This window comes from Eucalyptus grandis, chromosome 5 (genome assembly GCF_016545825.1).
Source record: "Eucalyptus grandis isolate ANBG69807.140 chromosome 5, ASM1654582v1, whole genome shotgun sequence".
NCBI classification, from domain to species: domain Eukaryota; kingdom Viridiplantae; phylum Streptophyta; class Magnoliopsida; order Myrtales; family Myrtaceae; genus Eucalyptus; species Eucalyptus grandis.
Window position 1 is genome coordinate 56,709,338 of NC_052616.1, and position 72,089 is coordinate 56,781,426.

Sequence of the window (72,089 nt, forward strand, 5' to 3'; positions counted from 1 at the left end):
AATCTCGGTCCACCGAGTAAAACGGCAAAGCGGCAATCAAGGAAAAGGAAAGAGGTGCAAGAACCTAATGCGAACGCACAAAAACCCCGTACACACAATCGCACCAAAGCACGAGGCGGGAGGAAGAGAAGGCAGAAACCCTAACCACTCATCTAGAGCGGAACAAACAATCAGCTACAGTAATCTCTAAACCAACCGTTGCTACCGTCGAATAAAAATCGAAGGTAACACTAGAATCTAACTTAAAATTCTAGAACTTATATATATATATACACACGAGACAATCACTCCAATTGCACCATACACAGCAACCCAAAACCCAAAAATCTCGACTAGCCCAGTTAAAAAAAATATTCACTCTTCCGAACAAAACGATCACTGCACAAGCTGCATATGAAGAATTCTACCACAAGATTTCGGATCTCTAAAGAAAAAATTAAAAAAAATAAAAAAATAAAAAAAATAAAACAAGAAAATGGTGATCAAACATGGGCACTTACTCAGGATCGACCCCTTTGAACACCGAAAAAGAAACAATCTTTGCCATCAAGACGGAGCCCAAGGAACTTGCCCGAGAACGAAAGAGAACACCTTTGTCGACAATTCATAGACCGGCTCTTGCTTGAATAATTTAGTTTTCTTCTCTCTTAGTTGGATGATTTTAGAAAGGAATAAGAGAGGAAGAAGAAAACCCTAGCCCCCATGGCCGAATTCGTTTTTTTCTCAAATTGAAGCCCAAAAAAAACTTTCTTTAATGCAATCGAAAGATGCTAAAACATATATATAACAATGCTCATGCAACGATTTACAACGAACATCAACCAATTGCAAATAGTTTGAAAATTCTAGAACTTTTTCATGTATAAACTCTAGAATTTCAAATTTAAAATTCTCTCTCAATTCTCAACGAAATTATACAAATTATATATGGTTGGAAAGATCTCGACATGTAGAACAAAAGCCCTATGGTTTCAGATCAATCAAGCAAAAAATCCACACGAAAGATAATGCCCATATTTGGCTCAAAGATGAAAATTTCAATTTGTCCATAAAAACATAAAATTTGGGTTCTACAATCATATATGACAAGCTCGATACCACATTTAGAAAATTATTCACATGAATAATTAATTAATCAAGAAGAATCGAATCCATATATGATTATAAAACACCGATCAATAAATACAGCAGAATTAAGCGTACCTGTTTGAGCCATTGCTTCACTTGCATAAAATAGATCACTCTGATAATCAAGGATCTATCGGAATGCCAGATCTTCCTCTCTATGACCTATTTCGATATAGCAGCTTTCAATGGGATTCAAGCAACTGATAGGTATAACCTATCCTTTTATAGGCTAGAGAGGGACCTAGCAAATCCTAATCAACATCGTGTCAACCTGCCCTTCCCATTACGGGCTTCACTCAAACACGGGCTTCACAAACACAATTGCCTACACTTTGCTGCTCAACTAGGCCCGTTAACAATAGATGCCAATACCCAATTCAATCGTATCACTCTAGGGTTTAACACATATTGGAATATCCATTAACCCGATTATTTAAAATAGAAAATCAATTAATTAATGTAAACCCATATTATAGGAAATTTCCAACAATCTGAGGTTAGGTTCATGGCGCATACGGGTGTGCTGAGGTATGCCCAAATAGATTCGGGTTCATTCGGCCCGGAAGGGCCTAAGCGGTGTAGATGCGAGTGGATAAAACTTGCAGGCGACGCAGATTCCTCTTTTTTCCCTCCTGAGAGAGAGCTTTAGCTTCATTCACAGTGATGATGACTTCAATCTCATGTAGAATCCACCACCTGCGCTTCACCTCAAGACCACCACCTCCTCCTCCTCCGCCGCCGTCTTCTTGTCCGATCTTAAATTTACAGTTTCTGGGTACAAGAAGCGAGCTGAATTGGGTAAGACCCGTTAGGATTGGACCATGCAACGGGTCGAGAGCCAGGTGTTGCTTCAAGTTCGGGAAGAGCGGGGTTGATGCTGAAGGTGCCGGCATTTATGGCAGCCAATCCCGCGATGATTTTGATAGAGATGATGTTGAACCGGTTGGATTATGAGTTCTTCTACGCAAATTCTCTCTCTTTTTCCGTGAGGTCGTCATGTAATTTAGTCCGACTGAAGTATGGATTGGAGTTTTTCTTTTATTTTGTTTGGTTGGAATTGTTATTTTGAGGATGAATTGTGGGATTCAATGATGATGTGAAGACGGTGGAAAGTTTTGGTACTTTAGACTGCTTGGCTCATCACACGCTCTGTGCTCATCGAGATTGGACGGTTTTTGAGGATGCAAGTAGCATAAAGAGCGAAAAAAAGCAAGTATATGTGAAGATTGCATAAGGCCCATGACCCTATCGTCGAGCAATTCAAATAAGCTTACGCTAGGCTTGACACTTCCCTAGCAGCAAGCTTCGGCGATTTCGATGAGCGACAAGATGTGACTAATAAACTTATGCTAGGGTTATCGCGACGAAATCCACCACCAACGAGAGTTAGTTTTATAGATGATAAAGATTGAAAACTGGGGGAGTGGACCTTGCTGGATGTTTGTGGTAAGCCGCAAAGGCAGCAAACATAGGGAGGTGATAGGGAGATACAGACAAAAAAAAAAAAAAAAAAAAGCGAAACCAATTCAAAAATAATGTCCTAACGGAGTCTCCCAGTTTTGACATGGTGAAAACAGATCAACTCAAGTAAAAAGAAGTGCAACGGAGAAGATCCTCTCAAAAGTCTGTAACTCTTTCTTGCAAAAAGGGGATTGCATGTCAACGTAGACATGTTTTGAACCCTAAAAAGGAGGGAAGGGAGGTTGGTTGGGGGGGGCTAGTGTGGAATTCAAGCATCGGGGGCAGTTTTGAAAAAGAAAAGATAAGAGGGGGGTAGTTTTAATTTCGAGAGAGAAGTGTACAGATCGACGATGACATTTCACCGTAAAGAAATGGCATAATCTTGAAGATCATGATAAAATTATTGCTGCATGTGGTATAAATGTTCCACTTATGTTCAGTCATTGGTTATATCCAACATTTCATTTATTGATGATATCACATTCAAGACATGCTTCTGCTTATATCCATCCTTCACGGTACTTTGCTGATATTCAGCTTAAGTGTGCATCTGTTCATATCATACTCCGGATATATCTGGCTCCCCAGTTATATCTAGGTTCTCTAGTTATATTCAACTATTCATCTCAAGGCACTTCAATTATGTTAGTAGTGAAGGTCCTAAAAACTTAATATATTGCTATTTCCAAGTCTAAATGAACTCCATATTCTTCTAAACTTGTTAAAGTAGGTTTTCCTTGTCACTTAGAATCTTTCCACCGATTATATCAAAGATCCTCTTGAAGCGGATACTTGAAACACAAACAACTCTTGCATTTATCTAGATCAATATATATCATTGATAGTTTTGCCAATTCCAAAATATATTATGAGGTTTTCTCAACAAAAAATTGATGGATTGGGATCTTATTTGCTGTCGCACAAGAAATTATTCCAACCTTCCTCAATTTTACGTGCGGAAAATTATTGGATCTTATGACACGTGTTAACTGAGTTCTTCTATATGAGACTTATATAATCTAGTTATATTCATATGAAATAGGTTTCCACAATCCGAGTTCATCAAATTATATATCACTTTGTATGTCAACGTTTCATAGGATTTAGAACACTCACGCATTCCGGTCATCCGCCTAACATCTCCTTCCTCCCTCATCATCACATCTCGCTACTCAACGCTAGAAGTTTGAGCGCTTGTCGCCCATAGAGGAGCTCATCGGATAGAGAGAGACATACGAGAGAACAGTGGCGGAAGTAGCTAATCAGCTATAGAGCGTGGCTAAACAGGGTGCGGTAGGTATTGGTGGAATAGTGATCCCTCCCCCCCCTTTCTTTCCGGCGGGGGGTGGTTGTGTGTGTGTGGAGGTGTTTATTCTTGCGTAAGCATAGGTAGACGTATCAAAATGTGTTATAAACCCATTTTTCAACTAATATTTGATGAGTTGTGTTATTATATGAATTAGTTAAATTCAATAAATGGGTGATAAATTGATTTAGAAATGTAAGGCCTAAAAAATGTGGGTTTTATATGGGTTCACAACTTACTTAGACACAATCCATCTCTATGATTTGTTCTTCACTATCGCTTTGACTTGATCTCGTGCTCATTCACTTTGCGGTCTGAATATGATTTTTCTAAGTTGGGTTAAAAAAAGAAGTGTTTTAATTAATATAAATAGAATCGAGTATGAATTAAGTATGAGTCACCGAATTTGTATTATATAAAAATAGGTGAAAATAAATTAAATAAGCCATTTTAGATCAAATCTTTTCCAATCCGATCTACTCATTTGAAAGGTCTAGAAATTTGCATATGAATTTGCTTGCCTTTCCATCGTAATCAAACCACTAACCAATATGATCGAGTAAAGATGCGAGTGCATGTATCTGGAGGTCATGTCTGTGACCCAGATTTCCAATAAAGTGATGGAATGAATGCGGTACGTGTACGAACGGATATTTATTTTATCATATATCATGAGAAGTACTGTAAGCAGATCATGCCACTCTAGTGGATCAAACCATGATTTGCGTGAAGGAGAAGACACTTTGTAGCTTTAGATATATATGACGTAGGAGTTTGCTTGTTGTTCATCAATGATCGAACTGGAACGCCACGAATCTTAAGATAAGGTTTCTCCATGAGACAATCATATGAAGAAAGACTTCCAACTCCCTTTACCGTTCACCGAGGGTATACTTCGGTGACTGACATCTCATTGATCGACATTGCCATGGACCTACTGGTGGATTGGTCCGATTCGAGATTTTTCATTGGTCTCTCTGTCCTGCCTCGGAGGAAGAACGCCGGTTGTAGGGGCGATGCAAGAGAAACAGAGTAGCTGCTCAACATGAGGACTATGGTTGCCATCGTGGGTCTATCCATTGGATCTTTCTGAACACAAAGTAGACCAATGTGGAGGCACCTAAGAACTTCATCCCTTGAATACAAGTCTCCAATGGCTGGATCTAACACTTCCAATGGCTTACCATCTCTCCAATTTTCCCAAGCCTAAAAACAATTCATTGGAAAAAAATATTCTCAGTACATGCAATTTGCTCAGTTTAACAATTTTCATACTAGATATAGTAAGTTTGCACAACTTACATAGCTAGTGAGTTTTTCACCTCTATATTCTTCAAAGGATAAACTATTCCTCCTACCACTAACGAGCTCAAGAAGTAGGACACCGAAACTGTAGACATCGGACTTCACAGAGAATTGCCCATGCATTGCATACTCAGGTGACATGTAACCACTGGAATTTATAACACATCAGCAATATAAGCCTACATAGGCATAAAAAGTGGAGAACAAAGCATAACAATACTTACAAAGTCCCCACAATTCTATTGGTATTTGCCTGTGTTCGGTCGACTTCGAAAATCCTTGCTAAGCCGAAGTCTGAAATCTTTGGGTTCATTTCATTGTCCAACAAGATATTGCTTGGTTTTAGATCGCGATGAATGATCCGAAGTCGAAAGTCCTCATGTAAATAGAGCATTCCTCGAGCAATCCCCCATACTATCTTGTAACGTCTCGACCAATCCAATTCCTTGCTTTTTTCAAGATCTGCGTGTATCCACAGTTGAAATTAAAGGTATTTTCGGTTGACAAATCCTCTTGAATAGATTTTATGCAAGGAACATATTTAGGTTCCAAAAGCTAGTGAAACATTAAACATAATTTGAGGCTAATCACATGATCACCTCAACATAAAAAGCAATAAATTAGGAATATATGAAAAGGCAACATACCAAATAGAAAGTAGTCAAGACTTTTGTTCAGCAACAACTCATAAACAATCAGTTTTTCTTTACCCTCCAAGCAAAACCCGAGCAGTTGCACAAGGTTCCGATGTTGAAGCTCCGCTACCAATAGGACTTCATTCTTAAATTCTTGGGCACCTTGTCTTGAGCTTTGAGATAGTCTCTTCACAGCTATTTGTTGTCCATTGGGAAGCCTACCCTGGAAGGTTAATATTTTGATGTTTAAGTAGACATGAATAGCTTCTGATCACAGCATTTCGATATTACCAAACCAAAGATCTTCAAATTTTTTAATCCTAAAGATCTCTCAAATATATTTAGGGAAAATGTCACAAATAGTCCCTATACTATTACTTAATGTGCAATTTGGTCCATGAACTTTCGATCAGCTCAATTTAGTCTCTGAACTATTGATAAATGTCCGATTTGGTCCCTGAACTTTCGATCGGCTCAATTTGGTCCATGAACTATTGATAAATGTTCGATTTAGTCCTTCGTTACTGTTTTTCCTTTTTTTATTTTTTTTTTTTTGCTTCTTCTCTTTTCCCTCCGTCGCTCCGGCGGAGGGAAGCCGGCGCCGGCGAGGGTCGCCCTCGCCGACGTCGGTGAGGGCAGTCCCCGTCGGACGTAGGCGAGGCGGCCCGACACCGGGTGCTCCTCGCCGGTCTGCGAGGGAGAAGGCGCCGTGACGCCGCCCAACGCCTATGCCGAGCCATGCCATCCCCGCCACCCCCAACGCCGTCATTGAAACCAAGCCCTTGTCCAGCCACCTCGTCAACCAGCCACCAACCCAGTAGCCTTGAAATCCCTTGGCCTGACGCTGGTTGCTGCTGTCGCTTGGTCCCTCGACGACCAGCCAAGTTGCCACCCAAATGCGTCATTGCCGTTACCTTCCCCGAAACCCTATACGCCGAGGGGGTGATGCAGCCGGGTTGGGCGAGGGCTGCCCTCGCCTGCATCCAGCAAGGACGGCCTTCACCCAACGTCGGCGAGGGTCGCCCTCACCGGACACCGACTTCCCTTCGCCGGAGTCAGCGGAGGGAAGAGAGAAGAAGCAAAAAAAAAAAAAAAAAAAGAAGAAGAAGGAAAAACAGTAACAAAGGACTAAATCGGACATTTATCAATAGTTTATGGACCAAATTGAGCCGATCGAAAGTTTAGGGACCAAATCGGACAATTATTAATAGTTCAGGGACTAAATTGAGCCGATCAAAAGTTCAGGGACCAAATTGCACATTAAGTAATAGTATGGGGACTATTTGTGACATCTTCCCTTATATTTTGAACCATTCTCAATCTAGTTTCTAGCTGATCATACCTGGAAAACTCCACCGAATCCGCCCTCACCCAACTTGTTTTGATGAGAGAAATTGTTTGTGGCGGCTTGTATAGTGGCTAAATCATATTGCAAGGACTTGGCATTTGAAATTTCACTCGCGCCTATAGGAGGAAACAAGACTAAAATTGAATAAAAATAAATTCAATAACCACATTTAATATCAAATAAAAATTAAACACTCGTGTGATTATTCTCAACATCGAAAGTTGATAGGAATGGGAATTTTCCGGCGCAATTCATTTCTCAAAGTTACTTGCCGCACAACACTCCTGTACAATGTCACCTGCCTATATAAAATTTCCCATTCTTATGCATCTCGGCAAGCACAAAATTACTAGAGAATAAGGGTGCGTTTGGGAACCACTTTTGGAGAAAGTTTTTAGGAAAATGCAAAGATTTTTGAGTTAAAGGTATTTTCCAAAATGCAAACTGTGTTTGGTAAATTGTACTTTGAAAGCTCTTTGTGAAGTACTTTGAACAAAATAGTGTTTGGAGAATTACATTTACAAATGAGCTTTGTGGTAAAAAAAATTATCAAAAGAAAAATTAAAAAAAAAAATTTGACTGGCAAGGGCAACGGCCATTGGCGACCTCCGGTGACCCCGGATTTGGGGTGGCGAGGTCGCATGCGTCACACGACACCGCCTTGACCTCCGACGACCCCCGGATCTGGGGCGGTGATGTCTTGCGCGTCGCGCAATGCTGCCTCGACCTCCGGCGACCTAGATTCGGGGCGTCGAGGTCGCGAGAGGACCTCGCCATCTCAAATTTGGGTCGCGGCAGGGTCGCGCGACGTCGCCGCGACCTAGATCCGGGGGCGGCAAGGGCTCGCGACCCAAATCTGGTCGCCGCTCGAGCCTCCGGCACCAGATCTGGTCACGACCACCAGACCTGCGACTAGATGGGTCGCGCAGCCCCGACGAGCTCCGTGCGAAGGTCGCAGTGCGGCAGGCGACGGTCGCTGGCAACGCCACGACTCGCGGAGGTCGCCTGTCTCTCCAACGACGATCACCTAGGTCGCGGCGTCCCTGTAGCAGTCGTTGGCCCGGAGAAGATGAACAGTGTTTCATCCAAGGGCATGCACCGGAAAAACAAAAAATTCGTGAGGACAATTTTGGAAAAAAAAAAATGAATAGTGTCGCGTGGGCATGCCGAGAAAGCTGAAAGCCCAACCTGCCTTGGGCTTTCAACCTTAAAAATACTTGCTTTGCCATTAATATGTACAATTTTGAGTTAGACTTATATTGAGACATCAAAGCGCAAGGACAGCAGCTACAAGTTGTGGGAAATATTACAGGCCAGAAGTGCAGGGAGAACGTATCAGCAACATGTAATTCCATCTTAACGCTTGTCTTCTTTGTTCATCTCAGAAACTAAGATGAAGAAGTTCAACGACATCCAAGCTATGCTAATGAATCGCCACTTGGAGGCTGAATCGCTAAAGATGAAGGACATGTTAATCCCAACAATTGCTCTTAAAAAGCTCTACCTGTTTTTCGGCAATTGGGTTCGCTTTTCCCGCTGAACCGTTCCTTCTCCCAGGATTCTCCTCCTGAGCCTCCTCCACGGCTCCTCCATCTGTGATGCATGAAATCAAGATGAAACGTGATCTTTCCAAAGAGAATTCACGATTTTAAGCAGAGTTCGGGACGGATGACCAGGTTTCTAGTGACTGGACTCATGATGACGATCGAGAAGGGCCCTACCTGGACAGATCCTGCAGTTGCAGCTCGTTGAATCTACTGATGACGCCTGTGCAGCCGCTGCAGACGATAGGAGAAGCCGACGGCGAAGGTGTGAAGGCCGGTGGCGAGCCGGGCCGAGTGTTGAGGTAATTATCGTTGGGATTGAACGTCAAGAACTTGAACACCATCGGGAAGTGGAGAGGGAGGGGACTCTGGATGAACCGAGGGAGATGGGAGATCGTTCGTTCCTGAGTTTGGCTTTTGAAGTTCCAAGTCAACTCCGTCGTCCTAGAAACGGCCGCGAGATTGTCTTGGAGGAAACTTCCCCTGGCCCCCCGCGTCCCTTCCCTTAGAAAATTAGTAGCCGCGTTGCCGTCCACAAGTCCCGATTTTATTAGGCAGAGATTTCTTTCGAAAAGTCATGCGAAAAATATAGAAAAGACATGATCATTTGATAATTTACATCAATACTTCAAAACTGAACCAAATTCATTAATAACGGCATTACTATCCACGTGTCTTTCTTGAAAATATAACCTTGGTGCGAATCTCAACTCTATCATCTGAGATAAAGATTCGTCTTGAAAAATTACGCGGACTATGATAAAAGAGAAAAAGGATTGGCCCCAAAAGATGTTCGAGCGATGAGTTATTTCTCTCTTGAAGTTTTGCCTTCTTGGACCGTCCAACCAGAGAAATAACTGGAGGCGCGTTTTAATAGCTTGACTTCTCTTAAAATGGTTATTTTGCCAAAAGCGTAGACATAATACATCCCCATTTGTACGGTTTCATCATTCTATTCACGTATGCGGCACAGATACATATTCCATACCGCTGTGATCTCCTTGGACGGCTCCATACGTCTTGGCCACTTTCCTCCGCCTGAAACAACAAGCGAGGAAGAGAAGCACCACGCCTACGCCAACAGCAACAGCGACAGCGATGATAATCACGGTAGTTTTATTGCTTTTCCCTACATATGTGCAACCACATCTTAGTAACATCAGTATACGTGGTCAAGACTGTTTAGGATTCTAGAAACTGGAATTGCCACCATAGGCCAGAGCAAATGTAAAATACAGGGTAAAACAAAAAGGGTACGCTTAAAGAGCAAATGTCCAGAAGAAATGAAGCTGTAATCCATGATCTGTACTCACAACTCTATTCTTTCTCCTAAATCACATGCGAGTGCACCAATTGTTTACAGGGGATTAACCATTAATTTGATTAAAAGCAACCTTTAACCAATTGTTATGTAAATAATCTAATCTCGTAAGTGGATGTAGAGCCCACCATGTTCAACTGGTATGAGTGATTGAGATAATCGAGCCACCTAGGAAAAAGTATTCACCTAAAAGATACTTCATCACGACTTTGTAGCATTAGAGACTTGAAAGAGCTGATAATACCTTTCAAATTGTCTTTTCTGTCAATACTTATAATACCTCTAATCCAGCCAACAGTTTTCTTAAAGAAAAAGCTGCAGCATAATCACCGGAGTCACCACTCAAACGCACTAAACACCAGAAAGTTTTATATGTGATCCTCGATCACCTCGCGTCTTTTTCTTTGGACATTATAGCTACTCAATCTCTCAGATCAATATGCATACAACCGCTTGTATAATGATTTTTTTTTTTTTTTAAACAGATGGTGAATACTATGATTAATCAAAATTGAATCCAAGAGCCTAGTAGGAGAGATTAGCTAAATCTGAGTAAATATTTTTGGCCCGCTGGACTAAATCCAGTCTTCGATAACAAAAGAAGACAAGCAATACAAACAAACATGTACCTTTAGGACTGGTAACCGGAGTGGGAGCAGGAGGCGGAGGCACCGGTGCTGGCAGGGCTGAGGCGTTATAAAAGGGGTAGAACTCGTACCTCACATTGCAGCTCGGAGTGAGCGTCCTCCCGCCTTGCTTCCCCTGAACCAGATTACCGATCGCGTACCAGAGACACGTGTCACAGTCTGACGCTGTCAAGTCCGGAGTGCATTGCGCGAGTGTGTACAACTTCTGCAAGCTCGTGTAGATCGCCTCTGCCACCGCGACCTTCTTCCCCGACCCGCCAGTTGAAGCCCTCGTGGCGACGTCGTTCAGGGTTCCTGCCAGGAGCTGCGTGAACTAGGTTGAGTCGGTGATGTTCCCAGTGTTGTACAAAATGGCAGCCGGCTCTCGCTCCATGGCAGAGAAGATGGACTGGTTCGTGTACCGCAACATGCACTCAGCGAACCAGATTACCGAGACTCGCTCGTTGGAGCATGTTTCGAGGATTTTCTGTTTTGCGGCGGCCACGCAGTCGCTGCACGCGGCGGTGTCGAGGTCGCCGCGACAGAGGTAGAGCCCGTAGACCCGGTCGGGAGGGTTATGGCCGGCGGTGGCGTTGGCGAAGCCATCGGTGCTGTTGGGGGCGGCGGAGGAGAGGGAAGAGAGGAGGGTGTCGAGGTTGGACTCGTAAGTGGAGTTGGGAGTGAAGAGGGCGGTGTTTGGGCAAATATGATACATATATTCGGGTACAGCCTCAGTACTGAAAATCTGGATGATGAAGAAGAAGAAGAAGAAGAAGAAGAAGAAGAAGAAGAAGAAGAAGAAGAAGAAGAAGAAGAAGAAGAAGAAGAAGAAGAAGAAGAGATGGAGACGGTGAAGCAAGAATTCATGATGGATAGCTTGGGCCTGCGGCACGGGTAGGGGCACGCAATTACAGGAAGAAGAAGGATACGGTCTGCTCTCGAAGATATTTTTGTTGTAAGACCATTCGGAAAATCTAGTAAGACAGCGCATGGTAACGCTTCCATTTCTCCAAATTTCTGTTCTTTTCTTTCTCAGAAGAAAAAAAGAACAGAAACCTGTTTGGTAAAATATTTGTTCTTAACAATTTTTCTAATTTTTGTTCCCATGAACAATTTTGAGAAGCAAAAAAGTTGCTTCTTATTCTCGAAACAATTTTTAGAAATAAGCTTATTATGGGAGAAATTTTGCAAGTAAACTTATTATTACAAATAAAAAAATTGATTAAAATGATTATATTTAAAATTTCACATAAAAATTTTAAAAATAAATTTTAAAAATAAAAAAAAATTGAGAATTAAATTAATATGTAGACAATAAGTTCAGGGCAAACAATTCTTTCAAACAACATATAAATGTGGATGATAAATACAATATTAGATTATTATGAAACTAGGGACAACCAACTGAAATTTGAGTAATTTTATGATGACGTGCTTTTTATAAGAAAAATGGAATCGACATTAGGACAGCTTAAAAGGTGAAATATCAATCCTCTTTTGGAAAATTTAATACCAAGGTGTACCATGGCAAATTGGAATTTGTGGATAAGTTTTGAACAATTTAGGTTACGTTTGATAATATTTCTATTTTCGGAAATAATTTTTGTTAAGAAATGGTTTTTTCCATTTTTATTTTTTAGATGAGTTTTTTTAGCAAAAGAACGCATTTAATAACCGTATAAAATTTATATTTCCAAAATAAGAAAAGAATATAAATATTTTTGGTATGATCCTAAAAATATCTACTCCTAATATTTTTCATTTAATTATAAAAATGTCAATGATGACATAGCATTTCATGTTTTAATAAAACTGGACTTTTGTAATATTTTAATTGATAGAGATATTCTAATATGGGATAAGAAAATCCAATATACTAGTTAGTGAAAGATAAATAGTTGGAAGTGGCACTAGAGACATAACTCATAATATAAGGAGAATGATAGTAAATCTTTAGGCATTACAATAAACAAGTGCATAGACATTTTAAGTTTTTCCAACTACAAGAAGGAGAGCAAACATTGATTGGACTCACTAAGCTTTTCCGCGGTCTTGAACGGTGAAGAAGACTAGTATACAACTTTTGTCAGGTCAAAAAAGACTTTTGACGAGCCAAGACAAACCGTGTGGAATTTTCCCTGAAGTGACTGGAGTTGTGGTTAGGTGGCAGACAGAAGAGTAAGACGGACGGTGAGGATGGAAGGCAGCATTTGGCATTTGCCCATTGTACGAGGTCGTTGACCGAAGTCAATTCTGTGGCTTGCGCTATTATTTTCTGGATGATTTTTCAATTAAAATAATATTATTAGTCACTCGAGCGTCATGCTGATATCATTTGCATTCCAGTATTTATATAAATAGACTTTAATCAGTATTTAATAATAAAATCTCAACGAATAATAAATATATCACATTAATATAAATTGAAAATATTTCGGTACTTTTCCACGGTCTTGAACGGTGAAGAAGACTAGTATACAGCTTTTGTCAGGTCAAAAAAGACTTTTGACAAGCCAAGACAAACCGTGTGGAATTTTCCCTGAAGTTACCGGAGTTGTGGTTAGGTGGCAGGAGAGGATGGAAGACAGCATTTGGCATTTGCCCATCGTACGAGGTCGTTGACCGAAGTCAATTGCGTGGCTTGCGCTCTAATTTGGCTCCACGTGGAGACTGGAAGAAAGAAAAGTCGAAACATGTATCTCAGTGATGTCGTTGTAGAGAGAGAGAGAGAGATGATATGAAAGCGATTCTAATGGCAACCATGAATCATCGTAAGGAATGATCAAACCTAAAACCCTCCGAAATGTTTCTTTAGAGTCACGCCTATTTTATTTGGGAGATACACATTTCTTTTTCTAGGCAACTGCGTAACATAATAACCTAATTCGCTTAAGATATTGGTGTTTTGTCTATCATATATCGACTTAAAATTGATAATATTTCTCAATCAAGTATTGTCCAATATTGCAATTTCTGATATTAAATTGTATCACTCTTTCGAAAGCGCATCTTGTAAGTTAGATTCAAATCCACATGCATTATTTAATGACACTATCATACCATCGATAGGTGAGTTCATTTATTCCTACATCCATCATCATTCTAGAAGTCTAGCAAAACGTAAACATGATATATATATATAGGGGTGAGCTAAGAAAAAAAACTACCGAATTTGATGGTACGAATTTATTATAATATAGATACAAAATAAACATAATAATTATATTCACATGAGCGTTGACGTTAGTGGTCACGAGACCCGCGGCATGGATTGAATTCGACTAACGTTGCCGTGGGTTCTTGAATGCTGAATTATGTGGAGTGAGCTTGGACCGTTTCGTCGTCAAAGTCGAGCGGAGAATTGGAAAGATTAGTCAAGGATAGGGATGTAGGCCCAAGTGATTTGCGAACCACGACAGATTTGACTTCACTCCACTTAGTATTTTCGTCCTTCCCCTTCATATACAAGTTTCCATTTGATAATATGTTTAATCAACATTAACATGATCGAAGTGCAATATGTACATAGTTCTTATTTTTTTCTTTTTTTTTGGTTTTTGGTCTAATCAAAAGTAGGAACCACTTTTTTTCATGACATAATAGATAAATAGATACATAAGCACCGTTATTATCTCAACACCTTGGTTATTTGTCAATAAATTCATAATTAATTAGTTATTTGTAAAGAGATCAGCGACTTTTGTGCTGAAAAAGAATCCTAATATTATTGGATTTGATCTCTGTAGTTGGAATGAGAGGCAACTATTTGTTAAATGTAGAAACTTACATAGACAGCTAGATAAAAGACGTCTCCAATAGACTAACTGTTAAATGGAATCTACCTAACGTCTTAGAAGATAATGACAAATAATTACCAAAAACTTAAATTGAGAAACTTAATTTGCCAGGAGGATGATGGTCCCCACTCGCCTTTTGCAAGTGCGTATATGTTTTTCTGGGGAAGACTAGATCAAAAGATGAACCGACCATACAAACAACAATAATTAAAGTTGATCTTTCAATGGGAATGGTCTTTACATAATGTTGAAGCTGCCGGGTCAAATTAAGGTTTTCTAGAAAAAGGTTGTGAGAAATTCTCTGGTTATATATCGTGGGCCAGCTTTAGCTGTAATTACTACTTGTAAAAACTTGACGGTTTATCATACACATGGTAAACAATTTGATAGACTAACTTAGTTGGGTGTCCATCCTGAAGATAGACCCAAAACATGGCGTCAAGGACTCCAAGCATGAGACCTTAGCTTGCCACTCCCCCGGTGTGACCATGGTGGCTCAAGCTTCGGCAAGCTCAATGAGTGACGAGATGCAACAAATAAGCTTCAGCAAGGGTTATCATGATGAAATCCACAATCTAGCTATATCCAGAGATGATAAAGATCGAAAATTGGCAGAGTGGACCTCGCCGAACGTCGGTGGTAGGCCACAGAGGCCGCAAACCATCACGAGGTGATAGGGAGATACCAAAAAAACAAGCGAACCCACTCGTTCTACTAGTTTCGACACGTTGAACACTGATTAACACAAGTAAAAAATCGAAATCATGTCTATAGGCGCACATCACGAAGAAGTGCAATGGAGAAGACCCCCTCAAAAGTCTGTAACTCTTCTGCAACAAGGGGATTGCTTGTCATACTGAACAAAACAAACTAAGACTCTTGAGCGGCTACAGGTGGACATGTTTTGAACCCTGAAAAATGGGAGATCGAGGTACCGGGACGATTTTGAAACAAAACACCCAACCCCAAACCTTCCCTCCCAACCAAAAAAGAAAAGAAAAAAGGAGGGACGATTTTGATTTCAGGATAAAAGTAAAGGGATTGGTGTTGACATTTAAAAAGGCCCAACAGAAACCCCTAAAACTTATCCAATTAAAGTTAAATGAGACTTAGGATGAGTCTGACTGAACTCAACGTACTTTTTCAACACATGCTATTAGCAACGTTAGGAATACTAAAAGTTGCTTGCTAAATTCACTTGTTAAGTGATGGGTAAATTTTGCGTATCTAAATTAATTCGCTCGTATAAGCACACATAGATCTGCACATTATTTAAATTTAATAGATGAGTCTTGGTATATTTCCAGCATACTCTCCTACATCTTGTCCTTAAACGAGTCACATTCAAGAACTGTAGGTACTCACAAACTTTTTCCCATTATTCCGTCCTCAGTTATTACACTGAATGGAAAGTAACTCTACTTCAACAACCCCAGCTTATCGTCACCCTCAAAAAGGAAAAAGAAAAAACACTACGCCGGCGGTGCAAAGAACCCCGGAAGACATAACTCTGACTCCTTTAGATCTCACTGTTGAAGAAGGAGGAGGAGCAGCTACAACCGCCGCAGGTGGCGGGGCAAGTGTTGGCGCCGGTGCCGGTGCTTCATGGAAGACAGTCTCATTATAGAACTGGTAAAGCTCAAACCTAACATTGCAGCTCGGGGCCAAGACTCTCCCTCCTTCCTTATCAATGGGCAGATTCTTGATGGCCCCTTGCAAGCACGCCTTGCACTCCGCCGACGTCAAGTCCGGCGTGCACTGAGCGAGCGTGTATAGCCGCTTCGAGCCCGAGATGTCGGCGTCCTTGACAGCAAACCTCTTCCCAGACCCATCGCTCGCCGCACTCTCCACCAATTCATCGGTCGTGTCCTTTAGCAACTGGGCAAAGCTGCTAGGGCTTGAAATGTTGACCTCGTTCATCAATACGAAGGCTGGCGCATCTTGCTCAACGGAGAAAATGGAGTGGTTCGAGTAACGCAGCATGCACTCATCGTACCAAATGATGGAGTCTTTCTCTTTAGGGCAGTCGCTGAGTATTTGCTTGCTCGCGTTGGACACGCAGTCGCCACAAGTGGCGGCAGCGATGTCGCCACGGCAGAGGAATAGCCCGTAGGTGCGGTCAAGTGGGTTTTTGCCGGCAGTGGCATTGGCAAAGCCATCGGCATCGGTGGCGGCGGCAGAGGAGAGGGAGGAGAGGAGGGTGTTGAGATTTGTTTGGTAGGTGGATTTGGGAGTGAAGAGGGTGGTGTTTGGGCAGTAATGCCCTATATAAGTTGGTGCAGCTTCAGTAATGTGAGTGCAAATACTTAGAAAATTAACGAAGAAGAAGAAGAAGATGAGAGAGAGGCGAATGGTGCCGAAAGAATTCATTTTTGGATGATTGGCTGGCTGAGAAGAGACATTAAGAAGATATTTATATAGGGGTGTGTCAAATCAGAACTTTGGCTATGTATTGACCACAAGTCAACGCGCAATTCAACTAAATTTACGAAAGATTTTGATTATGTAGGCCACTTGGGTTGCCCATACCGTAAGTCAGTTAAGTCAACTTTTGCTGGAGTTTTCCCTTCTTTTGTACGCAAGCGAAGACTTGCAGAGAGCATTAAAGTCAAGGGCACGTTGGATCTCGTTCAACGTATGCAGAGTGATGGCTATGTCCGACTCGTAGGCCCAGCACGTCTTTAATAAGGAAAAAGTCAGAAAAGAAAAGAAAAAGAGGGCCGAACGTTTCGCAGCAGTAGAGAAGCGAGAGTAGCGGCGTTTTCTTGCTGAAAAGGAAAAGAGAGAAAGAGGCTGAGAGCGCGCGCAGCTTCAAAGAGGAGCAGATAAGGTGAAACTATGTCGGGATTGGCGGTGATTTTGGTATGTTGATCCAGTTTGTTCGTTGAAATCCTTTCCCAAATTGTCTCTTAACTTCCCGGATTGTGATTAGAGTTTTCATACTCTTTTGTTAATCTACCTTTATGGTGATGATATATTATTGTAGTGGATGTATTGAGCCTTTGGCTGCTGGCTAGAGATTAATTCTTTTGAGTGGCCTTGTGGGTTTTCCCGGATTGACTATTTCACATAAAATTTTGGGTCTCATTTTTCTACTTTGTATTTAATTTTCGGCACTATATTTACTCGTTTGGGGTTGATAGTACTGGAATATTGTAATTAGTTGCCGTTGAGATTGATTTGATATTAGTTCATTGAGTTTGGGGGTAAGGTATCGATCTTGGACAGGCTTAAGTCCTCAACAATTGATGTCATCTTTCCCCAACAAAGTGGAATCAGAGCTAGCATTGATGGAGGAAACCATTGACGCCATGCTTAAGTTAAATGCCTCAGATTATTTTATTTGGACATCTCAGATTAAAGACATATTTTCTTGTCAAAATTTATATGATCCCATCACTGGGGATAGAGGTAAAGAAGACAAGAAGATAAAGAACAGGAGGAAATCAATCAAAAAATAGTTGGTTCTATTCACAATAGATTGATCATAATTGTTTATATCATGCTCCTCAAGAAACAAATGTTAACACATTGCGGAAGAAATTGTAAAATGTGTGTAAGAGGGGTTCTCACAAAATAAAGCATTTTTCATTAAGAGATTTGTAAATTTAAGATACAAGGAAAGTAGCATGTACGAGCAATCGACTCAACTTTATGATGTTGTAAATTAGTTGAAAATCTAGAAATTGATCATGGTGATGAGTCATTGACATGACATTTTTAAATTAATTTTTTTTTCTCTTATGAAGCTTTTTTTTTAAAACTTATTTTCTTCTTCAAAATCTTATTTAAACTAGATTAAAAAACTAAAAGGCTAAAATTTTATTTTAAAAAATTGAAAAAAAATAATAATGGTAGGGTGCAAGAAGCACCATCACCAACCTTAAGGTAGGGCCCATGTCGCCTAAAACTGGGCGCCCTCATCCTTGTTAGGCCTAGGCACCCTCTCCTGGATTGGTAAGGGTCGGCCCATGGTCGACGACCCCTGTTGGCCCCTCGACAATTGGTGGCGGTGCCCCACTAGCGAGCCCTACTCTTTTCCTTTTCTTGAATTTCTTTTTTTTTAAATATAAAATTTTAGCATTTTTATTTTTAATCTAATCTAAGTAAGATTTTGAAGAAGAAATTAAAAAAAAAAAAAGCCATATGGGAGAGAGAAATTAATTTAAAGATGCTTTATATGCATTTTTTGTTGGATAAATTGACAATGTCAACGAAGAATTTGATTGTACTAATTTAATAAGTTTTAGTATTTGATTACGCTTTTTGAAATTTTTATGACTCAATTGCACATTCGTGACAAGTTTATGACTTTTAGTGCACTTTAGCAACAAGTTTTATGTGAATTAAATTTAATAGCCATTGGAAATGGAATATATGGAACTAAATTGAGTCAAATTGATCTAACAAAATTGTCATGAAATGAACTGATTGGATGTTTATGATCTTGTGATTTATATCATGCATAACGTTACTAAAGCCATGACCTTTCTTGCTTCTTGTTTGATGCCTCTGTTATGGGAGACTTGTCGTGACCCTCCGAATGAATAACCCCTAAGATGGTTAATGGATTAACAAGCAAGCGTAGACAATCCCTCTTGTGAGGTGGTGCTAGTAATTGGCCCAAGTTTTCCAAAAGCCTAGATTTCCTTGGTTAATTATGTAACGCTATTTTTAATTTAAGAATGGCCACCAATCTATTAAAGGCTGCTAAGAGGCCAAGTAAAATGTGAGAGGTCATTTTACTTTTGCAAATTAGAGACTCGAGCCTAGGACCTCAATAGTGCTAGATGTCTATCTAATGCCTAATTTGGCATCTTTTCCTCTTTCTTGAAAACATTTAATCATGCGATCTTTCCAACTTTTAAAATCCAAAGCAAACACATCTACATGACCACACATAATCAAAGTTGTATAACACAAGAACATTAACCATCAAAATAACATCATACCAAGTAAAATACTATGATATCAAAAGCAATTGAGGTGCAACAAGAAAACCCAATATGAGTCGAGCAAAAAATATTCATTCTCTTGTTGTTGAACCCTGGAATAGGACTCCTGAGGCTGCTAATAATTAAATTTGCAAATGGCCTAGATTAAGGAGTGCATGTCTCCTAAAGCTATATGATGATAATAATGGTAACATGATTAGATATCTAAACTATATAAAAAAACGTGTTGGATAAATTTAAATTAATAACCATAATGAAATTCTATAAATATGAAGCGAACATGCGAATGTGACTCGGGAATGATGCAATAATGCAATGGGTTGTCCAAAATCGACCCATTAGCCCATTAGGTTTGCTGGACAGTAAGCTAAATGTGCTCATTTGCCCACTAAATAGTTCTAAATAAACATGGAATCTTGGTGACAGGTGAATGATAATGTGTGATTCCACTAAAATATGAGATTAAACAATGTAAGTTGCAAAAGAAATAAGGTTACTCACATCCAAGGACCGATCCTTGGAACCGGTTGACGCTGGGTCTCAAACTTCGCAAGCATGACATTCAACATAGGAATCGACATTACATCTTAATCTATCATAGAATATGATATCAACATGAGCAAATGACGAAGAAAAGTGAGCTTGACACCCTAGGGCCCTCAGCCAAAGCATGGGGCGAGACACATCTGCAAGGTTTTTCAACAAAAAATCAAGGGAAATGGCTAGACAAAGCTAGTAGGGGTGTGATATCTTGAATTTTCGGTCCCGCCTCGAATATATGAAATGGGCTTTTCGTCGACATGCTAATGGTTCTTTCTCTCTGAGCTGATCACTCACAAGTTAACTAACCTATTAGGTGAAGCCATTAAGGAATATAAACACGGTAAACTTGAGAATTCAATCAGAAATCGATTGCTCGACCGTGATAATCGGCAAGGGTCAATACGGCACCATTATAATTGAAAAGTGATCAGATATAGGTCGATTCGATGGAATGACGTAATTGAATTGTGGGTGATTCCGCATGATTGCAAAATTCGCATCGAACGGCACTAACCCGATTTTCTATCAATTGTGTACTCGGTACTCGTAACTGAAACCTTGAGATTTTTACAACAAACAAGAATCGCCGACAAGTCAGACATGCACAAACGTAGATTGAAAGTTATCGACCACGGGTCAAACGCGATAAAATCCCTAAAAGCTACTCGGTATATTAGGTCGCGTTAAAATCATGTCCGGTTGATTTTAACCACAAAATTGAACTTGGTTTCGGAAATTGAACGTTCGAGCGTGTTACAATTTATTTTTAGGACCTCGTCCCATCTTTTGGGAAAATTCCGTTGAACTCGGAATTAGGGGTGTGCATGGTCCGAGCGGGCGGTTCCCGACCTAGAACTGGGAACCGCCCACTAAGGACCGGTTTCGAAAAACTGAAACCGGAATCCACCTGTTTGTTGCATCGATCCACCCAGGAACCGAACCGCCAGTCCGGTCCGATTCCCAGGTGGATCCATGAAACCGATCTTGATGCAAAAATTTTTTGGTTTTCAACATAGAATGACTATGTGACATCAAAGCAAGCCAACGAAAAAAAAAAAAACAAATTTAAGTACGTGGAGATGTGGACGGCGGGAGAAGTAAACGTAGTGAATTTACAAATATGGTCCAGATGGTTCTAGGTATTTTGCACAACCCTAGAAAGGAGTGAGATGAGATATAGGGTTTCTTTTTAGTAATTTTTTTTTTAATATTAAAAAGGTTCCGATCTCGGTCCGGTGGGCAGGTGGGTAGATCCACCCATGGAACGGGAACCGGACCGATACCCACCGGTTCCCTAAAGAACCGCCGATTCCGGGTGGTCCGATCTAGTTCTGGGCGGTCCGGGCGGTTCCTCGGTATTTTGCACACTCCTACCCGTAATTGTGCGGAAAAATCAAATTCGACAAATTAAAATAAGAAGAATTCGTATGGATAGCTTGGTGTGGTAAGTAGGCCACCAAAAATATTTTGTTTGTGAAGGAAATGAGGGAAAATTGACCATTGGTTGATGCTTGGACTTTGTGGGCTGAATTAGAGGAATTTTGGATGCCAATTTGGTTTATTTGGTGAAGAAAATGGAAGAAATTCGTAGGGGCTGCTGCATGAGCATGTTTGGGCTGCCAATTGGTTTAATTTGCGGAGAAAAAAAAAAGGGAAATTTGTATGGTAGCTCTAGCTGGATTTTTGGGAAATTGCCATTTTTTATGTAGGATTCGCTCTTCTCACTATTTCTTAATATGTAATTGATATAGTTAATTATAAAAAGCATCATGTAGTCTACACAATGACATTTAATTTTTGAGTAATATGTAATCTGAGCAATTTTATAATCACCTTTTTTTGGGGGAAGAATGTAATTGAGATTATTAGATTCAAAAGCAAAATTGAAAGTTTGGAAGGTGAAATATTATCTTGTTTTTAAAAATTTAATGCAAACCGCACCATTGCAAATTGAATTTCGGGGATCACGTTTTGGACGCTTAAAATTTTAAATTTCATTCCTCGTGACATATCTAAAAGTTTTGAAACATATAAAAATTGGTATGTTAAATCATGAAAAGCTATTATATAGTTTGAAAGGTCAAAAGCGATATTTTTTACAAGTCAAGATAAACCGGTGTGGGATTTTTCCTTAAAGTCCATGCCGTGAGGTTAAAGAGACAGGAGGTGGGGGTAGTTGGGCCATCAATATTTCTTCAGGGGCGACGGAGGAGTAAGACGGACGGTAAGGATGGAAGATGGCATTTGCCTTCGGTCGAGGGCGTTGACCGAAGTCAACTGCGTCGGCTGCGTTCTAATTTGGCTCCAGGTGGAGACTCGAAGAAGAAAAGTCAAAACATGTGTCTCAGTGATGTCGCTGTAGAGAGAGAGAGAGACAGAGACAGAGAGATGGGATGAAGGGGACTTTGGTGGTGCTTATTGCTTTGAATTATCCATCAAAATTACGGTAATAAAAGTAATAATTTCGAAATTTGAAATTTTGATTCGTACAATTTGATTCAACGGCGTAAGGAGGAATCAAATCCCTCCGAAACATTTCACTTGAGTTACGCTTACTTATTCGGGAGAGGAAATGCAAATGATTTTTTTTCTTTTTAGGTCATTGCGTAATGCTCTAATTCAATTTACTCAACATGTTGCCTTGATTAATTTATCGTACACCGACTCTAACGGTTATGTCTCTAGAAGGCCACCAAATTTGATAGTGTTTTCAAATGGGCACGTTTAATATTATAGTTCCCGACGCCAAATTGTATCATTTCTTCATAAGACACCTTTTACAAATTATATTTGAATCCACACGCATTATCTAGAGAATTGTCACGTCTTTAGTGGGCGAGTTCATTTATTCATACCTCCATTGCAATTCCAGAAGTCTCATGAATAAATTATTACGTAAACATAATTTATATACTGAATTGAATTGCAAGGGGTGAGTTCATGTGAGAACTATCGAATTTGATGGTCTGACTTTATTTTAATATATATCTACTAAATCAACTTAATAACTTTGTTCACGTTTGCGCTGCGTCACTTTGCGTCATAAATTGAATTGGACGAAATTCTAGAAACGTTGGGCTCTTTCGTCCTTAACCTCAAGCGGAGACCTGGGAAGATAAGGATAAGGATGTAGACGTAACTGGATGCTAGAGAGAGAGAGATGGAAGACATTCATGCTACTTGCAAACGTCAGTCAATTTGCATAAGTTTTCATCGAGGAAAGTGACTTCTCTACATTGACTTCCATGTCACCAGAAATTACTACATTAAAAGTGATTTGCAAACGGGGACTAATTGGACATCAATACACTTAAAATATTTTGTGGAGCTGTTGGATATTTGACTACCAATTTTGTTAGTAATTTAGTATTTTTGTCCTTCTCCTTCATATACAAGTTCTTCAATTGAGAATATTTCTAATCAACATTGACATAAGTAAAGGCCAATATATAGCTAGTTTTTCTTTGTCTAGTCAAAAGTAGGAACCTCAATTTTAGGACATAATCGATAAATAGATGCATACGCCCCCTTATCATCTAATGACCTCGGTTATTTGTCAATAAATCCATAAAAAATTATTTATTTATTAAGAGATTAGCGATTTTTGTACTGAAAAAAATCCTAACATTGTTGGATTTAATATCTGTACCTAGAATGAAAGGCAAATATTTGTTAAACGTAGAAACTAACATAGATTGCTAGATAAAAGACATCTCTAATACACCAGTTATTAAATGAGATCACCCTAAAGTTTTATAAGATAATGATAGATAATTATTAAAGCCTTAAATCGAGAACCTACTTTTGCCAGGCCGATGATGGTCCACACTAGCTTTTTGCAGGCGTGTGAATGTACTTCTGGGGAGGGCTAGATCTAAAGATGGACTGACCGTATAAGCTAACAATACTTAAAGTTCATCTTTTCCATGTGAACGGTGTTTGTACGATGTTGAAGTTGCCAGGCCAAGGAAGTCATCAACCTGAAAATGAGTTCTTCATCAAAACTTGTCTTGCCGCAGGGGGCAGGGAATTATGGGAAAGGAGAAGAGGGCAGTCTGCCCTCCTATGAATTTTTGTTGTGGGAACTATAAGAAAATATTACGTCGGTCTCATGTGCCGGCATATAAATAGGAAGGTTATGAGATTTCGACATGTGTCCACATGGGACCAATGTCAGGCTAATTTGAAAACTCTACTCTACTCTCTCCTCTCTGCACGCGCTTTCTCTCTCTTCTTCCTCACCTTCACGCTCTCTCTCTCTCCTCTCCCCAGCACGCCCTCTCTCTCTCTCTCTCTCTCTCTCTCTCTCTCTCTCCGCCGCTCCCTCTCTCGCTCCAACCGAGCCCCCGTCAAACCGCTGCGGTGGTTCGTCGGACGAGCCACCGTGCCCTCGTCCGACCAACCGACTTCGAGACGGCGGAGGTGGAGCCGAGTGGTGGCTCGTCGGATGACAAGACGAGTACCTAATATTTTTTCAGAAAGTACTAGGAAAATTTAGCATGTTCATTAAAATGAATCTAGACCGTCTGATTTGGTAAATAATTATAATAAAAATAATGCTAAGTGCATCGGCGAAAATAATCTAAAATATGGGATTAGGTTCCGTCGCACGTTTAACGTTTACGCCCCTTGAATTTCCAATATTTTCTCTTTGTTATTGATGTTCAAATGGTGGGATCCAGTGGCTACAAATGTAAGCAAGGTCCTGCTTGTGTTGGAATCTTAACGGTATTAAGCGAACCACCTGGACATTGTCGTACCACAAATTTTGTTGACCTTAATGCATTGCTAAAAATATCACAAAATTATCGAAATATATAGGGTCATTCTAATTAATGGCATATGGTGAGAACTTGCGTTTTAATCTTTCCATGGAGGACTTGTTGTTTCATTGTTTCTTAGTATGTGATCAATTTAAACAATCAACGAGGCTAAGTCTATGCAATAATTTTCTCATGTATCATGCTGTTTATACAGCAACATGCAAATGATGGATGTTTGGTCATATGGATGATTTATTGGACTACAGTCACCAAAGTCAAATCTAAGCAATTTTATGATCACATACTTTTTTTTTAATAAGAAAAACACAATCGAGATTAGGTTCAACAGCACCATTGAAAGCTTGGAAGGCAAAACATCAAATTTTCTTTTTGGAAAATTCAGTACAAGTCGGATTATTGCATGTTGAAATTCCAGGTCCGAGTTATGAACATCTACAATTTGGAATTGTCTCCCACGCGACATATTTTATAGTTCTAGAACATATAATATTCATACCTTAGTTTTCGCAAGGTCCAATTTTTGACCAAGTCAAGGAAAACGGTGCGAGATTTTCCTTAAAGTCAAAAGAGCACTAAAGTCCCATTCCTTTGTGTTAAAGCGACAGGAGTTGGGGTGACTTGGGTGGGCAGAGGCGCAAGATGGACGGTGAGGATGGAAGATATCATTTCCCCTCGTACGAGGTCGTTAACCAAAGTCAATGTTGCGTTCTAATTGGGTCCACGTGGAGACTGGAAGGAACAAAAGTCAAAACATGAATCCCAGTGACGTCATTGTAGAGAGAGAGAGAAAGAGAGAGAGATGGGATGGAAGTGATTTTGGTGGTGCTCATAGCTTTGAATTTTCCACCAAAATTACGGTAATAATAGTTATACTTTTGCAATATCAAAATTGATTCGTGCAATTCGATGCGACGGTCCATCGGTGTAAGGAAGGATCAAACGCTCTCAAACGTTTTGCTTGAATTACACCTATTTTTTGGGAGATACAATGCAATCAATTTCTTTTTTTAAATTGCTGTATAACACTATAACTTAATTTACTCCAAATATTATTCTATTTTATCCATCATACACTGGCCTGACATTGATAAGTATTCTCACTTGGGCATGTTTAGTATTGCAGTTTTCGATGACAAATTGTATCATTTCTTCCAAATGCGCCTCTCACAAATTAGATTAAAACTGGAGACACTATCACCTTCTCCATGGGTAAGTCCACTATTCCTATTCCATTGCCATTCTAGAAGTCCAGTGAAGGGTTGAATTTGCAAGGGGGTGAGATCACGAGAAAGCTATCGAATCGACCGTCCGAATATATATATATATATATATTGACTTTAATGAATAATTTTGCTCACATGAGTGCCGATATTAATGGTCATGTGACTCGCGTCGAGGATAAAATTGGACACAAAGGCTTTGTTCGGTTTAGCTTTGGAGATGAGTATTTGGACTCCAAAGTCCCTTGGCCAAATGCAAACGTGTTTGGTTCGGTTTTAGGGCGACTTTGGTGAGATGCAATTGCATCTCCAAGTGGCTCTAAGGGACTTTAGCAAAATGGAGGTCCGGAGGTGCTTTGGGAAGTTGTATTTTGAGAATGCAAGTTTAGGTACTGTTCATCTTCGAGGGAACTGCTCATCAAGCGAGGAAAACCACCGCACGGAGGCCGACGACCGCCGCCAAGGGGTCCCAGCGCGTCGGCGACCGCTGCCTAAGGGTCGCCCGACCCTGGCGACCGTCGCCGGACCTCGGCGACGTCAGGTTGCGTGACCCAGCCACCGATGGCTCGGGTCGCGCGACCCGCGTCACCTGAGGTCGCGCGACCCCGGTGACGTAGCACGGGTCGTGTGACCTCGGCGACGCGACCTCGGTGTGACCGTCACCGGGTCGCGCCCGGCCATCTAGTCGCCGATCCTGTGGTCCGGCCGTTGGATCCGGCGATCCGGTGGGTCGGACTTAAAAAAAATAATAATAATAATTTTTTTAATTTAATAAAAGTTATTTACAAGTGTAAATTTTACTAAACGGTATTTTAGCCAAAATTATATCCCAATGTAAATTTTACCAAACGATATTTGCATTTTAAAACTCCATTCACCTAAAGGTATTTGCATTTTGACAAATGCATTCTCCAAAAGCCAAACCAAACGGGCTCAAAGCTGAATGATGTGAAAGTGGGTTTGGATTGTTTCGTCCTCAACGTCAAGCGGAGACTGGGAAAGATAAGGATAAGGATGCAGACATAAGTGATTTGTAAACGAGGACAGATGGGACTTCACCCCTCTTAAAATATTTTGTTGAGTTGTTGGGTATTTGACTACCAATTTTGTTAATAATTTAGTATTTTCGTCCTTCTCCATCATATACAAGTTCTTCAATTGATAATATATTATGTCAATTAAAGTGCAATATGTAGATAGTTTAAAAAAAAAAAAATCAAAAGGAGCAACCCTCTTTTTCCACGACATAATAGATACATAGATACATAAGCCCCGTTGTCATCTCATGACCTTGGTTATTTGTCAATAAATCCATAAATAATTAGTTATTTTTAAGGAGATCAAGGACTTTTGAATTGGAAAAAAAAATCCTGACATTATTGGATTTAATCTCTGTACTTAAGAATGGAATGCATATATTTGTTAAATGTAGGAACTTACATAGATAGCTAGATAAAAGACATCTTCAATACACTAATAATTAAATATAATCTACCTAAAGTTTTATAAGATAATGACATATAATTACTAAAGACTTAATTGAGAACCTAATTTGCCAGGAGGATGATGGTCCCCACTCGCTCTTTGCAGGATCATGTATGTATTTCTGGCCCGGGGAAGGCTACATCTAAAAATGGACTGACTGTACAAGCAACGGAATGACCAATGTGAATGTGAGAATATAAGCAAAACATTTATACTACCTGCGACGACAATTTTATCACGACCTTGAAGATTGTGTTATTTCTTTACCGGGGAAATGTCATCGCCAATCCCTCCACGTCTGTCTTGTTAAAACTACTCCTCTTCTTTTATTTTTTTTGTTCAAAACTGTCCCGATGCTTCGATCCTTCGATCCCCCCATTTTTAGGGCCCAAATTTGTCGAGTTTTGGCCGCTCGTGATTTTAATTGGTTTTGCTCAGTATGACATGCAATCCCCTTTCTGCAAAAAGAGTTTCAGACTTTTGAGAGGATCTTCTCCATTTAACTTCTTTATACCTGTGTTGATCTGTTTTCACTACGTCAAAACCTGGAGACCCAGTTTGGACATATTTTTGCATTGGTTTTGCTTGCTTTTTTAGTACCTCCCGATCACCTCCTTATGGTTGCCACCTTTGCGGCTTACCACCGACATCCAGCAAGGTCCACTCTGCCGGTTTTCACTCTTTATCATCACTAGAGCTAACTCTAGTAGCTTGGTGGTGGATTTCGTCGTGATAACCCTAGTGTAAGCTTATTTGTCATATTTTGTTACTCATCAAGTCGTCGAAGCTTTGACTTGCCATGGTCGTTGTTAGGGAGTGTTAAGCCTAGCGTAAGTTTATATGAATTCCTAGACGACAGTACTTCAGGTAAGAATCCCTAACGATGCCTCTGGGATTCGAACTTCTCCCTTTCATGAGGGAGAAAGAGCCCAAGCCAGCTGTGCTACTGCGGGCGGTGATTAAAACGTATAGAGTTTTTTTTTTTTTTTTGGTGACCCAGGAAATCTCGAAAGTCGATAGCCAATGGGTAGAACCTAGGGGCAACATGGGGAAACCACCACCCCATGCCACTGGGTAAGTCACCAAGTAACTTCACCAGCCCTCTTGCGTTGTAAGGGCTGTAAACCTCTCACCTCTCTCGCAAAGGATCACTAAAGCCTACCCAGCGGAGCCACCACAGCCGGTGATATTAAAACATATAGAGTTGATAAAGGAAAATGATACCAAAAACTGAAAACTAAAGGTAGCAGCACCCATATTTTTCATAAATTGGTCAAATGTGGGCTATGAAGTTGTAATGGGCCATAACCCACACTCGACTCATTTTAAGTTCGAGTTTATATGGGTCGAAAATTGGTCACATATTTCGACCCATTTTTGACCCATTTTTAAAACCTAAAAACATGAACAGCCCTTTGACCTTCACCTTTGCCGCCGCCTCCGAGCTGCCTTCGCCACTCGCCACCGTGGCTTGCCTCCAAGTCGCCTCCGCCGCCCCGCCGGATCGGTGAGATCGAGCCCCGCTCAATGTCGGCGAACTCGAAGTCACTTGTGGCCGATCACCGGCCGTCGTCGTAATTAAGAAGAAAAAAAAAAAGAAAAGAGAAAAAGAAAATAATCATTAAAATTAAAAATGATATTTTAAAAAATAAAAATCATAAAAATTATATTTTTAAAAATAAAAAATAAAAAAATAAAAAAAATTATATTTTAAAATAATAAAATAATTAAAAATTATATTTAAAAATAATAATAATAATAATTTTCCATTAAATTTGTATTGCAAAAAAATTGTTAAAAAATTGTATTGCATAAAAATATTTTAACAATAAGTAGGTTTTAACCACTGGGGTTCGCCCCTGGTCACTCTTCCAACTTGGAAATGGGATATGGGGGTTCAAATCCCACCTTCTGGGGGTGGGGATGATTTCATTTCGGAGGGTTTCGACTCCCACACCCTACAAGGAGGCAAGGCAAAAGTTTGAGAGTGAGTGGTAGAATAGGATTAGAGTAGGACCGACCAAAAAGAGAGAGTAGGTTTTAGCAATACGGATTGGATCGGGTATGGGTCGAATACGGGTCGGGTTGAGTACGAGTCACTAGATTTACACTACAAGAATATAGGTCAAAATTGGTTAAATGGGTCAACTTATTTTCGATCCGACCCATACCTAACCCAACCCATCCATTTGTCACCCCTACTTAAAACTATGTCTATTGTAACAAATTTATCTTGATTTTTTTATTATCAAAAACCATAATGTGTACCTGCTCTAACACATTTAATTTAAAATTTTTCTTGTGACACAAAAAATCTAAATTTGTATCTATGTAACACATTTAGTTTCTATCAAATCAAAACGTCATTTTTATTTCACATCATGTCAACACCATTTGTTGTCTCACGTCCATGTGGGTAGATATTATAGAACCTTAGCATAAAACAAATGTAGAATTTTTGATGTCTTGAAAAAAATTAAGATAAATATGATATAACGAGCATAACTTGAAATTTTTAATGGGTTTTTCCTGCCTTGAATAGTGAAAAAGACTAGTATAAAAGTTTTGTTAGGTCAAAAGAGACTTTGGACAAGTCAAGACAAACCGGTGTGGGATTTTCCGTAAAGTCCATTCCGTGAGGTTAAAGCGACGAGAGCTGGGGTTAGGTGGGCTATCAATATTATGACGGACGGTGAGGATGGGAGACAGCATTTGCCCCTCGTACGAGGCAGTTGACCGAAGTCAATTGCGTGGGTTGCATTCTACTTTGGCCCCCATTGGAGGCTTGAAGAAAGAAAAGTCAAAACTTGTATCTCAGTAATGGACGTTGAGAATGGAAGATAGCATTTGCCCCTCGTACGAGGCAGTTGACCGCCCCAGTGGAGGCTGGAAGAAAGAAAAGTCAAAACATCTATCTCAGTCATGTCGTTGCAGAGACAGAGAGAGACACAGAGAGAGGGGGGATGGGATGAAAGTGATTTTGGGCGCTTTGTATCTTTTGAATTTTCCATCAAAACTACGGTAATATAATAAATACTTTGGAAATATTAATACTGATTAGTACAATTCGATGCAACCATTGATCAAGGGAGAATCAAACCCAAATTCCTTCGAAACAATTAATTTCTGATGACATGGAACTCAATGTAGATAATTCATTTTCTTCTTTGAAAACTAATGTAAATGGACTGTGATGTTTGCAAGCGGCATGAATGTCTTCCATATCTCTCTCTCTCTCTCTCTCTCTGCATCCAGTTACGTCTTCATCCTTATTCCTTGACTTATCTTTCCATGTCTCTGCCGGAGATTGAGGCCGAAAGAGTCCAAACTCACTCCACATCATTCAGCTTTCTGAGAACCCGCGGCCACTCAACTAGAATTGCGCCCAATTCAATCTGTGACCCGAGTCACGTGACCATTAATGTCGACGCTAGTGTGAACAAAATTATTAAGTAATTTAGTATATATATTAAAATAAATTCATACCGTCGGATCAGATAGCTTTTTCATAAGTTCACCTCTTGCAAATTCAACCTTAGTGTCTCTAGATAATGTATGTGGATTCAACCTTAGTGACACGTTTATGTAACAATTTCTTCGCTAGACTTCTAAAATGGTGATAGAAGTAAAAATAAATGGACTCATTTACAAAGGGCATGATGGTTCTTGTGAGCTCACCCCTTATATATCGTTGCTCAACTTCTAGAATGGGGATGGAGATAGGAGTAAATGGACTCGCCTATCGAGGGTGTTAGAGTGCCTTTGAATGACGTATATGGATTTGAATCTAACTTATAAAAGGCGCCTCTTGAAGAAGCGATACAATTTAGTAATAAACATGCATGATTGATCAATGTTATCAATTTTTAGACAAAATATGATGGATAAAAGATGACAATATCTCGAGCGAATTATGACATTATGTTACATGGCGATCTAGAAAAAGAAATAAATTGTAGTGCATCTCCCAAATAAATAGGCATGACTTGAGACTACATTAAACTATTTAGAATTGATTTGCAAAGGAGGACAAATTGGACTTCACTTAAAATATTTTGTTGAGTTACTGGTTGTTTGACTATCAATTTTTGTTAGTAATTTAGTATTTTCGTCCTTCTCCTCCATATACAAGTTTTTCATTTGATAGTATATTTAATCAACATTGACAAAATCAAGGTGCAATATGTAGATAGTTTTTTTTCTTTTTGGTCTAATCAAAAGTAGGAACCGCCTTTTTTTTTTCAATGACATAATAAATAAATAGTTACATAAGCCATGTTATTATCTCTTGATCTCACTAATTTTTTGATAAATCCATATATAATTAATTATTTGTAAGGAGATCATTGATTTCTATATTGAAATAAGTGAGACATCGATGAGGACGTCTTTATTCATGCTTAAGAGAAGATTGTAAAGTGAATAGGAGTTATGGAGTACATGGGCTAGATTAAATACGAGACGTTCGAAATAGTTGGTCTCACGTGGTTTTCGTCAGGCTAGATATAGTTTGATATAGATTAAATTCATTTAATTGTCCTTCAGTCAACTATTTTATGAGATATAACGCAATTCCAGACAATTAAAGGGCATGTCATCATCATGATAAGTACACAGTGAAAAGAAAGAAAGTTACCTAGATACATGAGATTTACTAAATCAGAGGCACATCATTTATTAAAGGGAAAAGGTTGGGCAACGGTACCGTTAGATTCTAGATCCAAACGGTGGGTTCTCCACCACAATTTTTTTTTTCAAGGAAACCTATTAACCTGTTTAATTGGTTTCCTTCAAAAAAGTTAAAATTGGAAAATCCACTTCAAAATCCCATCAAATTCCTTCATATGAGAAAATAAAAAATAACATAGAAAACACAAAATTTTAGAATAAATCGAATACCAAAATATAGATACCTGCAAGCAAAATAATATAACCCCTAGCGAAAAAAGAAGAAGTTAATGTCATTCAAAAGATCAATTTAATTTTTTTTTAATATGGAAAAAACACAATAAATATTGGCTTTAAGACTAATAACGAAATTATATTGCTTTCGAATGGCTTCTCATTCTTTTTGCTTAAATCCAATTGCTCTAAAAGGATTCTCTAGTGACTAGAATTCGGATAAGTGATATTGGTAATGTATGGTAACAATTAAAAAAAAAAAAAGACTAAATATGTATAATGAATTAGAAAACAAAAAATTATCCATTCATTTGAATCTCATATACAAAGATGTAGGGACTTAACAAATTACAAAATCAATCTTAGGATATTATAAGTTAAAGAATAAAGTTAAAAAGGAATAATTCAATAATATATGACCACATGATACCTAACCCTATGTTGATTCTTATAAAATAAATATTAATTTTGTGACGAAGTAATTTTCTTCAAAACAAAAAAAATAAGTACAGTAATGATTTCTTCCTTATTTACATATTATATTTTGAGAATACCTATAACAACTCATCTCATTGAATTTCTAAGTGAGTGAAAAACATTTAAATTCTCTTGAGTGCCTCTCAAGGTTAAGGGTGCGAATTTTTTTTTTTTTTTGTTCCGGTAAATAAATAAAAAGTGTTTTTATTTTAACAATTTCTAAACAAAAGAACGCTTTTGGTAACGTTTGTTCCGGGAATAAAAAATGAATAGAAACACGTTTGGTAAATTTTATTCTTTTTTGTTTCTTTTAATTTTTTAAACATTTTTATTTTATCTTTCATTTTTTCCTTTCTTTTTATTTTTCTTTTTTTCGTAGGCCCCGGTGAGGCCGAGCCTCGCCGTGGTTGGGCGAGGCTCGGCCTCGCCGGGGGCCGGGCGACGCTTGTAAGGTCGCCGACCCTTGACGGCGTCCGCCGGCCTCGACGGCCTCGCCAGCTAAATGGCGAGGCCCCATCCTAAAGAAAAAGAATAAAAAAGAAGAAGAAAAGAAGAAGAAAAGAGAAGAGAGAGAAGAAGCGTTTCTTCAAAATTGTTTATGGAATAAGAATCAACTTTTTTATGTTTCTTTTTTTGCTCTAATTTTGTTTCGGGACGCAAATGTAAACGCATTGTTTTTTTTTTGTTCCTTTGTTAGAAAAACAAAAAATTGTTCCAGGAACACTTGTGAGGAATGTTACCATTTTAAGTGACCATTTTTTTTTTTCTATATACATTTCTTCTGTTTTACATTTGTAGAAAAGCAACGCAAGACTCCACGGTAACACCACACCACTGTGACTAGTGAACGACATTAGTTTTTTTATTTAATTGAATTACCATGACAATGTCCACGACATCCCTACATCACAGCCTCTGCCACCACGCGACTCGATCTTACCACCACCGCCGACCACAGCCACCACATGCGGCTTCATCTACCGCCGCCGCCAACCCCATCTGGACCAGACGGACAGTGATTCCTGATCGCGGTGAGCTCGTACGGCATCACGTCACGGGCCAGCCACTACTCCACAGTGAACAGCTGCTGCGAGAGGTGGATGTGGGCATCGGTGGTGGTTGCCTCCACGTAGTTACGGTACCATCTGTGGTGCGGGCCTGAACCATCTGAGCTCAGGTTCATGGCGCGCACGGGTGTGCTGAGGTACGCCCGAATAGATTCGGGTTCATTCGGCCCCGGAAGGGCCTTAGCGGTGTAGATGCGAGTGGATAAAACTTGCAGGCGACGCAGATTCCTCTTTTTTCCCTCCTGAGAGAGGGCTTTAGCTTCATTCACAGTGATGATGGCTTCAATCTCATGTAGTATCCGACACCTGCCCTTCACCTCAAGACCACCTCCTCCTCCTCCTCCTTCGCCGTCTTCTTGTCCGGTCTTAAATTTACAGTTTCTGGGTACAAGAAGCGAGCTGAATTGGGTAAGACCCGTTAGGATTGGACCATGCAACGGGTCGAGAGCCAGGTGTTGGTTCAAGTTCGGGAAGAGCAGGGTTGATGCTGAAGGTGCCGGCATTTATGGCAGCCAACCCCGCGATGATTTTGACAGAGATGATGTTGAACCGGTTGGATTATGAGTTCTTCTACGCAAATTCTCTCTCTTTTTCCGTGAGGTCGTCATGTAATTTAGTCCGACTGAAGTATGGACTGGAGTTTTTCTTTTATTTTGTTTGGTTGGGAATTGTTATTTTGAGGATGAATTGTGGGATTCAATGATGATGTGAAGACGGTGGAAAGTTTGGGTACTTTAGACTGTTTGGCTCATCACATGCTCTGTGCTCATCGAGATTGGACGGTTTTTGAGGATGCAAGTAGCATAAAGAGCGAAAAAAGCAAGTATATGTGAAGATTGCATAAGGCCCATGACCCTATCGTCGAGCAATTCAAATAAGCTTACGCTAGGCTTAACACTTCCCTAGCACCAAGCTTCGGCGATTTTGATGAGCGACAAGATGTGACTAATAAACTTATGCTAGGGTTATCGCGACGAAATCCACCACCAACGAGAGTTAGTTTTATAGATGATAAAGATTGAAAACTGGGGGAAGTGGACCTTGCTGGATGTTTGTGGTAAGCCGCAAAGGCAGCAAACATAGGGAGTGATAGGGAGATACTGACAAAAAAGAAGAAGCGAAACTAATTGAAAAATAATGTCCTAACGGAGTCTCCTAGTTTTGACATGGTGAAAACAGATTAACTCAAGTAAAAAGAAGTGCAACGGAGAAGATCCTCTCAAAAGTCCGTAACTCTTTTTTGCAAAAAGGGGATTGCATGTCATATCAAATTAAAATCATGAGCGGCCAAAAGTAGACATGTTTTGAACCCTAAAAAGGAGAGAAGGGAGGTTTTTTTTTTTTTTTTTTTTTTTTTTTTTTTTTTGCGGGAGGGGGAGGGGGAGGGAATTGAAGCATCGGGGTAGTTTTGAAAAAAGAAAAGACGAGGGGGCTAGTTTTAATTTCGAGAGAGAAGTGTACAGATCGACGATGACATTTCACCATAAAGAAATGGCTTAATCTTGAAGATCATGATAAAATTATTGCTGCATGTGGTATAAATGTTCCACTTATGTTCAGTCATTGGTTATATCCAACATTTCATTTATTGATGATATCACATTCTAGACATGCTTCTGCTTATATCCATCCTTCACGGTACTTTGCTGATGTTCAGCTTAAGTGTGCATCTGTTCATGTCCATCCTTCACGGTACTTTGCTGATGTTCAGCTTAAGTGTGCATCTGTTCATATCAGGATATATCTGGCTCCCCAGTTATATCTAGGTTCTCTAGTTATATTCAACTATTCATCTCAAGGCACTTCAATTACGTTAGTAGTGAAGGTCCTAAAAACTTAATATATTGATATTTTCAAGTCTAAATGAACTCCATATTCTTCTAAACTTGTTAAAGTAGGTTTTCCTTGTCACTTAGAATCTTTCCACCGATTATATCAAAGATCCTCTTGAAGCGGATACTTGAAACACAAACAACTCTTGCATTTATCTAGATCAATATAAATCATTGATAGTTTTGCCAATTCCAAAATATATTATGAGGTTTTCTCAACAAAAAATTGATGGATTGGGATCTTATTTGCTGTCGCACAAGAAATTATTCCAACCTTCCTCAATTTTATGTGCTGAAAAATATTGGATCTTATGACACGTGTTAACTGAGTTCTTCTATGTGAGACTTATATAATCTAGTTATTTTCATATGAAATAGGTTTCCACAATCCGAGTTCATCAAAATATATATCACTTTGTATGTCAACGTTTCATACGCTATTAGAACACTCAGGCATTCTCATTTAACTACTAGTCCGGTCATCCGCCTAACATCTCCGTTCCTCCCTCATAATCACATCTCGCTACTCAACGCTAGAAAGTTTGAGCGCTTGTCGTCCACAGAGGAGCTCATCGGATAGAGAGAGACATACGAGAGAGCGTGGCTAAACAGGGTGCGGTAGGTATTGGTGGAATAGTGATCCCTCCCCTGTGTGGAGGTGTTTATCCTCGCGTAAACATAGGTAGACATATCAAAATGTGTTATAAACCCATTTTTCAACTCATATTTGATGAATTATGTTATTATATGGATTAGTTAAATTCAATAAATGGGTCATAAATTGATTTAGAAATGCAAGGCCTAAAAAAATGTGGATTTTATATGGGTTCACAACTTGCTTAGACACAATCCAATCTCTATGATTTGTTCTTCACTATCGCTTTGACTTGATCTCGCGCTCATTCACTTTGCGGTCTGAATATGAGTTTTATAAGTTGGGTTAAAAAAAAAGAAGTGCTTTAATTAATATAAATAGAATTAAGTATGAATTGGGAATGAGTCACCAAATTTGTATTATATAAAAATAGGTGAAAATAAATTAAATAGTTCAATTTAGATAAAATCTTTTCCAATCCGATCTACTTGTTTGACAGATCTAGACATAAGAAATTTGCATATGAATTTGCTTGCCTTTCCATCGTAATCAACCACTAACCAATATGATCGAGTAAAGATGCAAGTGCATGTATCTGGAGGTCAGGTCTGTGACCCAGATTTCCAATAAAGTAATGGAATGAATGCAGTACGTGTACGAACGGATATATCTTATCAAATATCATGAGAAGTACTGTAAGCAGATCATGCCACTCTAGTGGATCAAATCATGATTTGCGTAAGGAGAAGACACTTTCTAGCTTTAGATATTTATGACGTAGGTGTTTGCTTGTTGTTCATCAATGACCGAACTGGAACGCCAGGAATCTTAAGATTAGATTTCTCCATGAGACAATCATGAAGAAAGACTTCCAACTCCCATTACCGTTCACCGGGGGTATACTTCAGTAACTGACATCTCATTGATCGACATTGCCATGGACCTGCTGTGGATTGGTCAGATTCGAGATTTGTCATTGGTCTCTCTGTCCTGCTACGAAGGAAGAACGCCGGTTGTAGGGGCTGTGCAAGAGAAACAGAGTAGCTGCTCAACATGAGGACTACGCTTGCCATCGTGGGTCTATCCATTGGATCTTCTTGAACACAAAGTAGACCAATGTGGAGGCACCTAAGAACTTCATCCCTTGAATACAAGTCTCCAATGGTTGGATCTAACACTTCCAATGGCTTACCATCTCTCCAATTTTTCCAGGCCTAAAAGCAATTCATTGGAAAAAAATATTCTCAGTACATGCGATTTGCTCAGTTTAACAATTTTCATACTAGATATAGCAAGTTTGCGCAACTTACATAGCTAGCGAGATCTTCGCCTCCATCTTTGTCAAAGAAGAAACTATTCTTCTTACCACTAACGAGCTCAAGAAGTAGGACACCGAAACTATAAACATCGGACTTCACAGAGAATTGCCCATGCATCGCATACTCAGGTGACATGTAACCACTGGAATCCATAACACATTAGCAATATAAGCCTACATAGGCATAAAAAGTAGAGAACAAAGCATAACGATACTTACAAAGTCCCCACAATTTTATTGGTCTTTTCTTGTGTTTGGTCGACTCCAACAATCCTTGCCATGCCGAAATCTGAAATCTTTGGGTTCATTTCAGTGTCCAACAAAATATTGCTTGCTTTTAGATCGCGATGAATGATCCGAAGTCGAGAGTCCTCATGTAAATATAGCATTCCTCGAGCAATCCCACATACTATCTTGTAACGTCTCGACCAATCCAATTCCTTGCTCTTTTTAGGATCTGCATGTATCCATAGTTGAAATTATAGGTACTTTCGGTTGATAAATCCTCTTGAACCGATTTTATGCAAGGAAAGTATTTAGGTTCTGAAAGCTACTGAAACATTAAATATAATTTGAGGCTAATCACATGATCACCTCAAAATAAAAAGCAATAAATTAGGAATATATGAAAAGGCAACATACCAAATAGACAGTAGTCGAGACTTTTGTTTGGCACAAACTCATAAACAAGCAATTTTTCTTCACCCTCCAAGCAGAACCCGAGCAGCCGCACAAGGTTCCGATGTTGAAGCTTCGCTACCAATAGGACTTCATTCTTAAATTCTTGGGCACCTTGTCCTGAGCTTTGAGATAGTCTCTTCACAGCTATTTGTTGTCCATTGGGAAGCCTACCCTGGAAGGTTAATATTTCGATGTCTTAAGTAGACATGAATAGCTTCTGATCACAGCTTTTCGATATTACCAAACCAAAGATCTTCAAATTTTTTTATACTAAAGATCTCTCAAATATATTTAAACCATTCTCAATCTAGTTTCTGGCTGATCATACCTGGAAAACTTCACCAAATCCACCCTCACCCAACTTGTTTTGATGAGAGAAATTGTTTGTGGCGGTTTGTATAGTGGCTAAATCATACTGCAAGGACTCGGCGTTTGAAATTTCACTCGCGCCTACAGACGAAAAAAGACTAAATGGTCATTTTGCCAAAAGCGTAGACATAATACATCCCCATTTGTACGGTTTCATCATTCTATTCACGTGCACGGCACAGGTACATATTCCATACCGCTTTGATCTCCTTGGACGGCTTCATGCGTCTTGGCCGCTTTCCTCCGCCTGAAACAACAAGCGAGGAAGAGAAGCACCACGCCTACGCCAACAGCGACAGCGACAGCGACAGCGATGACAATCACTGTAGTTTTATTGCTTTTCCCTACATACGTGCAACCACATCTTAGTAACATCAGTATACGTGTCAAGACTGTTTAGGATTCTAGAAACTGGAATTGACACCATAGGCCAGAGCAAATGTAAAATACAGGGTAAAACAAAAAAGGGTACGCTTAAAGAGCAAATGTCCAGAAGAAATGAAGCTGTAATCCATGATCTGTACTCACAACTCTATTCTTTCTCCTAAATCACATGCGAGTGCACCAATTGTTTATAGGGGATTAACCATTAATTTGATTAAAAGCAACCTTTAACCAGTTGTTATGTAAATAATCTAATCTCGTAAGTGGATGTAGAGCCCACCATGTTCAACTGGTATGAGTGATTGAGATAATCGAACCACCTAGGAAAAAGTATTCACCTAAAAGATACTTCATCACGACTTTGTAGCATTAGAGACTTGAAAGAGCTGATAATACCTTTCAAATTGTCTTTTCTGTCAATACTTATAATACCTCTAATCCAGCCAACAGTTTTCTTAAAGAAAAAGCTGCAGCATAATCACCGGAGTCACCACTCAAACGCACTAAACACCAGAAAGTTTTATATGTGATCCTCGATCACCTCGCGTCTTTTTCTTTGGACATTATAGCTACTCAATCTCTCAGATCAATATGCATACAACCGCTTGTATAATGATTATTTTTTTTAAACAGATGGTGAATACTATGATTAATCAAAATTGAATCCAAGAGCCTAGTAGGAGAGATTAGCTAAATCTGAGTAAATATTTTTGGCCCGCTGGACTAAATTCAGTCTTCGATAACAAAAGAAGACAAGCAATACAAACACATATGTACCTTTAGGACTGGTAACTGGAGTGGGAGCAGGAGGCGGAGGCACCGGTGCTGGCAGGGCTGAGGCGTTATAAAAAGGGTAGAGCTCGTACCTCACGTTGCAGCTCGGAGTGAGCGTCCGCCCGCCTTGCTTCCCCTGAACCAGATTACCGATCGCGTACTGGAGACACGTGTCACAGTCTGACGCTGTCAAGTCCGGAGTGCATTGCGTGAGTGCGTACAACTTCTGCAAGCTCGTGTTGTTCGCCTGTGCCGCCGCGATCTTCTTCTCTGACCCGCCAGTTGAAGCCCTCGTGACGATGTCGTTCAGCGTTCCTCGCAGGAGCTGCATGAACTGGGTTGAGTCGGTAACGTTCCCGATGTTGTACAAAGTGAGAGACGGCTCTTGCTCCATGACCGAGAAGATGAACTGGTTTGAGTACCGCAACATGCACTCAGCGTACCAGATTACAGAGACTCGCTGGTTGGGGCATTTTTGGAGGATATCATGTTTTCCGGCAGCCACGCAGTCGCTGCACGCGGTGGTGTCAAGGTCACCGCGGCAGAGGAAGAGCCCGTAGGCCCGGTCTGGAGGGTTTTGGCCGGCGGTGGCATTGGCGAACCCATTGGTGCTGTTGTTGGCGGCGGAGGAGAGGGCAGAGAGGAGGATATTGAGGTTGGATTTGTAGGTGGAGTTGGAAGTGAAGAGGGTGGCGTTTGGGCAATCATGATCCAGATATTCCGGTGCAGCCTCAGTACTGAAAATGTAGTTGAAGGAAAAGAAGAAAAAGGAAAGGGAGATGAAGATGGTGAAGCAAGAATTCATGATGGATAGGGTGGGCTTGCGGCACAGGCAGGGGCACGGAGTTACAGGAAGAGAGGATGGTCTGCTCTCCAAGATATTTTTATTGTGAGAACTATTCGAAAAATCTAGTACAAGTATGAAAACAAATCCGGACAGCCACATGGTCTACACATGAAAAGCAAAATTGAAATTTTGGAAGGTGAAATATTATTATTTTTTTTTAAATTTAATGTGAACTGCGCCATTGCAAATTATATTCGAGGATCATGTTTCTTGGACACTTAAAATTTTAAATTTTTCCTAAATTATAAACTAGAATTAATACTAAAATCAAGTAATGGGGGTTTTCGATAACAAATGAATCTAATTTTCATTGAAAGATTTTCACATTTTTTTAATGCTAAACTAATTATAAACGAGAATTAATACTAAAATCAAGTAAAACTACTCAAATTCTAATTTCTAAATTTTTCCTAAATTTCTGAATATTTATTTATTTATTATTTTAATTCCCAAAAAGGGGATTCGAAGATATTTTTGTTGTAAGACCATTCGGAAAATCTAGTAAGGCAGCGCATGGTAACACTCTGTTTCTCCCAATTTGTGTTATTTTGTTTCTCGGAACAAAAAAGAACATAAATCTTTAGTAAAACATTTATTCTCGAGAACAATTTCTCTAATTTTTTGTTCTCGGGAACAATTTTGAGAAGCAAAAAAGTTAATTCTTGTCCTCGGAAATAATTTCTAAAAATAAGCTTATTATGGGAGAAATTTTGCAAGTAAACTTATTATACAAATAAAAAAAAATTGATTAAAATGATTATATTTAAAATTTTACATAAAAATTAAAAAAAATTAAAAAAATTGAGAATTAAATTAATATATAGACAATAAGTTTAGGGCAAACAATTCTTTCAAACAACATATAAATGTGGATGATAAATACAATATTAGATTATTATGAAACTAGGGACAACCAACTGAAATTTGAGTAATTTTATGATGACGTGCTTTTTATAAGAACAATGGAATCGACATTAGGACAGCTTAAAAGGTGAAATATCTATCCTCTTTTGGAAAATTTAATACCAAGGTGCTACATGGAAAATTGGAATTTGTGGACAAGTTTGAACAATTTAGGTTACGTTTGATAATATTTCTATTTTCGGAAATAATTTTTGTTTAGAAATGGTTTTTTCCATTTTTATTTTTTGGATGAGTTTTTAGCAAAAGAACGGGTTTAGTAATTATATAAAATTTATATTTCCAAAAAAGAAAAGAATATAAATATTTTTGGTATGATCCTAAAAATATCTACTCCTAATATTTTTCATTTAATTATAAAAATGTCAATGGTGACATAGCATTTCATGTTTTAATAAAACTGGACTTTTGTAATATTTTAATTGATAGAAATATTCTAATATGGGATAAGAAAATCCAATATACTAGTTAGTGAAAGATAAATAGTTGGAAGTGGCACTAGAGACATAACTCATAATATAAGGAGAATGATAGTAAATCTTTAGGCATTACAATAAACAAGTGCATAGACATTTTAAGTTTTTCCAACTACAAGAAGGAGAGCAAACATTGATTGGACTCACCAAGCTTTTCCGCGGTCTTGAACGGTGAAGAAGACTGGTATACAACTTTTGTCAGGTCAAAAAAGACTTTTGACGAGCCAAGACAAACCGTGTGGAATTTTCCCTGAAGTGACCGGAGTTGTGGTTAGGTGGCAGACAGAAGAGTAAGACTGGACGGTGAGGATGGAAGACAGCATTTGGCATTTGCCCATTGTACGAGGTCGTTGACCGAAGTCAATTCTGTGGCTTGCGCTATTATTTTCTGGATGATTTTTCAATTAAAATAATATTATTAGTCACTCGAGCGTCGTGTGATATCATTTGCATTCCGGTATTTATATAAATAGATTTTAATCAGTATTTAATAATAAAATCTCAACGAATAATAAATATATCACATTAATATAAATTGAAAATATTTCGGTACTTTTCCACGGTCTTGAACGGTGAAGAAGACTAGTATACAGCTTTTGTCAGGTCAAAAAAGACTTTTGACAAGCCAAGACAAACCGTGTGGAATTTTCCCTGAAGTTACCGGAGTTGTGGTTAGGTGGCAGGAGAGGATGGAAGACAGCATTTGGCATTTGCCCATCGTACGAGGTCGTTGACCGAAGTCAATTGCGTGGCTTGCGCTCTAATTTGGCTCCACGTGGAGACTGGAAGAAAGAAAAGTTGACCGAAGTCAATTCGTATCTCAGTGATGTCGTTGTAGAGAGAGATGATATGAAAGCGATTCTAATGGCAACCGTGAATCATCGTAAGGAATGATCAAACCTAAACCCTTCCGAAACGTTTCTTTAGAGTCACGCCTATTTTATTTGGGAGATACACCACGGCTGATTTCTTTTTCTAGGCAACTGTGTAACATAATAACCTAATTTGCTTAAGATATTGGTGTTTTGTCTATCATATATTAACTTAAAATTGATAATATTTCTCGATCAAGTATTGTCTAATATTGCAATTTCTGACATTAAATTGTATCACTCTTTCGAAAGGCGTAACTTGTAAGTTAGATTCAAATCCACATATATTATTTAATGACACTATCATACTCTCGATAGGCGAGTCCATTTACTCTTACATCCATCGTTGTTCTAGAAGTCTAGCAAATAAATCATTATGTAAACATGATATATACATAATATAGATACTAAATTAACATAATAATTCTAGAAAGTTGAATTTGCAAGGGGTGAGCTCAGAAAAAAAAAACTACCGAATTTGATGGTACGAATTTATTATAATATAGATACTAAATTAACATAATAATGATATTCACATGAGCGTTGACGTCAGTGGTCACGAGACTCGCGGCACGGATTGAATTCGATTAACGCTGCCGTGGCTTCTCGAAAGCTGAATGATGTGGAGTGAGCTTGGACCGTTTCGTTGTCAAAGTTGAGCCGAGACTTGGAAAGATTAGTCAAGGATAGGGATGTAGGCCCTAGTGATTTGCAAACGACGACAGATTTGACTTCACTCCACTTAGTATTTTCGTCCTTCCCCTTCATATACAAGTTTCCATATGATAATATGTTTAATCAACGTTAACATGATCGAAGTGCAATATGTACATAGTTCTTTTTTTTTTTCTTTTTTTTGGTTTTTGGTCTAATCAAAAGTAGGAACCACTTTTTTTCATGACATAATAGATAAATAGATACATAAGCACCGTTATTATCTCAACACCTTGGTTATTTGTCAATAAATTCATAATTAATTAGTTATTTGTAAAGAGATCAGCGACTTTTGTGCTGAAAAAGAATCCTAATATTATTGGATTTGATCTCTGTAGTTGGAATGAGAGGCAAATATTTGTTAAATGTAGAAACTTACATAGACAGCTAGATAAAAGACGTCTCCAATAGACTAACTGTTAAATGGAATCTACCTAACGTCTTAGAAGATAATGACAAATAATTACCAAAAACTTAAATTGAGAAACTTAATTTGTCAGGAGGATGATGGTCCCCACTCGCCTTTTGCAAGTGCGTATATGTTTTTCTGGGGAAGACTAGATCAAAAGATGAACCGACCATACAAACAACAATAATTAAAGTTGATATTTCAATGGGAATGGTCTTTATATAATGTTGAAGCTGCCGGGTCAAATTAAGGTTTTCTAGAAAAGGTTGTGAGAAATTCTCTGGTTATATATCGTGGGCCAGCTTTAGCTGTAATTACTACTTGTAAAAACTTGACGGTATATCATACACATGGTAAACAATTTGATAGACTAACTTAGTTGGGCGTCCATCCTGAAGATAGACCCAAAACATGGCGTCGAGGACTCCAAGCATGAGACCTTAGCTTGCCACTCCCCAGCGTGGTGACCATGGTGGCTCAAGCTTCGCCAAGCTCAATGAGTGACGAGATGCAACAAATAAGCTTCAGCTAGGGTTATCATGATGAAATCCACAATCTAGCTATATCCAGAGATGATAAAGATCGAAAATTGGCAGAGTGGACCTCGCCGAACGTCGGTGGTAAGCCACAGAGGCCGCAAACCATCACGAGGTGATAGGGAGATACCAAAAAAACAAGCGAACCCAATGCAAAAATAATGTCCAAACTCGTTCTACTAGTTTCGACACGGTGAACACTGATTAACACAAGTAAAAAATCGAAATCATGTCTATAGGCGCACATCACGAAGAAGTGCAATGGAGAAGACCCCCTCAAAAGTCATACTGAACAAAACAAACTAAGACTCCTGAGCGGCTACAAGGGGATTGCTTGTCATACTGAACAAAACAAACTAAGACTCCTGAGCGGCTACAGGTGGACGTGTTTTGAACCCTGAAAAATGGGAGATCGAGGTACCGGGACGATTTTGAAACAAAACACCCACCCCCCAAACTTCCCTCCCAACCAAAAAAAAAAGAAAAAGGAGGGACGATTTTGATTTCAGGATAAAAGTAAAGGGATTGGTGTTGACATTTAAAAATGCCCAACAGAAACCCCTAAAACTTATTCAATTAAAGTTAAATGAGACTTAGGACGAGTCTAACTGAACTCAACATACTTTTTCAACACATGCTATTAGCAACGTTAGGAATACTAAAAGTTGCTTGCTAAATTCACTTGTTAAGTGATGTGGTAAATTTTGCGTATCTAAATTAATTCGCTCGTATAAGCACACATAGATCTGCGCATTATTTAAATTTAATAGATGAGTCTTGGTATATTTCCAGCATACTCTCCTACCATGGAGGATCGCATCTGCTCATCTTGTCCTTAAACGAGTCACATTCAAGAACTGTAGGTACTCACAAACTTTTTCTCATTATTCCGTCCTCAGTTATTACACTGAACGGAAAGTAACTCTACTTCAACAACCCCAGCTTATCTTTGTCATAAGAAAAAAAAAAAAACAACCCCAGCTTGTCGTCACCCTCAAAAGGGAAAAAGAAAAAACACTACGCCGGCGGTGCAAAGAACCCCGGAAGACATAACTCTGACTCCTTTAGATCTCACTGTTGAAGAAGGAGGAGGAGCAGCTACAACCGCCGCAGGAGGCGGAGCAAGTGTTGGCGCCGGTGCCGGTGCTTCATGGAGGACAGTCTCATTATAGAACTGGTAAAGCTCAAACCTAACATTGCAGCTCGGGGCCAAGACTCTCCCTCCTTCCTTATCTATGGGCAGATTCTTGATGGCCCCTTGCAAGCACGCCTTGCACTCCGCCGACGTCAAGTCCGGCGTGCACTGAGCGAGCGTGTATAGCCGCTTCGAGCTCGAGATGTCGGCGTCCTTGACAGCAAACCTCTTCCCAGACCCATCGCTCGCCGCACTCTCCACCAATTCATCGGTCGTGTCCTTTAGCAACTGGGCAAAGCTGCTAGGGCTTGAAATGTTGACCACGTTCATAAATACGATGGCTGGCGCATCTTGCTTAACGGAGAAAATGGAGTGGTTCGAGTAACGCAGCATGCACTCAGCATACCAAATGATGGAGTCTTTCTCTTTAGGGCAGTTGCTGAGTATTTCCTTGCTCGCGTTGGCCACGCAGTCGCCACAAGCAGTGGCAGCGATGTCGCCACGGAAGAGGAATAGCCCGTAGGCGCGGTCAAGTGGGTTTTTGCCGGCAGTGTCATTGGCAAAGCCGTCGGCATCCGTGGCGGCGACAGAGGAGAGAGAAGAGAGGAGGGTGTTGAGATTTGTTTGGTAGGTGGATTTGGGAGTGAAGAGGGTGGTGTTTGGGCAATCGTGATGCAGATATTCGGGTGCAGCTTCAGTAATGTGAGTGCAAATGCTGAGAAAATTGAAGAAGAAGAAGAAGAAGATGAGAGAGAGGTGAATGGTGCCGCAAAAATTTATTTTTTGATGATTGGATCGCTGAGAAGAGACATTCAGAAGATTTTTATATAGGGTAGTGTCAAATCAGAACTTTGGCTATGCATTGACCACAAGTCTACGCGCAATTCAACTAAATTTTTGAAAGGCTTTGATTATGGAAGTCACTTGCGTTGCCGTACCGTAAGTCAGTTAAGTCAATTTTTGCTGCAGTCTTCTCTTCAATTGTTTGCAAGCGAAGACTTGCACAGAACATTGACGTCAAGAGCACCGTGGACCTCACTCAACGTGTGCAGAGTGATGGGCTAGGCCCGACTCATAGGTCTAGCACATCTTTAATAAGAATAAAATCAGAAAAGAAAAGAAAAAGAGGGCTGAACGTTTCGTAGCAGTGGAGAAGCGAGAGTAGCCGCGTTTTCTTGCTGAAAAAGAAAAGAGAGAGCTCTTGTGGCTTTTCCCGAATTGGCTATTTCTCATAAAATTTTGGGTCTTGTTTTTTACTTTGTATTTAATTTTCAGCGCTATATTTACTTGTTTGGGGTTAATAGTACTAGAATATTGTAATTAGTTGCAGTTGAGATTGATTTGATATTAGTTCATTGAGTTTGGCGTGGAGGGTATCGATCCTAGACAGGCTTAAGTCCTCAACAATTGATGTTGTCTTTCCCCAACAAAGTGGAATCGGAGCTAGCATTGATGGAGGAAATCATTGGCACCATACTTAAGTTAAATGCCTCAAATTATTTTATTTGGACATCTCATATTAAAGACATATTGTCTTGTCAAAATTTATATGATCCCATCAGTGGGGATAGAGGTAAAGAAGACAAAGAAGATAAGGAGCAAGAGCAAATCAATCAAAAAAACAGTTGGTTCTATTCACAATAGATTGATCATAATTTTTTATATCATGCTCCTTAAGAAACAAATGTTAACACATTGCAGAAGAAATTGTAAGATGTGTGTAAGAGGGGTTCTCACAAAATAAAGCATTTTTAATTAAGAGATTTGTAAGTTTAAGATACAAGGAATAGACTAGCATGTCTGAGCAATCGACTCAACTTTATGATGTTGTAAATTAGTTGAAAATCTAGAAATTGATCTTGGCGATGAGTCGTTGACATGGCATTTTTAAATTAATTTTTTTCTCCTACAATTTTTTTTTAAAATTATTTTCTTCTTCAAAATATTATTTAAATTAGATTAAAAAGTAAAAGGCTAAAATTTTATTTTAAAAAATTGAAAAAAAATAATGGTAGGGTGCAAGAGGCACCATTGCTAGCCTTAGGGTAGGGCCCATGTCGCCTAAATCTGGGCGCCCTCACCTTTGTTAGGCCAGGGCACCCTCTCCCGAATGGCAAGGGTCGGCCACCCTTGCCCATGGTCGACGACCTCTGTTGGCCCGGCTAGCAATGGGTGGCGGTGCCCCACTAGTGAGCCCTACTTTTTTATTTTTTAATTATTTTTTTAATTTTTTTAAATATAAAATTTTAGCATTTTTATTTTTAATCTAATCTAAGTAAGAAGAAGAAATTAAAAAAAAAAAAAAAGCCATATGAAAGAGAGAAATTAATTTAGAAATCATGTACAGCTTTATCACATCTCCTCTATGAGATAATTTTATCGATTTATATTACATTTATATTCAATTTTATCCTATCTTGGCTTGATTACAAAAACCCTAAACTATACTCGACAAATGTATATTGAATTTTCTTTTGTGACAAAAAAATCTTAAATTATGCATATTTTGACATATTCACTTTGAACTTAAATTATACTTATACGACATATTTAATCTTTATAAAGGTTTTGCGGGATGATTTTTCAATTAAAATAATATTATTAATCACTTGAGCGTGATGCCAATATCATTTGCATTTCAATATTTATATAGATAGATTTTTAATCAATATTTAATGGCAAAATCTCAACGAATAATAAATATATCACATCAATATAAATTGAAAATATGTAGATACTTTTCCGCGGTCTTGAACGGTGAAGAAGACTAGTATACAGCTTTTGTCAGGTCAACAAAGACTTTTGACGAGCCAAGACAAACCGTGTGGAATTTTCCCTGAAGTGAGTGGAGTTGTGGTTAGTTGGCAGACAGAAGAGTAAAGACGGACGGTGAGGGTGGAAGACAGCATTTGGCATTTGCCCATCGTACGAGGTCGTTGACTGAAGTCAATTGCGTGGCTTGCATTCTAATTTGCTGGATGATTTTTCAATTAAAATAATATTATTAGTCACTCGAGCGTTATGCCAATATCGTTTGCATTCCAGTATTTATATAGACAGATTTTTAATCAGTATTTAATGATAAAATCTTAATAAATAATAAATATATCACATCAAGATAAATTGAAAATATCTCAGTACTTTTCCACGGTCTTCCCGTTGAACGGTGAAGAAGACTAGTATACAGCTTTTGCCAGGTCAAAAAAGACTTTTGACAGGCCAAGACAAACCGTGTGGAATTTTCCCTGAAGTGACCGGAGCTGCGGTTCGGTGGCAGACAGAAGAGTAAAACGGACGGTGAGGATGGAAGACAGCATGTGGTATTTGCCCATCGTACGAGGTCGTTGACCGAAGTCAATTGCGTGGCTTGCGCTCTAATTTGGCTCCACGTGGAGACTGGAAGAAGGAAAAGTCGAAACATGTATCTCAGTGATGTCGTTGTAGAGAGAGAGAGAGAGATGATATGAAAGCGATTCTATGGCAACCATGAATCATCGTAAGGAATGATCAAACCTAAACCACGATTGATGTTTTGTCTGTCATATATTGACTTAAAATTGATAATATTTCTCAATCAAGTATTGTCTAATATTGCAATTTCTGACATTAAATTGTATCACTCCTTCGAAAGCGCATATTGTAAGTTAGATTCAAATCCACATGCATTATTTAATGACACTATCATACCATCGAGAGGTGAGTCCATTTATGGTAAACATTCATCATCATTCTAGAAGTCTAGCAAAACGTAAACATGATATATATATATATGGGTGAGCTCAGAAAAAAAAAAAAACTACCAAATTTGATGGTACGAATTTATTATAATATAGATACAAAATAAACATAATAATTATATTCACATGAGCGTTGACGTTAGTGGTCACGAGACTTGCGGCATGGATTGAATTCGACTAACGCTGCCGTGGGTTCTCGAAAGCTAAATGATGTGGAGTGAGCTTGGACCGTTTCGTCGTCAAAGTCGAGCGGAGACTTGGAAAGATTAGTCAAGGATAGGGATGTAGGCCCAAGTGATTTGCAAACGACGACAGATTTGACTTCACTCCACTTAGTATTTTCGTCCTTCCCCTTCATACACAAGTTTCCATTTGATAATATGTTTAATCAACGTTAACATGATCGAAGTGCAATATGTACATAGTTCTGTTTTTTTTTTTTTTTTTTTTTTTTTTTTTTTTTTTGGTCTAATCAAAAGTAGGAACCGCTTTTTTTCATGACATAATAGATAAATAGATACATAAGCACTGTTATTATCTCAACAGCTCGGTTATTTGTCGATAAATTCATAATTAATTAGTTATTTGTAAGGAGATCAGTGACTTTTGTGCTGAAAAAGAATCCTAATATTATTGGATTTGATCTCTGTAGTTGGAATGAGAGGCAAATAACTGTTATATGGAATCTACCTAACGTCTTAGAGGATAATGACGAATAATTACTAAAAACTTAAATTGAGAAAATTAATTTGCCAGAAGGATGATGATCCCCACTTGCCTTTTGCAAGTGCGTATATATATATATATATTTTTTTTTCTGGGAAACACTAGATCAAAAGATGAACCGACCGTACAAGCAAGAATAATTAAAGTTGATCTTTCAATGGGAATGGTCTTTATAAAATGTTGAAGTTGCCGGGTCAAATTAAGGTTTTCTAGAAAAAGGTTGTGAGAAATTCTGTGGCTATATATCGTGGGCCAACTTTAGCTGTAATTACTACTTGTAAAAACTTGATGGTTTATCATACTCGTGGTAAATAATTTGCTAGATTAACTTAGTTGCAGTGATAGGATGGCCTAGAAAGCCATGAGACCTTAGCTTGCCACTCCCCCGGTGGTGACCATGGTGGCTCAAGCTTCGGCGAGCTTGGTGAGTGACGAGATGCAACAGATAAGCTTCGGCTAGGTTTATCATGATGAAATCCACAATCTAGCTATATCCATAGATGATAAAGATCAAAAATTGGCAGAGTGGACCTTGCCGAACGACGGTGGTAAGCAGCAGAGGCCGCAACCATCATGAAGGTGATAGGGAGATACCCAAAAAACAAGCGAACCCAATGCAAAAATAATATCCAAACTCGTTCTACTAGTTTCCACATGGTGAACACTGATTAACACAAGTAAAAAATCGAAATCATCCCCACCCAAAACCTTTCCTCCCAACCAAAAAATAAAAAGGAAAAAAGGAGGGGCGATTTTGATTTCAGGACAAAAGTAAAGGGATTGGTGTCGACATTTAAAAAGGCCCAACAGAAACCCCTAAAACTTATCCAATTAAAGTTAAATGAGACTTAGGACGAGTTTGGCTGAACTCAACATACTTTTTCAACACATGCTATTAGCAACGAGGAATACTACAAGTTGCTTGCTAAATTCACTTGTTAAGTGATGTGGTAAATTTTGCATATCTAAATTAATCCGCTTGTATAAGGACGCTTAGATCTGCACATTATTTAAATTTAATAGATGAGTCTTGGTATATTTCCAGCATACTCTCCTACCATGGAGGATTGCATCTGCTCATCTTGTCCTCAAACGAGTCACATTCAAGAACTGTGGGTACTCACGAACTTTTTTTCATTATTCTGTCCTCAGTTATTACACTGAACGGAAAGTAACTCTACTTCAACAACCCCAGCTTACCGTCACCCTAAAAAATGAAAAAGGAAAAACACTACGCTGGCGGTACGAAGAACCCCGGAAGACATAACTCCGGCTCCTTTAGATCTCACTGTTGAAGAAGAAGGAGCAGCTACAACCGCCGCAGGAGGCGGAGCAAGTGTTGGCGCCAGTGCCGGTGCTCCATGGAAGACAGTCTCATTGTAGAACTGGTAAAGCTCAAACCTATTGCAGCTCGGGGCCAAGACTCTCCCTCCTTCCTTATCTATGGGCAGATTCTTGATGGCCCCTTGCAAGCACGCCTTGCACTCCACCGACGTCAAGTCCGGCGTGCACTGAGCGAGCGTGTATAGCCGCTTCGAGCTCGAGATGTCGGCGTCCTTGACAGCAAACCTCTTCCCAGACCCATCGCTCGCCGCCCTCTCCACCAATTCATCGGTCGTGTCCTTTAGCAACTGGGCAAAGCTGCTAGGGCTTGAAATGTTGACCACGTTCATCAATACGAAGGCTGGCGCATCTTGCTCAACGGAGAAAATGTTGTGGTTCGAGTAACGCAGCATGCACTCAGCATACCAAATGATGGAGTCTTTCTCTTTAGGGCAGTTGCTGAGTATTTCCTTGCTCGCGTTGGCCACGCAGTCGCCACAAGCAGTGGCAGCGATGTCGCCACGGCAGAGGAATAGCCCGTAGGCGCAGTCAAGTGGATTTTTGCCGGTAGTGGCGTTGGCAAAGCCGTCGGCATCCGTGGCGGCGACAGAGGAGAGGGAAGAGAGGAGGGTGTTGAGATTTGTTTGGTAGGTGGATTTGGGAGTGAAGAGGGTGGTGTTTGGGCAATCATGATACAGATATTTGGGTGCAGCTTCAGTAATGTGAGTGCAAATGCAGTGGAGAAGCGAGAGTAGCCGCGTTTTCTTGCTGAAAAAGAAAAGAGAGAGCTCTTGTGGCATTTCCCGAATTGGCTATTTCTCATAAAATTTTCGGTCTTGTTTTTCTACTTCATATTTATTTTCGGCACTATATTTACTCGTTTGGGGTTGATAGTACTGGAATATTATAACTAGTCGCCGTTGAGATTGATTTGATATTAGTTCATTGAGTTTGGGGGAAGGTATTGATCCTGGACAAGTTTAAGTCCTCAACAATTGATGTCATCTTGCCCCAACAAAGTGGAATCAAACCATTGGCACCATGCTTAAGTTAAATGCCTCAACTTATTTTATTTGGACATCTCAAACTAAAGACATATTGTCTTGTCAAAATTTATATGATCCCATCACTGGGGATAAAGGTAAAGAAGACAAAGAAGATAAAGAACATGAGTGAATCGATCAGAAAACAATTGGCTATATTCACCATAGATTGATCATAATTTTTTATATCATGCTCCTCAAGAAACAAATGTTAACACATTGCAGAAAAAATTGTAAGATGTGTGTAAGAGGGAGATCTCACAAAATAAAGCATTTTTAAATAAGAGATTTGTAAATTTGAGATACAAGGAATAGTATCTCAATCTATCATAAAATATGACATCGACATGAGTAAATGACGAAGAAAAATGAGCTTGACACCCCTGGGCCCTCGGCCAAAGCATGGGGCGAGACACATTTGCAAGGTTTTTCAACAAAAAATCAAGGGAAACGGCTAGACAAAGCTAGTAGGGGTCACGGCCAAGCGAGGTGGAAATTGACCGGTTTAACAACAAACTTAAGTCTAACATAACCCAAAAAGGTCAAATCATATGTACTAGATGCCATAACCAAGTCAATCGATCGGTAGACCAAGGTAGCGGATTTGTAATGCATGCAATGGTTATGTGAGCCACCATACCTCGGCTTTTAATTGTAATCCGAAACTTGTTTATCTTTGGAGAATGAGTTACAACTTAAAATGATAGAGGGACGAAAGTGTTTTACCTTGAATTCATGAAGCAAGGGGTCCTAGAATCTCACTCAATTCACGATATTTAGCAAAACTGACACAGTGTGCTCTAGTTCCCTCAACCTTCACTTGTTACTTAACGATTTTGGGTTCCTCAAATCATAGTTTTTATGGTTTTTCAAGGCTAGAGAGAGTTGAAGGAAATGAAGACTAGAGAATGAGCTAGAGAAATGAAGGTGGAAATGAGAGGGATGAGTTTAGAGAGAGAGAAAAAAAGTATCTTGAATCCCTCGGGATAATTATTCAAAAAGTCCTAAACCTATTGTATGATAGCTAATTTAGTCATAAACTTTTCAATTGTGTTAATTCAGTCCTAAACTTATTGTAAGGCGACCGGTTTAGTTATAAATATTTTAACCATACTAATTTTGTCCTAAACTTTTGGATAGTTTGTCAATTTATTTATAAATCTTTTAGCAATTTGCCAATATAATTCTTTCGAATAAGTTTGGTTGGAAATTGCCTAAGGACTACACTGGCAAATCATTAAAAGGTTTATGATTAAATTGATAAATCGTCAAAATGTTTAAGACTAAATTAACATAAGTAAATGGTTTAAGATTGAATTGGTCGTTTTATAATAAGTTCAAGAATTTTTAGACAATTTTTTCTGAATCCATTTATATGGTCACTGGCCAAGCCCATCCTTACCCAATGGTTTCTAACCAATATCCACTAGTTCAAAGCCCTAAAGTGCATTGGTTTTTGTCCAACATTTCAAGCTTGATCCATCGAGTCTTTGTCACTAAAATCAGTCAACTCGGGTCATGGGTTAGGCTTGGGCACACTATGCAGTCGCATGGAAACGACGGGTATGTAGTCATCGTTCGTCCTTTGACAGAAATTTGTAGTGGAGTGAGCTAATATGTAGAATTACAGTTTGTGGACTGCTTGCCTTGTGTAAGGATCAATTGATACCTTCGATTAATGCGAATTTGGGAAACTGTAACTTTTTGGAGTAAGCCATGGGCCATATAGCATTAGAAGAAGGGCTCATGCCTGAAGAAGGTACACCAATGCCACATCTACCCAAAATTAATTTTTGTATAATAAAAACTTTCAAACTGGTAAATCCATGTTACATTTATTATAAACTGATTTTTATATGATAAAAAATTCCAAACTAATATACTCGTGTCATATTTATCTTAAATTGATGCACCCATGCCCCATTTACAAAAAAAAAAAAAAAAAATCCATATCTACCACAATTAGGAGTAAATATGGTGCATGACTGTACTAATTTAGAGGATTTTTTTTTTAATGATACAAAATTAGTTTGGGAGTTTCTTGTGAAACAAAAAAATAGTTTACGGTTAATGTGTTATGGATATACTGGTTTAGAGTTTTTGATGGAATTAGCCAATAAAAAGTTAAGAGTCAAAGATGTTCATTGTGATGCTTAAGCTCGCAAATTTCCAAGTTTGTTTAAGCCTTGAACCAAGCAGGAGAAGCTGCAACAAATTAAAAAAGAAAAATGGTTGGGTCCTAGTGTGGGTTCGATCTGCCCGTGAGCTCTAGCACCTTGGTTGATCAAAGTTTTTGCTGCCGAGTATAATATGATAAATTAGAATGCTCTATTACTGTGTGCAAAAGAAATGCAATGAGAAATGTGAATGCATGATGAAGCTATGTCAGTGTTTTTAGTTGGGTGTCGAATATTGCCATTATTAACATATTTGATACTTAATCTTTATGAAATGCATATGTGAAGCCTATCTCTTGACATAAGGGCCAAGATACTAAGACTACAATGTCCCTAGTTTCTAATTGTAGAGATGTGCTGATAAAAATGTCAATGCAAAATGGTGCGCGATCGCAGTATTTCCTCGGGGTCAAATTTTGTCGTTTGATAGAGAATTTGATCCTTGAAAATTTCAAATGCATGAATAATCTTTTAGGTGAAAATTTAACTATCAAATCCTCTTTTAAAAGAAGCTCTAACACTTCTACTTACAGATGTTCTGAACTTTTGTGCATCCTTGCCCACATAACACTGTTCTACTAGGGTGCTAGCAACTCAGATTCCCTCACAATCTCTATGTTTACATCATATATCCACATAAAAGTGCAACAAAATATTGCATATCCAAGCTGCTTAATTTGGTGAACAGTGAATCCCTGGAAAGATGAATTATAGTGAAAATGCATTTGAGAATTTTATCTTCCTTCAACCGTAGTAATGGTGATGGTATTCATGGACCGGATGCTTTCTTCTTGTGATGGGACTTCGTGGGCCAGCGAGCTTGAAAATGTATATGTCGGTTGCTTTGGCTGTGAAAGATTGGACTCCCCATTCAGCATTAGAACCACGGCCAACATGTTGGGTCTATCTGTGGCATGGTCTTGCGTACAGAGAAGCCCTAACTGAATGCATCTCATTACTTCTGACACCGAAAATGCATCAGCAATGGCTTCATCTATTAGGTCCAATCCTCTGCCTTCACACCACAAGTGCCAAGCCTATGACCACTAGTCGATTGTTAGAGTGTTTCAAGGGCTACCGATGGTTGGAAACTGAAATGGAGGTATACTAGTTTGAGGTTAGATCTTGCACTTACAAAAGCAAGGAGATTGAGATGCTGCCCTGGGTAATCTAAACTTGTGTTCTTCTTGCCGCTGATAATCTCCAATAGCAGTACTCCAAAGCTATAAACATCAGATTTCTCAGAAAATATCCCACCCATGGCATACTCTGGAGACATGTAGCCACTTTAGACAAAATTATATTAGTAGAGGGTTCCTGAAGTATAGTTCAAACCAAAAAATCACAGACTAAAGGACGATGACATGAGAGATGAGAAAATTGGAGGGTGATGAACATCCAACTTCATGAGTAATGTATTTCTCATATATTTTAGCATTTGCATTGCGGCGCTAGTCTATAATTACCTCAGAGCGAACTGACATATTGCAACCATCGAATGTACATGGAAGAGTTTTCTCGTTAATAGCAAAACATGTATGAAGAAAAAGGTGAGAGCATTATGCTGCTAATCTGCTTTCTAAGGTGATATATTGCCTCATGAGTAAGTACTCCTAAGAGTGATGATAGAAAGCTTACAGTGTCCCCACAACTTTGTGAGTATTTACCAAAACTTGAGTGCCTTCAAACATCCGTGACAGCCCAAAATCTGAAATCTTGGGATTCATCTTTTCATCCAAAAGAATGTTGCTTACTTTCAAATCCCGATGTATGACTCTAAGGCAAGAATCGCAGTGGAGGTAAAGCAGCCCTCTTGCGACCCCCTGGATAATGTGGAAGCGTACACTCCAGCTAAGTTTTGCCTTCTCTCTTGAATCTGAACAAGGTAGCAAACAGAAGAAGTATCTAGTTTCAATACCGGATTTTGTTGAAAGCAGGAATAAGTTCTTCAAAGAGTGAGACTAACCAAAAAGGAAGGTGTCCAAGCTCTTGTTGGGCAAGTACTCATACACTAGAATCTTTTCTTCTCCTTCAATACAGCAACCGAGGAGTCTCACTAGATTTTGATGTTGAAGTTTGGATATTAGAAGGATCTCATTCTTGAACTCTGCTATGCCTTGGCTTGAGCTGCTCGAAAGTCTCTTTGCTGCTATCTCCTTACCATTGTTCAGTTTTCCCTGTTTCAAAATGAACAGCGCTATCAGATCTTGGATAATCTCCTTATTTCCCTCAGAGAAGGCTTTTCTTTTACCTTATAAACCGGGCCAAACCCTCCCTGCCCAAGTTTCTTTTTCAAGTTGAAGTTGTCTGTCGCGAGGCGTATGCTATCAAAATCATAAACGACCAATTGCGATGCATCATCTTCCTTCATTTGCTCTTTCCAAGAAGTTTCCCTTAGTGGTTCTTCTGACCTAAGGAGCCTTGGGATTGTCATTTTCCTAAACTTCCCTGCATTTTACAGATAGAACGAAAACAACTCAAGATGAGCATGAGAACATCAGTAGCAGAGTAGTGTCTCTATACTACTAACTGCTTAGCTTCTGAAGCCGTGGTTTCACGAATAATTCAAAATTCTTATATTGCGGTTAGCGCAAAATCACCCTTAAGAAAGCAGCAAACCGTACATCTTTTATTACCTCTCCATTTTGAAAGACCACAGACTGAAATGCCAGCTCCAAATAAGATGATGCCAGAAATAGTACTTAGGCTGATGATAAGTTTTGTCCGCATAGGTACACCTGAACCATAGAAAATATATTATAAGAAGCATAGAAGTGCAAAACCAAAGGCATATTAAGTCAACCATTTCAACCTGTATCTGCACCCACACTCGCATCCGCTAGTCGAATAAATAGATCTTCGCCATCTGTGGAGAATTGCTGAGTATCTAGGAGGTGTTTACTCCAAGCCATACATCCTATAGCATTCACATAAGAAAAGCCCAAGCACGAGCAATTTTCTAGGCACCAACTTTGACATCCTTCCACATTATCTATCAACAAATAATCAGCGGAATCAGGCAATTTTATTTGTCTCATTTGCCAGAACATATCTTTTTCCACAGTTGTTGAAGCTGCTGCGCTTGCAGATTTCTGACAATTCAATTCCATTTCCCTAAGGCACCCTCTGGTCCAGTTTCCTCTGTTCCATTCTTCATCTGATCTTGGTTTAAAACCTTTTAAGCATCTGCACATAGGTGAACTAAACGAGTTGCAAACTCCGAAGGGGCCACATATTCCATAAATTTCACAAGGGTTAGTTGGTGCCGGTGCCTTCCAGGATGTTAACCACCCATTGGCCCAAAAAGCCGACTTTACAGATCCTTCAGAAGAGATGAAAGTATATCCAAAGATGGAGTTGTTGTAATTATTGAGGTAAAAATATGAGGTTCCCCGGATGTTATCTTGCCGGATATCGTAGTATGTGTTGGTCATCGTCGGTATTCCGATGAACTTCGTTTTTTCCCACTGTCCACTTCTCCAGTAAGGACTTGATCCATTCCAAGTGAAAAGCTGAGGTGGTTTCTCCAATGTCACTCCCATGACAAAGCTTCCGAACGAGGGATCATCTTCGCCTTTCCAGGAAGTCAAGTTTAGTTTCTTTCCTGTTTTCACGTTTACTCCAATCTTCATGTTTGGCAAGAGAGTGTTGGTTGGCTCATCAAAGCTTTCCCACATTATATTCTCGTTCCTGTCTTGAAGAACAAAGTTTCCAAAGTCCGAAAGTAGTGCTTCAGAATAATTCGACTTTGCCATGACATTAGTAGACCACACAGTGTTTTGTCGCCCATCAAGAAGCTTCAGATTTCCATCTTCCCCAATTATTAAACTAGCAGATTGATCTGTATGTCCGAGTGGCTTGTCCCTGTTGGCCACCCAGACGACTCTGGAGGAGCCATCTTCTTGTACCATATTCCTACGTACTGCTTTGCTGATCCTTTAGGCGTGAAGAACCCGAGCTCAAAGATTTGACTACTAGAGACAAGGGTTTGGTTCTGAACCAGTGGACTTGATGCAGTTATGCTGTCAATTGTGCTGCTTTGAAGTGCTTGAGGGAGGGAGAAGACAAGCAAAGAACACAAGTGCAGAGTCATTAGAATTATTTGGAACTGATTCAACAAAGTATATGTGAAAAAATGCCTCGGGAAACTTCACCTCTTATAAGCATATCAAAATGGATAGAGACGGAATTGTAATGATGACATGATCGGTACTATAATTTTTGTATCACACTTACCTTGGCATCGTAAATTTTAAGTCGATCACTTGAGAATGTCAAGTTTATATGAGTATTGCCAAAACATCTAACATGACTTCAATTTAATATAAAACCATTTGACGTGGCACACTAGGGAAATAATGTCTTCTAGAGTGTCCATAAACAGTATCATTTAGCCATTCCTTGACCCAAATTGACAAAATTAAGGCTAAATTCAACTTAAACCCTAAACCCAAATTAGGTCCAATAGTGGTGAGTCTTTATCCTGTGGGTGCCACCAAAGGATACCCTCGGAGCGAAGGCGCTAGAGGTGGGACTGCTGCTGATTCTGAAGGGCCACTTCAATGGCAATCCTTCCAATTTGTGGTAATGTAACTTTCTTCCCATGGGTTTGCTCCAAAAAAAAAAAAAAAAAAAAAACTTTCTTCCCATGGGCACTGGAATTTCGGATGTGATATCAGAGATTATCCCTTTGAGGCCAGTAGCACTCAGGGCCATGGGTTACCATGTCAAATTTGTTATTCTCTTGAATTGGTTCTGCCATATTCAAGATGCTTAGATTTGGGATGGGGTTGATAGTTCACAAATTTTGCCCATTCGTTTTTAATCAAAGTAAGGTTCTTGTGGAATTATATTTTCAAATTAGTAACTTTAATAGCTACCCTTCTCTCTCTCTCTCTCTCTCTCTCTCTAAAATCGTTTAACTTGAAAATGACCTATTGATTATCATAGGCTCATCTCAACAAGAGGTATTATTAGAAAGAGGGAAAATGATATTATACATATCATAACTTTTCAATCAATCGTTTGAATGTAATAATATTTTAAAAGATATTCGTTTAAGTGATTCCGGTAATTTCTTTTGTCAAAAAATTTGACATAGGATTAATTTGATATAAAATTATGTGAAGTGGCTTGCTGGATAAGTAGAGGTGTTAAACGGGTGGGTCGGGTCATTAATGATCCGACCCAAATTGACCCATTAACCCATTTATGACCAATTTATGCCTAATGTAAATTTTCCGACCCATACCCGACTCATTCAACTAAACTTAAAAAGCTTATTTCTTATATATATACTAAAAAAATGGTATTGCTAAAATTTTTTTATATAAAAAAATAAAAAAATCATATAACACAAATTTCATGGACGATTTTTATAATTTTTAAAATAATTATTTTAAAAAATTGAATTCTAATTTTTTTTTTTTAAAATTAAATTTTTAATTATTTTTAAAATATAATTTTTAATTTTCTTTTTCTTTTTCTCTGTTCTTCTTCTTCTTCTTTGCCAATCGCCGGTCACAATGACGGTCCAATGGCCGACCACGAGCGAGCCTCGAGCTCGCCAAATTGGCGAGCCTTGAGCCTCGCCGATCGTCGGCGAGGCCTCCCGCCTCGCCGGATCTAGCGAGCTTGAGCTCGCCCTCGCCGAATCTGGTGAGGCATGAGCCTCGTTGGACGTCGCGAGGTGGATCTCGGCAAGCTCGAGGCTCGCCCTCGGTTGGTAGTCGGCCATCACCATGTCGGCGACCGGAGGAATAAGAAAGAAAGAAAAAGAAGAAAAAAGAAAAGAAAAGAAAAGAAAATTATAATTAAAAATAATTATAATTTCGGTTTTTATAAAAAAAATATTTTTAAAGTTAAAAAGAAAGAGAGAGTCTCCATGTAAATGGGTTGATAAATGGGTCATAAATGGGTCTGAGAGTAGACCCATTTAAGACCCATATGTTTTAATCTCTTTATTTTTAAAACCTATCATGGGTACTTTGGGAAATAAGGTTTGATCCATTAACGACCCATTTAACTATAAATGGGTCAATGACCCATTTTGACACCTCTATGGATAAGTAATATCATCAAAGTGTGTAGAAATGATGTCATTTAACCCTTTCTATGCACCAAATTGACAAGCAACTGATTGCTCAAGAAATTGAGAAGAAAGACATTGACACGAGCCCACTGCATACCCTATCACACATGGCCACTGTTGGACCTAACTTGGGGATAGGGTTAGGATTTGAGTTCAATAAGCCCCACTTCATCAATTTGGGGTACGAAAGGACTACTGACTCATTTCTGCATGCTTTTGATAACATCATTTCCCTGGTGAGTTGTATATGATAATTTTATATTAAATTATTGATATGTTGGAATTTTGATTAATGAAATCGTTGCTGTCACTTAAGTAAATTTCCTTCAAATTTATGATACTTAAGTGATCAATTAAACATTTATAGCACCATGTATAAGGATTATGGCACTTATGATGTTTTCTTCCCTTTTCATTAAAAGGTTCATTCCACATATTCGAACTATAAAGTAGGATAAGCAATTCGCTGGAAAAATAAAATAAAATTGGACAGATCTTTCTGTCTTAACAGAGGACAAATATCAAAAACAAACATGTACCTTTACGTCTGGTCACGGGAGCAGGGGGAGAACGAAGGAAGGACGGGGGAGGCACCAGCACCGCCATGGCCGAGGCATTGTAAAATGGGTACAGCTCGAACCTCATGCTGCAGCTCGGAGTGAACAACCTCCCACCTTGCTTCCCCGTGGAAGACCCGCGATTGTTGCCCGGAGGCACGTGTTGCACTCAACACCGTCAAGTCCGGTGTGCACTGTGCTAGCGTGTACAGCTTCTGCAAACTCGTAAAGCTTGCCTCCGCAACGGCAAGTTTCTTCCCCGAATTGCCGACTGAAGCCCTCGCAGTGATGTCGTCCATGGTCTCTCTCAGGACTTGCATGAAGTGGGTTGGATTGGTGATTTTCCTGGTGTGGTACATCGTGATAGAAGGCATTTGTTCCATGACTGAGTGGATGGAGCCATCGAAGTACCTCAACATACACTCATCATACCAGATCATGGAGACTCGCCGGTTGGGGGATCTTTGGAGGATATCCTGTTTTCCAGTGGCCACGCAGTTGCTGCACGTGGCGGAGTCGACGTCACCGCGGCAGAGGAAGAGCCCGTAGACCTGGTCGGGAGGATTTTGGCCGACGACAGCATTGGCAAAGCCGTCAGCGCTGTCGGTGGCGGCAGAGGAGAGAGAAGAGAGGAGGGTGTTGAGGTTGGATTGGTAGATGGAGTTGGGAGTGAAGAGTGTGGCATTTGGGCAGTAATGCCGTAGAAACGTAGGTGCTGATTCAGGACCTACAAAATTTATGAAGAAGAAGAGGAGAGAGAGGGAGATGGTGAAGCAAGAACTCATTTCTACGTTGATGAATCCCTTGGTCTTCTTGCTGCACAGGTATGGAATTAGAGGAAGAAGAAGGAAGAGCCATGGTCTGCTGTCCTATATATTTTGGTCGTGGGAACTATTCGGAAAATTTATTACATGCATTAAATGGAACCTAACCCAGACCGCCAAAACAGGTAAATAATTACAAGACAAGAAGCAAAAAGAACTGTATTAGTGCAAACGATCTAAATTATGGGGTTAGGCTATCATACCCCTAATATTTATACCCATTGGATTGCTATTGTGTCATTGTTACCGGTTTTCAAATGGTTGTAATCCAATGGCTGCAAATGTAAGCCTTCAAAACTGCATGTGAGGTCTACATAGCTAGAATCTAGGGTAAGTATATTACGAGTGTCATAACTTGCGTACGAAATTCACTTGAGTGCCATAACTTTCTTTTTTTTTTTCACTTGGGTGCCATAAATTGTAAAAATTGATTAATTAAGTGTCATTGGCAAACCGCCTCACTGGAAAATCTAACGTGGATGTTGGTAATCCTAAGGATAGCATTGACGTGGACAGTTAATAAAAAAATTCAAGAATAAAAAATCCACATCAAAATGGAAAATTAATTTAAAAAAATCACGTAGGATGATTTGCTAGGAATGATACTCAAATAATTGATTTACTAGGAATGACACTCAAATAATTGATTTACTCTGATGTGGCACTAAAGTGAGCGAAAAAAAATTGTGATGGTACTTAAGTCAACTCCATACAAAAGTGATAGCACTCTTGTTGTCCTTGTTCTAGCATTTTTATTTATTAATGAAAAGGTTGGGGAGAGTCAATGTCATTATCGCTATGAACAATTGACTTGCATTAATTAATTCTTTCTAAAACATATTAATAGAAGGTGGCCCCATATATATAAAATTAGGTACTTCTCATGATTAAGGCCCATTGCATATAAAGTCCAAAATATTTTAAATTCAATTTTCAACAATGATCAAATTAAAATATCATCAAAACAATTATTATGTATTAACATATAAATAGTGTTAATTATAAATTATCTTCTTCGCCTCTTCTTTTTCCCAACCACCGTACGGCCCATACTCTAGAAATCCATCATACACTCTCCTTATTTTAATCGTATCAACTCAAATATAAATAAGTGGGTTGGGTTTAGCATTTAAATGAGCATTCATGTGGAAAATGATAAACACGTAAAAGTTTACGCTTTTTCCACCCATTTTTTGACTTATGATGTCCCATTTTACCTTAAGGTTGCGCATGACAATGCTTCTGTTCTGGAAAGAGTTTTGTTTTTTTTCAAAAATAGTTCTTTTCTATTTCTGTTATGGGAACAATTTCTAAGTAAAAGAACCTATTTGGTAACTACACAAAATTTCTACTTTTGGAATAGAAAAAGAATAGAAATGCGTTTGGTAACGCAACAATTTTTTTTTTTGTATTTATTCATTTTTTATTCTTGCTTATGGATCGCCGCTGCCGTCGCGCCGCTGTAGGCCGGGGCCCCAGCCCCTCGCTATCGCCCTGCATGACTGTCGGCCACCGACCATCACCGCCGACTGCCGTCAGAAGCCCATCGGCCGCTGACGACCGTCGGCTTGAGTGCCATAGATTTGAAAAACTGATTACTTAAGTGCCATTGGCACTTTGCCATGATTTGGATGATAATTGTTCTATATGAGATTGTTAACGTTGGTGTGGACAATTAATAAAAAATTCCAAAATTAAAAATCCACATTGGAATGGAAATTAATAAAAAAAATTTATGTAGGATGATTTGCTAGAAGTGAAATTCAAATGATCAATTTTACTCCAATGTTGTATTTAAGTGAGTGAAAAAAAGTTATGGTACTCAAGTGAGTGCTGTACAAAAATTATAATGCTCTTGCTATTCTTATTCCCTAAAATTTAGAGCGCAATAACAGAGGAAAAAAGATTTGCACACCTAATTTGGAATCTTTTTTTTTTAAATAAGGTATATTGCCAATTCAAATACCAAGTGCTTCTCATTTATTGTCCTCTGTATCACCAACTCAACGAGACTGTCTCTTAGTTTTAGCATTCTATATACACTCCTTACATAAGGTTGTTTGTACATTATAATTATTTGAACATTATTTGTAGAGTTCTAAGTAACAAGTCCTCTCATCACAGGTTGGGCTTTATTCAGCCCACATTAGCCAATTGAATATTAGACTTTTTAAGAATCCTTAAATCTCACCTTAATAGATCAATCCTGCAAAACACTGAATTACAATTTTAATTGAGGTAGCTCACATTAAAAAAATTATTACAACAAATGCAAGCATGGTCGTGCCTACTAGAATTACAGTATTAAGCTAATCAATTGGGAATTGACATATAGCAAAATATATTTGTCATGGTGCATTGTTAATAATATCGTAGAAAAGTATCGGAATATAGACTCGTTCTACTATTGGTATGTAGTAAGAATTTCTATTTGTTATGCGGGACTCGTTATTCTTACTATTTCTTAATATATGATTGATATAATTTATTAGATTAAGTCTATGCAATAACTTGTTGTGTATCATGTAGTCTACAGAACTATATGTAAATTATTGTGGAAAACGAGCGATTGAATAATAAAATAGAAAGAACAAGAAAATAAATCGAACACTAGATTTATATTGTTTAGTCGTAGTGACGTGCATCCGTGGGGAGAGTAGCAATGAATTTTACTATAAATCAAGTGTATAATGGAAATTATGTACTCGAATCATTAAAAAACTCTCAATGTTTCTCAAATCCTAATTACACCTAATAATGCATGCATCGATTAGCCCTGCAATTTATCACTAAACAATTTTTCAGTCTCATGACAAAATTACATACACATCTTGACTGTCACAAATCAAGAAGAAAGAATACAGAGAGAGAGAGAGAATGTAGAATGCAGAAAAATTGTATCTTCTTCTTCATTCTTTTCTGTATATGATACAACCATGTATATACCGTACAAGACCTTAAAAAAAAAAGTAAATGATTTTTCCTAATCTTTCTTGTCATAAAATAACCACATTATCCTATCAATTACAACTAATACAAATCATCAATCAGAATCAATTATCAATCAGAATCAAAATCTCCAAACATATCTTCAACACTCCCCCTCAAGCTGTTGGCTTGTATATATCCAAGACGCCAGCTTGTTCAGAAGATATGTATGCTATCTCTGACAAAGGGGTTTAGTGAAAATATCTGCTGGTTGTTCCATGATCCTTATCCCTCTGGTTTCGATGATTCATTCTTTGATATTCTCTCGAGTAAAGTGGCAATCAACTTCTATATGCTTTGTCCTTTCATGTAGTACAGGATTCGCCGCAAGCTTGAGTGCCGAATCATTGTCATAGAAGAGTAATGTCGGACCTTTAACTTGTACCCCAAGGTCTAGAAGCAAGCCTCGAAGCCACACTATCTCACAAACTATCTTTGCCATGGATCTATACTCAGCCTCTGCTGATGACAAGGATACAGTGGATTGTTTCTTTGTTTTCCATGAAAGTAGTGACTCCCCAAATTTGATGCAAAAACCAGTGATAGACCTTCTACTCATAGGACATGTGGCATAATCTGCATCACATTAGGCTGTCATCTCCATATTACATCTTCTGGAAAGGAGTATTCCTAGCCCTAGACAACTCTTTAGGTATTTCACCACCTTCAAAGCTGCATTCATGTGTGATAGCTTTGGGCTGTGCATGAACTGACTGAGAGTTTGTACTGCATAACAAATATCTGGCCGAGTCATAGTGAGGTAGATAAGCTTCCCAACAAGTCTTTGATAGCTTGTCGGGTCTTTCAACAGTGGATCATCAGAGGAGGGCAACGTTCCAGCATCATAGTCAACACTGGTCAACTTGGCATTCTGTTCGATGGGAATGATTGCTGGTTTGCATCATGATAGTCCCACTTCTGATATAATCTCCATCACAAAATTTCTTTGACTAAGGGAAATCCCTAGATCAGAGCGAGCTATCTCTATTCCAAGAAAATACTTAGGTGACCCTAAGTCTTTGATGTGAAAAGACAAATGTAGGTAGTCCTTTAGCTTCTTAATAGTAGAATCATCATTTCCCATAATGAGTATGTCATCAACATAAATCATCAAGTATATGACCGACGCACCTTTTGCCCAGGTGAACATTGCGTAATCTTGTTTGGATTGCTGGAACCCTACTCCCATAAGTGCAGTAGTAAACTTGGCGTACCACTGTCGAGAAGTCTGTTTCAATCCATAAAGAGATTTGCGGAGACGACATACCTTAGACTCCCTCTGTCTTCGCAATCCTTGTGGAAGGTCCATGTAAATCTCCTCTTCCTCCATGAAGAAAAGTGTTGTGGACATCCATTTGATGCAATGACCAGTTACGAAAGGCAACAATTGATAAGAAAGAACAGACTGTGACGTATTTGGCGACTGGAGAAAATGTCTCATGGTAGTCAAAACCTTCTCATTGTGTAAAACCCTTGGCCACCAACCGAGCCTTGTATCGTTCCACAGAGCCATTTGCTCTATATTTTATCTTATAGACCCATTTACATCCAATGGGTTTACGATCAGAAGGTAAAGACACAATATCCCAAGTGCGATTATTAATCAGGGCCTTGAGTTCCGCCTCCATTGCCTTTTGCCAGCGATCATCTTGTATAGCCTCGTCATAATTTAAAGGCTCTTTTTCCTTAGAAATTCGGCTAATGCGGCATAAATAATCTGACGATAAGTGATTGAAAGACACATATGAGGATATAGGATAACGGGTACCTGATGATAGTGATGAGGAACAGACATAATCTTTGGTCCAGGTTGGTGGACGAATTATTCAACCTGATCGTCGAGGTGGCTCATCTAGTATCTTCAAGGATGGTTCTTCAATACTTCCAGATTCTTCGCTGTTTGTCTCTTGGGATTGATGTTCCATGAGTTGTTCCCAATCAGAAATGTCGTCATATGAACCATTGGCCGGTGGTGAGGGCAATGGTGAAGACAATTCTCTATCTACTATCTGATTTTTTGGAGGGGAGCTAATGAGAATAGATTCTCTAGTAGATAGATCTTCTTCCGACAGGAATGGACAACCAATTCTCATATCTTCTACAGACATAGAAGTAGTATCCTAAAAGGGGAAGATGTCTTCATGAAAAACCACATCCCGGCTGACGAAGAATTCTCCAATAGATTGTTCATAAACTCTATAACCCTTCTTTAAGTTGGGATATCCCATGAAGATACACTTCCTAGCCCGAGGAGACATTTTATCTCGGGCTCCAACTGTGGCCACATAGCATAGACAGCCAAATACTCTGAGATTAGTCAAATCTGGTTTCCTTCCATACAATAATTCAAACGGAGTTTTCCCTTTTAGAATGCGTGATGGCATACGGTTTATAAGATACGCTGCAGTAATCACACAATCTCCCCAAAAAACTTCAGGTATGGATGCCTGGAACTGAAGAGCACGTGCCACTTCTAAGAGATGATGGTGCTTTCGCTCAACAACCCCATTTTGTTGTGGGGTATAAGTGCATGTACTTTCATGTAAAATTCCATTTGAGGATATAAAATACTTACAATCTCTATTGAACTGATTTTCCAAACTGAGTTTTGGATAAAGAAATGAAGATTTTAAGATAAGAAAGAACTTGAGCCTTTGATTGTATGAGGAAGACCCAAGTGGCACGTAAAAAATCATCCACAATTGTAAGGAAAAACTTTGAATCATCACAATTTATTGTGTGATATGGTCCCCAAACATCAGCATGAATTAAAGAAAAAATATCGTCTACTTGAGTTGTACTATTTTGAAAGGGTGCACGAGTTTGTTTTGCCAAAGGGCAAATGGAGCATTGAGGACTGGGGAAATAAGTAGTGTGATCCAATCTTTTATGATAAAGGAAATTTCTTTCATTGGCAACAGTGTTACACAACGATTTATTGAATGCAACAGAGGATAATGTAAAATTGTCTGGAATATCAACCCAGAAATACAGTCCTTGATAGACTCTACCCAAGCCCATCAGTTTGCCATTCAAAAGGGCCTGAAATAAACATTTGTCATGGTCAAAAGCGACACGACAAGAATTTTCTTCACAAGCTCGAGAGACTGATATGAGATTAAAGTGGAAAGTGGGAACATAAAGGACATTTTTTAGGGTAATGAGTGGACTAAGTTTCACAGTGCTAGTCATTCCAACATGTGTACTACTTCCATTGGGGAGCTGAACTGATCTTGGATATGATAGCTTATTGACATTGGAAAAGAATTTTGGATTGCAAACAATATGATCACTAGCTCCTGTATCAATGATCCATTCATCATTTGAAATTGAGTTCATTAGGCAGTAAGAAATACTTGTGAAACTTCCTGCCTTGTCAGAACGATCCAATTTCTTTGGAGCTTCCATTAGCTCTTGATATTCCCCATGAGTAATTGACTTGTCAGCTGAATTTCCTGTCACCTGAAAGACAATTGAAAACTTTCCCTTTTCTTTTTCACCCAGTCTGCCGTGTAATTTCCAACAATTTTCAATTGTGTGATGCGGGTGTTTACAATATTCATAATAGAGCTTACCATTTCCCTTGTGATTATTGTGTTTTATAAATGGTGAGGGCTTGCTAATGGCATGGGCCACCGTACCCCCATATGGGCTTTCAGATGTTGCGAAAAAATGGCCTCTTGGGCCGTCGGGCCCAGAAATAAAGTGCCTGCGTGGGCCTTCGGAGCCATAGAAGCCCCCAGCTCGTGGACCGTTTGATTCAGGAGCCACGCCTTTCTGTGAGCCGTCGAATCCAATAGCCCCGAGGATTGATCTTGAGTCGTTAGATCGCCCAGAGAAATCACGGCCATCGATTGACCGTATAAAAGGCCTAGGGTTTTAGTGAAACCCTAGATTGGGTCCTCGACCCTCTCTCCCTCCTGTGGTTCCTTCGTGGAATCCTAGATTTCTTCCTCCTGTGGTTTTTTGTAGCAGGTGAGGGGAAACCCTTGTTGCCAGAGCCACACTGTCGCCTTCTTTGCCAAGATCTGCTGCTCTCTGCTGGCTCTCCTCCTGGATAGCGAGCTGGTAGATGCGGCCAAGGTTTGACATCGGCTCCATGGTTAAAATCTGTGATCGAAACGAAAGGTAAGATTCATTTAGTATGAGGAGGAATCTTATTGCCTTCTCCCTATCTCGCATTTTTTGTATTGTTGCAAAATCGGCTCCGGCCAGTCAAATCTTTTTCGGCCGCTTCCAATTCGTTCCACGAGACTTGAAAGTTTGTTAAAAATTGCAGCAACAGTCATGTTTTCCTGCTTTAAAGTTGAGATTTGTTGCGTCAAGGAAAATTTTGACTTGATCTAATTTTCCATACATCTCCTTGATGTTTTCCCACATTTGTTTTGAGTCCTCCGTTGGGGGAAGACCCGCTGCGACTTCGGGCGAGACTGTTTCGATCCATGTTACGACTAGCTTATTACACTTTTTCCAAGGCCGCTAGGCGTTTGTCGGACGGAATTGGAACCGTTCCCGTCAATGAAGCCCTCTTTATCTTTCGTTACCCAGCGCCGGAACTCGCGCGACCAACTCGAGTAATTATCTTGTCCGAGTTAAGCAAGAGCAATGATCTTTAGTTACAGTCCCGTCGGCATTTGTTGTGAAAAGAGGGTCGCTGGGTGTGACATCCCGATTTTCCAATTCTATTTTCAATAAATTGAGATGGGCATTTCGTTGGCACGCATATAGTTCTTTTCCTTGAGTCGGCCACTCATGTGAAAACTAGTCTATCGGGTGAAACTGTTAAGAATTTCTAATGCATCAAACTTGAGAATTTGACCAGGAAGCGACCTTTCGACCGAGCTAATCTGCAAGGGTCATTACGGCACAACTAAAAATCGATTAGAGATCGAAGATAGGTCAACTCAACAGAGGCATGTGATCAGGTGTGGGTGATTCCACCAGATCGCACAATTCTTGTCGATCGGCCTTTGGACCGACTTTTCTATCGATTGGGTACCCCGTGTTCGTATTTGAAACCTTGAGATTACCTCGACAACCGAAAGTCACCAATGTTTCAAAGATGTACATTGTGGCTTGAGATGATCAATCACAGGTTAAATGCATGAAAATTTCTAAAGGCTACCCGGTAGGTTGGGCCGCGCTAGTATCGTGCCAAAGTGAAATTAACCGTGGAATTGAGATCGAATTCAGAAATTGGAAGTCTGGGTGCGTCACAAATAATTTTAAGAGTATTGACTCATCTTTGGAAGATTTTTTATGCAAGCCGAGTTTTTCGGCAAAATAATCAAGGTATGGTTAATTTGGTTTGGAAAATTGGTAGGCCCGCTTTTGGTTGTGCTTTTGGTACTCAAGATGGTTCTATGATCAAGTGAAGATGTGAATTGAAGTGTGGTGACATTGGATTAATTTTATGGACTTCAATTGGACTCAATTGGAAGAGAATTGAATGGAATTGAAGAAATTAATGCACAAGGTTTCATGCCTCGGCGGAAAAATAAATTGGACCTATTGAAGATAGTTGTGGAAGATTTAAAATTAGTGGAAGATGACATCACCCTAGGTCATGGTGGTTGGGCCAAAGTTAAGAAGAAATTGACAAGTGTAAGGTGTAGATTTAATCTAAAAAAAAAGGGCCCATCACTTCCACCAATCACACTTCATCTTCAAGCTTGGGAAGAGAGAGAAAGGGGGGAGGGAAAGCTTGGACAGAACCAGCTCATCCGATCCCTTCGCGCGACGCTTGACCGGCCGCCCCTCCACCCGCTCGTTGCCGTCCGCCGTTCACGCTCGCCGTCGCAGCCCCGCGAACACCTCCGCCTCTCTCTCCCTCCTACTGGCGTTTGGTTCATTTCTTCTCTAGGTCCGAACGCACTAGCAGATCCGAGCACGCCGAGGCTGGCTGTAGCCCAGCCGGACCGCCGTTCGCCGCTCACCCGACCAGCTCGCCCGTCGTCGGAGCTCGTTGCCGTCGCCATTCGTCCGCACGCTCGTCGTCTCGTGCGCGAGCCGCTCCGCCCTCCTGTCTTTGCTTCGTTCGCACGCCCACAACCATCGTCCGTCATCCCAAGTCGCCAGCCATCGCCGGGGATCCTATCGGGCCGCCGTGAGCCACCGCCCCAAGCTGCCACCGGTCCTCCTCCGCCCCAACCAGCAGCGAGCAGAGGGCTGGAAAAATGGGTATGGTAGCACCTATTTGGCCCGTTTTGGCCGCCTTCCCGAGCCCGGATGCTCGGCCCGCCTTGAGGAAAGTCGACCCCCACGTCGTCCTCGTCGTTTTGGTCTGCTCGGCTCACTAATCCGGTGAGTTTAACTCACTAAATCTTGATTAGAGAGTTAATGATGCCCTAAGTGTGCTTAGCTTAAATTAAGTAAGTTTATGTGGGTGGATTAGTATATTTAATTATAAAGTGGATTAAGAGGTTGGTTTATGTTAAAGTGTGTTTAAATTAAAAGTTAAAAGAAGTTATTTAAAGTTAAGCCTTGATGTGACATAAAAGGATTTTAGTTTTGAATTATTTAAGTGCTTGAAATTCTGGAAAATATAATATTATTTTATAATCCGAAATTATTAAAATATTATATAAAAAACAAAAAAAAATTATTTTTGACTCGGTTGCTCAGAATTTCGTGCCGAACTTTACTGTGTATTCGGATTTTGAAATTGATGGTTGGATATTATAAATTGGGTGTGGATGACGAAAATATGGATATTATTATTTAATTAATTTTCGGAATAAATTTAATTATGTATTAAAATTCGAAAATTTCGTCGGGACCCTAAACTCTCAGAATTTCGTGCCAATCGCTACTGTGTATTTAGAATTTGAATTTGATGATTGATTGTGGCAAATTG

The 72,089-nt window shown here is 39.3% G+C and overlaps 5 protein-coding genes and 1 pseudogene across 5 annotated transcripts; all 6 read right to left on the reverse strand.

The window, feature by feature from the left end:
- Positions 1–4,647: 4,647 nt before the first annotated feature.
- LOC120293178 lies at positions 4,648–11,459 on the reverse strand (annotated as a pseudogene).
- A 4,332-nt stretch (positions 11,460–15,791) lies between these two features.
- Positions 15,792–16,841, reverse strand: LOC120294066 (putative cysteine-rich receptor-like protein kinase 9). The gene has a single exon (XM_039313950.1). The coding sequence runs from the start codon at positions 16,839–16,841 to the stop codon at positions 15,921–15,923; it is 921 nt and encodes a 306-aa protein (XP_039169884.1). The 3' UTR covers positions 15,792–15,920.
- Positions 16,842–33,716: 16,875 nt separating this feature from the next.
- On the reverse strand, positions 33,717–34,561 carry LOC104447478. The gene has a single exon (XM_010061207.3). It carries the CDS (start codon positions 34,405–34,407, stop codon positions 33,904–33,906), a length of 504 nt encoding a protein of 167 aa, XP_010059509.2. The 5' UTR covers positions 34,408–34,561; the 3' UTR covers positions 33,717–33,903.
- Positions 34,562–36,986: 2,425 nt separating this feature from the next.
- LOC104447645 (cysteine-rich receptor-like protein kinase 10) lies at positions 36,987–40,779 on the reverse strand. The gene is given in 8 exon segments (XM_018875021.2): positions 36,987–37,281; positions 37,284–37,545; positions 37,642–37,792; positions 37,869–38,106; positions 38,292–38,502; positions 38,659–38,780; positions 38,897–39,043; positions 39,861–40,779. Coding segments are annotated over 8 exon segments (1,995 nt in total). The 5' UTR covers positions 40,663–40,779; the 3' UTR covers positions 36,987–37,219.
- Positions 40,780–45,391: 4,612 nt separating this feature from the next.
- Positions 45,392–52,353, reverse strand: LOC104447644. The gene is made up of 2 exons (XM_039313951.1): positions 51,466–52,353; positions 45,392–46,589 (listed from the first exon to the last, which is right to left on the reverse strand). Exons 1-2 carry the CDS (start codon positions 52,351–52,353, stop codon positions 45,627–45,629), a joined length of 1,851 nt encoding a protein of 616 aa, XP_039169885.1. The 3' UTR covers positions 45,392–45,626.
- Positions 52,354–55,249: 2,896 nt separating this feature from the next.
- Positions 55,250–58,528, reverse strand: LOC104447638 (G-type lectin S-receptor-like serine/threonine-protein kinase At1g61480). Its single transcript, XM_039313952.1, has 7 exons — positions 57,586–58,528; positions 57,410–57,511; positions 57,025–57,221; positions 56,740–56,950; positions 56,412–56,649; positions 55,909–56,059; positions 55,250–55,810 (listed from the first exon to the last, which is right to left on the reverse strand). The coding sequence occupies exons 1-7, from the start codon at positions 58,526–58,528 to the stop codon at positions 55,508–55,510; spliced, it is 2,145 nt and encodes a 714-aa protein (XP_039169886.1). The 3' UTR covers positions 55,250–55,507.
- Between the last annotated feature and the right edge of the window lie 13,561 nt (positions 58,529–72,089).

Bases quoted from the DNA above. Each gene is read 5' to 3' on its own strand.
- LOC104447478 (XM_010061207.3), bottom strand. From the start codon at position 34,407: ATGCCGGCACCTTCAGCATCAACCCTGCTCTTCCCGAACTTGAACCAA.
- LOC104447644 (XM_039313951.1), bottom strand. From the start codon at position 52,353: ATGCCACAAGAGCTCTCTCTTTTCTTTTTCAGCAAGAAAACGCGGCTA. The intron at 46,590-51,465 runs GTAGTGTTTTTC...ACCCTATATAAA, and splicing joins GGGTTCTTCGTACCGCCAGC to AATCTTCTGAATGTCTCTTC.
- LOC120294066 (XM_039313950.1), bottom strand. From the start codon at position 16,841: ATGAATTCTTTCGGCACCATTCGCCTCTCTCTCATCTTCTTCTTCTTC.
- LOC104447638 (XM_039313952.1), bottom strand. From the start codon at position 58,528: ATGGCAAAGTCGAATTATTCTGAAGCACTACTTTCGGACTTTGGAAAC. The intron at 57,222-57,409 runs GTAATAAAAGAT...TGTAAAATGCAG, and splicing joins TGGTCTTTCAAAATGGAGAG to GGAAGTTTAGGAAAATGACA. The intron at 56,951-57,024 runs GTAAAAGAAAAG...ATTTTGAAACAG, and splicing joins GGTTTGGCCCGGTTTATAAG to GGAAAACTGAACAATGGTAA.